At 36.3% G+C, this 61,842-nt stretch overlaps 1 protein-coding gene across 7 annotated transcripts; it reads left to right on the top strand.

Moving 5' to 3' along the window:
* The first annotated feature begins 9,237 nt into the window (after window positions 1-9,237).
* Window positions 9,238-57,959, top strand: LOC106872103 (pyroglutamyl-peptidase 1). 7 transcript variants are annotated; one of them, XR_016244444.1, is made up of 6 exons: window positions 9,238-10,241; window positions 28,474-28,523; window positions 31,846-32,015; window positions 39,877-40,106; window positions 50,766-50,952; window positions 57,571-57,959. XR_016244444.1 is itself a non-coding variant. In XM_089363609.1 (5 exons), the coding sequence occupies exons 2-5, from the start codon at window positions 28,490-28,492 to the stop codon at window positions 50,863-50,865; spliced, it is 534 nt and encodes a 177-aa protein (XP_089219735.1). In that variant the 5' UTR covers window positions 9,238-10,241; window positions 28,474-28,489; the 3' UTR covers window positions 50,866-51,490. The 7 variants fall into 7 exon arrangements, 5 of the variants coding, with proteins under 5 accessions (XP_089219735.1, XP_089219736.1, XP_052829163.1 ...); XR_016244443.1 differs by lacking the exon at window positions 57,571-57,959 and adding an exon at window positions 51,263-51,490; XM_089363609.1 differs by lacking the exon at window positions 57,571-57,959 and having other exon boundaries at window positions 50,766-51,490.
* Window positions 57,960-61,842: the final 3,883 nt, after the last annotated feature.

The following is a 61,842-nucleotide window of genomic DNA, read 5'->3' on the forward strand; positions in this document are numbered from 1 at the left end:
TACAAACGTAGCAGTAGTTAAAAATAATAATAGTATCAGTAGCAACAACAACAACAAAAACACAGGAACAGCAACAACAGAAGCAGCAACAAGAACGATGACAAAGAAGCTCGCAAAGTCACCAGCCGCAGCAAATCCTGTACCGGCAACTGTAGCAGCACAATCAAAACTACTTTCACCACCATCTCCCAATACACTAAACATAAACATTTAGAAAAGGCGGAGAAACGCGCCAACAAACAAGAACAGAGAAAAGTTGCGCTTAATACACTGCAACACCAAGGCGGCGAGCTGGCAGAATCGTTAGCACGCCGGGCGAAGTGCTTTGCGGTATTTCGTCTGTCTTACGTTCTGAGTTCAAATTCCGCCGAAGTCGACTTTGCCTTTCATCCTTTCGGAGTCGATAGATTAAGTACCAGTTGCGTTCTGGAGTCGATCTAATCGACTAGTCCCCTCCCCAAAAATGTTGGGCCTTGTGCCTAGAGTAGAAAAGAATATACTGCAATACCTTTATACCAAACAGAAGGAAAAATAATTCTGTACTGTTGCGTCTCGTCGAAAAGATACAAATTAGAGCGTATATTTCAGATCAAACTGAACTCTGTTTAAGAAACATATGGCAAGGCAACACTTTAGTAGGACATACCTATAAGCCCGGGGAATTTTTTCCAGAAACTCTCCACCGCACAAAAAACTGACCATTTCACAGATACCGATTTACTTAGGACTGTGAGTAATCCGCGTAAAAATTTCAAACCTACCACCAGAAGTAGATTTCTGGTGTAGGATTCAAATATGTGGTTTTGGAAGACCCGAGTTTTCTGCTGGAAATATAAGGATTCTGAAAAGAAAAGTGTGTTGAGAAGGGGTTGGAGATTTTAATACAGGTGAAACCTGAAACACTAATACCCTTAGGCTTTCTGCCTACAGCAAGAACAGAAAATGACAACGAACGAAGGCCTCCACAACTGTCAACACTACAATTTCAATAAAAGTAGAAACTGCAACAAAAACTACCGCAGAAACTTCAGCAACAGCTTGCGACCTCAGCAACGGTGACTGCAGCATCAACTACAAGACTATTAAAACTACCAAAGCAGCAGCATCAACAACAGCAACAATAACACTAAGCGTGGTAACAACAGCAACAGCAAAAATTAAACACAACTCTTGTCTTTGATACTGTGTCTAGAAAAATAGACTTTGTGTTGACTAATTTATCAATTAGATGTGTGTGTGTGTGTGTGTGTGTGTGTGTATGTGTGCGCGCGCGCGCATGAGTGCGTGCGTACTTTCTATTTTTTATTTGAGAATTTCACAACAGAAACCAAAATTTCAATTTCAGCTTAATTCATTTATTTCCAGCACCAAAAGACACAGTATATTACAATTTATCTACAAAGTTGAAAAATAAAAAAATTAAGGTCATGGATCCGGGACAGAGCTAAAATTGGTGGCAAGCTATCAACTTCTACTTGTTCTAATTACTTGAACAACAACAACTTCAGCAGCAGCAGCAACAGCAAAATAAGTTGATAATTAATAATAAAGAAATCTTCGAAAATCAATGATTTTCAAAGTTGTAATTTAACGCAAGATAGGAGCTATAATTTATTGAGAAGAGCCATATAAATTATAAATGGGTTATACAACCGGTTATCATTGTTGTATAAATGGGTACAACAATGATAACCGGTATTACATGATTCAACGAGTAGGAATTGATTGACGGCTTAAAGTGAACGTTGATGGTTTTACATCATTTATAAGTTTATTTGAACATTTTAGGGAATCCAATTTCACATGAGTTTATTAACAGGAATAATTTCTAAGTGATTACAAGTGTGCATGAGTTTTGGTAAACGTTGTTTGCGTTGCGTGTATGTGGATAATTAGCTCTACGAGAGTTGTTTGAAGACAGTAACCAATAGAAATTGAGGCAAAATGCCAAGACGATGTTCATTCCATCAAATTTCCTGTAAATGTACAGGTTTTTCCTTAAAGACTATATTATCTTTCATCTTATCATATGCATTTTCTTCATTACTGTTATATGGACTGTTGGATTTGTGTTCGTCTGAAGTCCTGTGTCAATGTGGTTCGTCTGAGTTCATTGTTTCATTGTTGTTGTCTTGTGTGACTGTCGTAGTAAAATGTCATTAATATATATGGCGGACATGATTCTTGTTTATTTACAACGAACATTGGGTGAGTGCGTTCTTTGTATGTAATTGAATAATAAATGTAATAATTAAATTGTACAACTCGTTGTCTTTTCTCTGCGAGTCTCCCGAGGGAAATATAACAATTACTATAACATTTTATCAGCATATGGAAAAATAACGAGATAACAGAATCGGTCGAACGTCGAAAAATTGCTTTCTTTTATTTCCTCTGGCTCTTTACGCTCTTAGTTTAAATCCCGCCGATGTTGACTTTGCCTTTCATCTTTCCAGATCGATGAAATATTGTACGAGTCAGGTACTGGCGATGGTATCGACTAACTTCTTTCAACTTTCAGGCCTTGTGCACATATTAGAAACAGTTATTAACACACGAGCATAACCATATCGTCAAAAATGACAATTTTATTAATGACAGAAAATGATGCATCCATTTAAAACGGTAGAAGAAACCATTGATGGATTTCCTACCAAAAGATGTTGATCTTTTTATTTAACAGAAAATTACTCCAATAAATCATAAATATGACAGCGCTTTTTACATCTATGACACTTTTCAAAACAAACCTTTTAATACAAACCTCTGTGTATGTGTGTGTAGTATATATATATATATATATATATATATATATATATATATATATATATATATATATATATATATATATATATATATATATATATGACTTTGATAAGTTTCGGTCAGTATAGGCCCAGGCTATGTCTAACTTAATAGCATGCCAACTTCAGAAAGAAATACCTGTATGCGTATCAGTTTCGAACAGGGCCATCGGTGGCCAGTTTGAATCAGGCCTATTTTGTTGGGTGCACAGAAGAGGCGGTAAAAGCACTGATGGGGCCGTGATATGAAGTTCCTTTCTTGACCCCCTCAGTTAGCTGATTCAGTGAGTGAGACAATAAATCGATATCAGAGCTGGACTGTTACTTTAATTTCCAACATTTAAGAGATGAAAGGAAAAATTGACCTCGGAGGTATTTGAACTCAGCTGACAGAGAGCAGAAACAGTCATCACGAGACATGCTAATCCGACGCTCTAACGATTCTGCTAATTCACCGCCCGTTAATATCTCATCTGCAAATAGATTCGTAAGTGTGCCAACAGCCAACTTGAAACAGAGCCATTGGTGTGTCAATTGCAACCAAACTCATAAGTGTATCAACTTGAAATAGGCTCAATAGTGTGTGTGTGTGTGCGCGCTAGCTTCAGATATGTTATTTGGTGTGTCAGCTTCAAATACGATCCATATAAACCGATTAATACAACACTTCGAAAATATCTCCTACGAGTAAAACCACCAATAGAAGAGAATATGATCAAAAACTGCGTGTACTCCATTCCATGCAACTGTGGTAGGTTATACAAAGGCGAAACATGTCGCCCCCTCAAAATAAGGGTTAAGGAACATCGCTGTGAGACGGAGAGATACTGATAAATTGGGTATAGCTTATCATGTATGGAAAAATGGAGACCCCTTCCTGTGGGATGAACTTAAAATAATAGACAGAGAACATCACTGGAAAATACGAAAACTAAGAGAAGCGGTACATATGCTAGGATACAACAACCTCCTAAGCAGACCGAGTGCAGATATGGGAACCGGTATTAAGGAAGGATAGAATATTAGATTTATAAGACCTAAAATTCACTCCATAATTGCCCACGGGCATATGGCGTAGTGGTTAAAAGCGCGGGCTACTGATTCTAAGTTCGATTCCAGGCAGTAACCTGAATAATATTAATAATAATAATAATAATAATAATAACATCGAAAAATACCTTAGGAATTCGAACCCAGGTTCGAAATTTCCCCAAGACACCTGATGAAGGCTGGAGGGTATATCAACCGAAGCGTTGTGTTAACAACAAACAAGATGAGGACAAATATCCGTCAAATGTAAATAATGTGGTGCTTAGTTTGAACTCAGAATGTAAAGACAGTCGACATGCCGCAAAGCATTTTGCCCCGCGAGCTAACGATTCTCTAAGCTCGCTCCCTTATGTATCAATATTATTTTCAAATTTTGGCACAATACCAGAAATTTCGGGCGAGTAGGTAAGTCGATTATATCACCTCCATTGGTTCAAATGGTACTTATTTGAAACAATTGTTTTGCAACAGAGAGAAGACCTGAGAATGTGTGATGTACATATCTTTCTCGAAGGCATCAGCAATTAAACAAAGATAAACAAAGTAAAACGACTGTAAGTGGTAGCTAGAATATTTATAGGGGTCTATTTCTGTGGGGGATGAGTGCTAATAAAAAGCACAGCTAAAACATTCGCTCACGTCGATATAAATCTAAATTAATATCAACTGTAATTGCATGCAAGAAAAAGATGTTTTTTTCCCCCCGAGATTGTAACTAAAAATTTTGAAAGCATTGATTAAGATTTTTTAAATGTGTTCGATCAACTGTAGCAAATTTGGGAGAAATTACCAGTAGAAGTTGGCAAAGTTTTACAGATCTCTTACATTGGGTGCTTTGCCAAAAGCTTTTTTTTTTTTATCAAGATAATCTACGATGTCCAGTCAAACAACATCAGATATCTATCCCACAGAAACTTCAAATGTCACAAATTGAGCTATCAGAGAGTTAATTTCAATGTCACTGGCGTATCTTCCTTCAAGAGTATTGATTTTTGATGGGATGTTTTCTTTGTTGATCGCATTTAGGTGCAATGTCCCTGGCATTGTAATTTGCCTGATCAATAGAATTTATCGCTAGAAGAGATTTATCTCAAAATACGTATCTCTGAAATATCCCTGTCTATCGACAGAAATATACCTTCTCCAATTCCCATTCCAATTTGTTGTGGTCTTTAGATTTTAGCGAGTTGATTAGCGTGTCTCTGGTTCTGATATAATTACTTGTTCTTGGTTCCAAAATGTCGTATAAACAGTGGAAAGAAATACAAGGCAATGAGTTGCAATTAACTGCTACGTTTTATTCAAGCGCTAAATGAACTTGTACAGCAACAAGTTGATTACTTCACGATGATACTATCTGAAGAAAATATATACATTTGCTTCTCAAATCAGTTAGAATTTGGTGATGTGTGCTGGGCAGACAGGAACAAAAATATGTGACATCCTTTCTTGGAGTCTCTCATATCCTAACTCTCCTCTCTGAACCAGGTCGGAGGAAATTCTTTTATTTATAGATGCTATCAGGCTCCAGAGAGCAAACAATGTTTTGCCGCACTGGATTGGTCTGTCAAATGATCCGATTGGACAACTAAAGTGTCCAATTTCAACAACAGACTTGCTCAATGTATTACATCACCACATGACCAATCGTAGAAAACCTGCGTTTGTCCATTTTGGGACTATTTAAGACAAGACAAGCAATGTATGACAAACAGTCTCACTTCAGCTTCATATAGGGTAGACAATCGTTACCTAGTTTCTGTTCTCGTGCAGTTTGGACTGGGTCTTGGTTTCTTCAGGTGGATCATACAGTTGTACGACAACATCGACTCCGATCGTTCGGGTGAACGGCTTTCTTTCAGAGCCGTTCTGCATCAAGCGGTCGGTTTGCCAAGGGTGTCCACTCTCTCCGCTTTTATACGTAGTGGCCCTCGAGCCATTGCTGCGAAAGCTGAGTGGCATCCCGACGAACCCAGGAGGTGGAGGATCGGTTACGGCGTACGCGGACGACAACACTATCATCGTGACCAAGATGGAACACACACAGAAAGTAGGCGAAACCAACAAGGTTTACGAGACGGTGACAGGAGCAAAAATTAATCGGGAAAAATCAGTCGGCTTGCAACTCGGCACCTGGAGGGGCAGGTCGATACCTTCGAATAGCGTCGTTGGCGGCTGGACGGAGGGCCCGGTTAAGTTGCTAGGAATCTGGTTTAGTCCAGGTCTCCAGATAGAAAAGAACTGGTCCGAAGTATCGAGCAAGGTGATCCACATAATCAAGACCTGGTCATGGCGGTGGCTATCCTTGATAGGGAGGGCAGAGGTGGCTAATGTGTTTATCACATCGGTCATCGTCTACCGCCTAACCGTCGTTCCTTGTCCAGATTCGTGGTTGTGCAAATTGGAGAGGCAAAGCTTTCGCTTTTTGTGGAAGAACTCCACTCCACTTGTAAGACGTTCTATTTGCTGTCAAAAGCCATTAAAGTGTGGGTTAGGGATGTCATGGCTGTTGATACGCAAGCATGCGCTGAGATGGCTGAGATGGCTCTACCTGGATGGTGAACGGGTGTGGTCGCCGCCCGCTAAGCGGATGTTCTCCAGCTTTACTAGTTTTGGTGGTAGAGGAAACTGGTTTCGTCGAAGATCGAGTTTAGGTACCTGGTATACGGAGTGCCACAAGGCTCTCCTCCAGTTCCGCAACTCGGACAACGCCAACGGTTTCGGTACCACTGCGGCTTACTATAGTAGGCTTGGTAGAGGCTGGAAATGGTGATGCCCAGGGAAGGACCCTGGATCTCGATGACAATCAGTTAGACAACCTGTTTCGAAGAACATTCGGGCCGAGAACACTGGATAATTTCCAAAAGTCTTTGGCCTGGCAGTGTTACCGAGGAGCCCTGTCTGTTCGGGATAAGCTCACCAGACACGGCCACCCTGGGCCGTCGGCCTGTTCAAGATGCGGGTAGGACGTGGAAACCGTCCTGCACGCTATTGTTCAGTGTCCGGGTATATCAGAAGTGTGGACTTATGCAGAACATCTGTTGTCAGATGGGAGAAGAGTACAGTTATCGTCTGAATCAATTCTAAAAATTAACCCGCCGGATTTCCTTACGGAAGGAGGTAAGAATTGTTTTCTCGTTGTAGTAGCAATTGCGAGAGAGGTGATATAGAAGTTGAGAATGAAAGGTATTGTGACAGACAGCTTTGTCTCCGGCCTCGCTTTGGTGAATGTTTTCACTTCTCACTTGAAAAGGAAGGTGGGGCTGGAAAGGAAGTGTCTGTCAGAGTGTATGTTCCAAAAAAGATGGACGCGTGTAGCACGTATGTTGGGAGTGAAAGGCCCTGCGTGAGCACGTCATAGAGATTACCAAAGGTGTCGGTAGAGAAGACAGGGCTCGTGGGGTCGGAGCATTCCTGTCTTTTAAACCCCATATTGTCTTTCATTGTATGTAAATGACTTTTGTGTCCCACTCGGCTTTTCATTCAGTCATTTTAAATTTTTACTCTCCTTTGTTGTATATGACCACCAGATCATACTGTATTGTCCCCTCTATGTGCGCCGGTAATAGGCAATAAAAGAAAAGGAAACAGTCTCACTTCAGCTTCATAGTAATGCGGATTCTGAGGAGGAATGGTGTGTTTCTACCTTCGGTACAATACCACCAAATGAATCTTCATTTGTTTCAAAACTTATCTAGTAATTTCAGCGATTCCCTATCCATGAGTTGACGACACTTTAGCTCTTTGAAGTAATTTGGCAAAATTGTCGGTATACGATGTCAAGAGCTAGTCAAGATTTAGACAAAATGAATCAATAAATAGATACATAAGTGAATAAAAAAAGGTAAAATATTTGTATTTGAACCGGGTATCCAAAGGAATCGAACATCAGTATCGAATTGTATCAGTAGACATCCTTGACATTACTCGAATAGAACTGAAAAATTCATCGAAAGGAAGTAAGGTGTATTGTCCACCTAGTTACGTTTAAGATTAAGATGCCACAGGTATTAAATTGTTTTCAAGCACTTCGATGTATTTTATTTTTAATATTTTGATGCATTTGTATGTTCCATTGTCCTCATTGTTCTCCAGAACTAACTCTTAATATCACCAAACACCTCTCTCTCTCTCTCTCTCTCTCTGCCAGTATTTAAAACGTGATACAAAGTCATAAACAAATTAACTTTTATCACATCGAATTTTTTCCTTGTCCTAGTAACTCTCTGTGCAACTTCTACATGCTTAAATCTATCGGAAATTCACAGCAAAGCTCTCTTACTCTTGAAAAACAATATTCTTGCCTTCCACAGTGATTGACATGAAACCCTTCCTGCAAAGTTACATGCCATAGATATCCGCGTCTTAGACCAAAACTTTCTACTAAGACCATTCTATAATAGTGTGTGACGACGGAATTCCATTTACTCTGGTGTACTGTTATTTCTTACACGTTATCCTTTCAACATGTAAATGACTGTTTCCTGATACCTTTAACAATAGTTACTCAAGTGCTAATGATAACTCCCTATCCGTCTTTTCCTATAGACCCGTCATTCACATGCAATACAATTTACATTAGATACACACAAGACACAATATCAATAAATGTATGTGCAAGGCTTTACAATGATAGTCTTCAACAACCAAAACCAGAGTTCAAAGCCAGTCTACCTATTCAGGGACAAAAATACTTCAGCTCTTGAACATCACATCAGAATACTGCTCACTTCTACCTAATTCTGAGCAACCACTACATACATAGACGCTTTAGATAGCATTAAAAGAAAATGGCAATCATGTTGCAGGCCTTACCCTGCTGGTGTATCATGCTCTGTCCCTTTTAACTGGACTTGCACCACAAAATACAGCAACCTCTGCACCACCCATTTGATACACAAGTCTCACCACCCTACATCAGCACAATGTGTCTTCAACAACCTTTAATAAAATATTTGCTTAAACTATTATTCTCAAACTGTAATTTTCAGCTCACTCTTATCCTCAATTTCAAACAGAACATCAGCAAGGACTTCCCCCGGTGAGAAGGCCAACGAAAACTACAGACACTCTTCGTATTCCTTTGTCTAAGAAACAAAATAAATAATATTAAAAGTATTCAAGGCAAAAAATCAGATGTTGTCCATCTTTACAGGTGAGAGGAGTGACTGTTTCAACCAAACGATATGAAACAAAAAAAAAATTAGAGAAAGAGTAATTTGAAAGAAGTAAAAGAAAACACATGAATAGGAGTGCATAGTAGACTACAACAGTGGTGTATGGTATATTACAAAAGTGTGATGAATGTGAAGAGAGTACCGGAGCAGTGCAACAGTACGAGGGGGTGAATATAGTATCTGTAAAAAGCGCTAAAAGACAGAAAGAGTGTGTTGAAGACTAAATCGACAGAACAAAATAGAAAGAGAGAGAGAATAATTAGATGGATGCATGAATTAAGAAAAAAGAACAGAAGTGTAAGACAGAATATTAGTGAGAAAGAGAGAGTAGGCGAAAATATTAACAGTATATAAAAGGTTGGAAACGAACAGGAGAAATTAGTTTCGAGCTATGTATAGTATACACGCCTGTAGGGAGTGTTTGCAAATGTTATTAGCAGCAGCAGTAAAGTAACGGTGTGAAACTAAAGATTACATATGCATTCACAAATAAATAAATTATATCTTTGACAGAAACGGAGCGAAGCGATTTCGAAGTAGATGCAATGCTGTTTTAAAGAAATCACCTTGTGTTAGATAAAAAAAAAAAAAAAAGTGTAAGATTTTACAGTAGTCAACTGACGTTGATAAATTATAGTTTATAGTGGATGTCATTTCTATTTCAACCTCACCGCACTAAAAGGAAACTAAATATGGACTCTGATTGAATCATTGTATTCTCTTATTTTTTTTTAACTCATATTACTTTCCTTTTTATTTTTCTGAACGATTTTACATCAACTCACTACAGAGACATACATATGGATGAATCTGTACATAGATATATGTCTCTCTTAAATGTGCGTGTAGACGTGATGCTATTTTAATGTGAAAAAGAGCATCTCTTGAAAAGCACGAGTTGTTTGCTCCTAGTAAGGCCAACAGTGAAATCGAAAACTAGCGAAGACAGAAAGACACAACTAGAGAAAGACAGGGAAGTACAGCTCAATTGATGAGACGTGAGTGAGGGAAGGATAGGTAGATATTTCTTTAATGATTTCGCTAAAAAAAAAGACTCGTTATTGGATTGATTACTAGATGATTAGATAAATGATAGAGTGGAGAGAAAGAAAGAGTAAGCTTTTCTTTACCGTTGGATTGTTTTCGTTTAGTATTTTGTATATCTGTTTATTCTATTCAGCATTATTGCATTCCAATTTAATTAATCCAGGTAAGCTATAAATATATTTATTTGCCTTTCATTCACACAAAAATACACACATCACATGCAACTATATATATATATATATATATATATATATATATATATATATATATATATATATATGCAAATATATACACATACATGCATCCACACACGTTTTTGTGTATGTGTGTGTATGAATATGTATGTGTGATTGCCTGTTGCTTTCTATATTTATCGAACTGCTATTTTTATTTTCAGCTAACATTTTAGGTAATTAATGTCACCGTGTAAAAAAACAAGCACCGACTTATGTCTCCAAACTATATCCCTTATTTCACAATTACATGACTGGTCAGCCGATCTTGTTTTAAGAATTTGTATTATTAATAGAAATTATTTTGGTTTTAATTAATGTGAAAGAACAAAGCAAACGCCGTACAAGTAACCCCTAAATAAGTCACGACTGTTTACTGGTTTCGATTCCCGGCTGTAGTACTTTCATTTCTCTTACGCCGCTGTGCATGAGAATAAAAGGGGTTTCGTTTAATCCAATTTTTATCATGTTTCCTCTATAAATCTCTGTAAATGCTCAAATCTAGCACCGATCGTGGTTTTCACAAGAGAGAAGTAAACTACATCACTTCAGCACTGGCCGATACTTAGAATTCGGCGCCCTCATCTTTTTCCATATACATCTGATTTTTTTTTTTTTTGATAATTTTTAGATTTTGATAATTGTAATGGTCTACTATCTAAAAAATGTATGCTTCGATGTTCTAATTATTAGTGTGCCGATTTTTTAATACCATGAAATAAATATCTTATCTTGCAAACCAATATAATAAAAATGTACAGAGTATAAACGTTACATAAACACTAGTGCGCACGCACACACGCATGCATACCAACAGAGTACCCGTCGAAAACGACGGGTTATGTGAATATAGAATAAATTAGGCTAACGTAAAATATATAAATAAAGTGATGACATCTTCTTCGGATAATCTTCATCATTTTTCTGCATTTCTAAATTGAACAGTTTTTCTGTGGCTGAAAAATGCGTCTATTTGACATGGAATTTCCTGTTGTATATTTGAAAAGTCCGCATAACTCGCTGTTTCTCTGGGCTTGTACTTGTATTTTTTGTCTAACCTTCCTTTCTCGCACCAATCGCCGCCTTCTTTCATTCAAATATTCCATGTGTATAAGTTTTAATTTTTTAGAATAACGAAGGGTATATGTATAGAAATAAAAGTATACTACAGGGCAAATGACCGGTAACTTGATTAAATGAAAAAAGGATAAACTGGTAGCATAGATTTGGATACAGTCCTATTGATACAGATGTTTGCCTTCAAATATTGTTCGAGAAATGATAACTTCCAAAAACCAACTATGAATTAGGTAGCATCTTAGTGAATGAGAGATGTGGAAATTGTGTCTCAGGGAGGAGATCAAAGAGAAAGATGGTTAGCATGGAATAAAATGCATCATAAATGCAAGATTTGCAGGAACAATATTTTCCGCTCTTGGTTTTTTGTCCAATAAAAATTAGTCCTTCCCTCTTCTGTTAGTCTATATTCTAATTCTTTCTTTCTCTCTCTCTTCTACACATTATACCTCATCTGACATTCCTAAATCATGAAAGAACCCACAACAAAAACAATTTTTATAAGTGTTGCATGCAAATTGACCTTATGTATGTGTTGTGTGTATGTATATATGTAAATATATGCATACATATATATAATACATGTATATCTATATGTATATAAATATATATACATATTTATATGCATATATATATGTATATAGGTGTATGTGTATATGTATGTATACATTGTGTATGTGTATATATTTATGCATACATTGTGTGTGTGTGTATATATATATGTATGTATGTATGTATACAGTGTGTGTGTGTGTGTATGGCTGTATGTAAGTACAAGCAAGGTTGTGTGGTTCAGAAGTTTAATTTGCAGCAACATGGTTCGTGGTAAATTTCTCAGTGTGTGGCACTTTGGGCAAATATCTTCTGCTGAAACCCTGGGCTGATTAATGTAGTGTGAGTGAATCTGGTTGAGGAAAACTGTGAAAACTTATTTTATGTACATGTGTGTCTTTGTCTTTGTTTCTGCCCCACCATAATTGTTTGGCAAACAGTCATTGTTTGTTTACATCCTGTATCCTAGCAGTTCAGCAAAAGAAACTGATATAAATATCAGCTGTGAAAAAATAAGCTCTGGGTTTCTGGAGTCAATTTGTTTATCTTTTACTTGTTTCAGTCATTAAACTGTGGCCATACTAAGGCACCACCTTGAACTTTTAGTCGATGAATCGACCCCCACCCCAGTCTCTTTTGCTGAACCGCTAAGTTACGGGGATGTAAACACACCAACACCAGTTGTCAAGCAGACAGGCTTCCTTCAGTTTCCATCTACCAAATCCACTCACAAGGTTTTGGTTGGCCTGGGACTATAGTAGATGACACTTTCCCAAGAAGCCATGCCGTGGGACATACCCAGAACCATGTAGTTGGGAAGCAAGCTTCTTAACACACAGTAGCTGCGGTCCAATGACTGAGTGAAAAATAAAAAGAAACTAGCAATGATTCAAAACCTAACTGTTAGGTAACAAGTCAGATCAAATCACAATAGTTTTATGTGATTGGTCTGTTAAGCAAGCAACCAGCATCAAGCCATCACATGATTCAATCTTCTTGTGCCCTGTAAAAAGAACATTTTTGGCAGTAATTAATTGAGACAGCTGAGCAATATGTGTCTCCATTCTTGTCACACCAGACAGCATGCATTTTTACTGTCAGATAACACAAGAAGGTGGCTAAAACAGAGGCACAGATAAGTAACAGCAACCTCCATCACCACAAATACAGCACAATTGTTTTCACTTATGTTGGGCAAGCCACAAGTTATTGTATTAATAAATTAATTGGCTACACAATTAGCCATTACTCATAGTGTATGTGTAAATTTACAGCTTTATATGACCTTCATGGTGAAGTGTGTGTGTGTGTGTATATGTATGAGGTTTGTGTTATTCTGGTATAGTGTTGTTGTTAACTCTAAGTCAGTTCTGATTGAGCAGAATTGTGCTAAATGACAGTCCTACCATCAAATCAATCAACTCCATATAGCCTTCCTTCTGTATAGTTTTAAGTATTTAGATATTTCCATGAATATAGTCACTAATATCAAGTTATCAAGTATCTACTTGATAACTTTTAAGGTAGTTTTCTTACTTCTTATTTGTTGCTTAGATTTCATATTGTATTTTCAAATGTCATAAGCAAAATTAATGTTTGCATTCTCACACAAGTATGGAGATAAAAAATGAACTTGCAAACAAATATAGTCAGTATGTATATTATAATGATGTTGATGATGATGTTTCGATTGACTTATAGAGTTTGTAAGGGACAGAAAGGAAACGAAAATTTGTCGTGTTCAGGCATGCTTTCAGCATGAATGGGAATGACTAATGCATACACTTTATGCAGTTTCCTTGCAAATATGCTTTGCCATAGATGTAACTGTAGTAGATACACCAGTGTCAGTTCATAGAATAGCAACCCAAAAGTTTTACCATACAAATGTCAACGTAGACTCATCATCATCATCTTTGTCATTGATCATTGTATTTTGCATTAGCAATATGTATTGTTAATATTGGGTGCACCTGATCTTTAGAAAAGGTACACTATATCCTTGCTTGTTGTAAGAAGTGATTTAAAGAGTTGGCAACAGGAAAGGCATACAGCCATAACGGTGCCTCAAAAACTTCTGTTCAACCCATGTCAGCATGAACAGGTGGGCAACTGTATTCAGGTTATATAGTCCGGCAATCATGTAAGCTATTCTAGCTATATAAAACTGGTATCCGTGCCTAAATAATGTAATAGATTTTATTCAGTTCAGAGGTGAGGAGGAATGTCCATATTATTAGAGAAGCCTGAGCAGTGAAAGAGTTCCGGATTGTTACTGTTTTGGGAAGTAAGGACTCATCAAAGTGTTTAATACAGAGTTGTAATGATGAGTAATGATAATGAGAGCTAAAGAATCAGATAGCTTGTGTACTCTTGGATGGTATCTTATACACAGAAACTGTTGTTCTATCCATAGAAGAGACAGAAGTAGGATGTAATGTTGGGTTGTAATGTCTTGGTGATTCAAGGTTATTAGTTAGACAGCTTTATGTATCGGAGTTTACAATGCTTCATAGCAGTTACACTACTGCTTTAGATATGGAAGCAGTACTCTTATGAGAGTCTGAGCTGAAGTATTTTCTATTCCATAAGAAATCTTCGGAATGCAATTTTTGGTGTGTTATACATTAAGTTATATAAATTTCTGTACTTATTTCTTGCAAATACAGAAAACGTAAAATTCAATGAATAAGGAAATGTAATTGTGACATTCATACTTTTAACTGAAATGCTTACATTCAGGATGTATATTATGGAATTCACTTGTTAATTGTTTACTTTTCATTAAATGCTTCTAAATTATGAAGTAAAACAGCTGTAAACTATAATATTTATTAAAACAGTGAATCGAGTTGATAAAAACTTCTGAAAATTTAATATTAAAACTGTTTGTAGAATTGTTTCAATATGAATTTGAAAATGCTAACTCATTGAAATTAAAAACTAGCTGTTGTCTAGCTACATGATAAAATGAATTCTTGGATTTATCTGTCACTATTGTATAAAAGATAATGTTTAAGAATAAGTTGACAACATTGTTACTTGGAAGCTAACTGATATGTGTTGAAATAAACACATTTGTACTAAGGAGGTCAGGTTCATATCTGATCACAAGCATAAAGAAACTCAGTTGTTAACAACTGACACATCTAACTCGAGATACATAACATGACTGGAAGTAGACAGTTACAAAACCATAGAATTAATGACTATTTTGCCGTCTTGCAGTGCTAAGTTCAGTTCTTCCACTACTGGAAAAAGCTATCTGTAGTTGCCCTTAAGCAGACAGGCCATTGTCCCATGATCTACACCAGTGTTTCTCAAGCTGTGGTTCTTAAAATACATGTGCAATAAGTCAGTTATACTCCTACAATACGCAAAATATTTTAACAATTTTTTTTATACAGTTCCCAATAATATTTAATCATAAAAATATAATACAATTATTTTAAACATCAAATGTCTATGAGCATCCACCTGAGTAAAATAGGAATCAAAGGGGCTGTAAAAATTGGTTGAGAACCACTGTTCTACACTGTTGTAATGTTTAGCTCAAATCATACGACAATAGAGAAAAACCAAGTTGTGCTGTTAGCAAGGAATGAATCCCACCATGTTTGACCAGGTTGTGCAATATGACATTCTGCAGAGGGTTAATGGAAGACAAAAATAATGTAGACTCATGTGATTCTCTGAACATTAATAAGAAGTATGGTGAATTTAATTGTTTCAGGTGATGCATTATTGTCAATTTCTAAAACATCTTGACCTGGCAATACTACTTGTATTATGCACTAACAATATGGGGGTAAGTTCAAGAGGCACAGTGAGAAAAAAATTGATACATTAGTTTGAAAAGACAGTAGCCAAGTCGCTGATAAAACCTTAACTTTCCTTGAAGTGTAAGATGTGAAGATGAAAACAAGAGTGTCCTGCTCTTGGATAAATTTTATGAAATATGTATAATGGTTAGTTTCAAATGAGCAAATGCTTTGTTATTCTGAGAGGGTAAAGAATACTTAATCAAAACAGGGTTCTCAGGAGATCACAACAATCTGATTCTCAGTGAGTAGCTGTCCTCCTTTTATTTTGTTTTTGTTTTCCTTTATTTTATTTAATGCTTTCGTTTAGGAGGTGCTTAGTCTTGGATCTGTGAAATTATGATGTTGATTTAAAGCCATGTTATTTCACATATTTGTTGCATAATTATTTGTGATGCATGGTTGTTTAATTAAGGCTCTTTTTTTAAATTTTATGTTGCATAATGTTTTATTGATTCATGGTTGAAACTTCTGTTTAAAACTACAAAACCTAACATGGTCAAATAATGAATATTAATGGAGAATAATTAATGCCAACACAAATGACAAATGCTCTAAGACCAAATTTAGTAGAAGTCTAAAGAGATAAAATTTATATAAACTGTAGACAGACTACAACTAGTACACTGTCATTCAATATGAAAAATAGAACCCTAATCAAACAAGCTGATTATATGACATAATAACAGAGAAAATGATTAAAACAGATATAATAGTTTAAAACAAAAAGTGTGTGTACAGTGTGTGCATAATTATATCAGTAGGTATCATGATAAGGAAGAATACTAGGAAGCCTAAAATTGATTCCATTTGAAAACAAAAGATTCAACAGCAGATAAATTGCAAGAGGAAGAAAATAGCTTGAAACAGCAAAACCCAAAATGTACCAAAAATAAATAAAATAGAAATAAAATTTCATAGAAACTCAGAATTCAAGACAAACAGGATTTTAATATGAAATATTAATTCAGTAGTTGAAAGTGAGAACATAGTATTTTAGAAACAAATCAAACAAAATAAAATGTTTTGAGATGATAAACAAGCCCTTTACAGGTAATTAAATATACAAAACAGAAAAGCTTCAACCAAGTAAAGAAAAAGAAGAAAAATATAGGCTGAAGCACTCTTATATTGCCAAATGCTTTGATAAAATAATTAATAGCAAAACGGTTAATGCCAAGAAAATTAATCCTTCTACTAAATTACAGAGGTAGATAACTCTAAAAACTGCTTGCTGATTTCTCATAGTTTGTATGAACACCTCAACAAAAGCAACCTTTGTAAAGAACAGAAGGAATTGTAAAAATCAGTTACTGATAAATAAGACAATATTATAAGACTGCAGACAGAATCAAAAGAATTTATTGCTTGGATAGGCTCTAAAGATAAACATATTACTAGAATCATCTTTAAAAAACTAACTTGAGAAAAAAGATGGAAGCATTTATTAAAAACTAGCTGATGTCTAGCTACATGATAAAATGAATTGTCCCAGTAGCAAGGCACAGCTTCAGCATTGTAAACTGGAATGTCGTTGTCTCATATCTGTGTTTCTATGCTGGCATGGGTTAGATGGCTTGTCATTGTGTAAGTCAGTTCTAATTTGGAATGATAACCCTCTTCAATGGATTTTGGACCACATCTCATTTGTGCATGATTAAAAATCCTGAAGAAACTAGACACAAAAACAAGAAATTCATTGACAAAATTTAGACTGCATCACCCAAAAGCTGACACACATCACACATATATCTGTGGGCAGACTGGAAGAAAAGTCTTCATTCAATTTAAGGTAGTATATAAAACTGATACAGTTGGAATAAACATATCTAAAAATAAGGAAAGTACTGTATATTTTTGCATATAACATGACCTTTAAATCCTAAAATTTACCCTAAAAATTTAGGGTCATCTACTATCTTTCTAAAAACCAAACTTTAAATTTTAAGTGATGTTACGAGCAAGTTAACTGCAACCTCGGTGTGGTAACCACAGACATACATGAACAGATTAACAAGATATTAAAAAAAGTATAATATAGGTAATAAAAACATTTTTACTTTATATGTTATTGGCATATCTTCATAATAAATAGCCTATTTGAGAGATAATTCTAAATCATTGAAATCAACTTTTATCTATGCAAGCTAAGCTGAGAAAATGTAAGCATTGAGTTATGGTTGTGCTCACAGTAACCTTTATCTTTCATTAACCTTTCAAAAATTCTAATAGTGATGTATAACTGTAGTAATAACATTTAGAATTACATATTTATATTTTTAATAAAATATCTATTATCATTTGATGGCAAATAACACAATTTGGATCACACACAACCTTAATTTTCCAATAAAGTTATTTTACAGTAGGTGTATTTAAAACATAAGACATTATAATTTTTTTTTTCCTATCAAAATAAATAATATTAATAAAACATCAAACCTGCCACATGTATTTATCTAAAACCCATCAAATTCTTCACAATCATCACTATCTGTTTCTAAAAGTTTCTCACATATATCACAAGATTCATTACATATGTCATCATCATAAGGATTCCAGTCTGGCTCTGGTGAATCAAAATCAACTTTGTCATTACTATTGTACAGAATATCATCTTCAGTACCATCCATGGCATTAGAGATACTGCATTTTTTTAAATGATTCTATCACATTTTCTACTTTAACTTTGTCCCATGCCTTTATAACAAAATCACAGAGAACTTCAAGTGAGGTAGCATGCATAGCTCCACCATTTGTAAAAGATTTTCTCCATTCATCATCCTGTCATTCCATTGCTCTCTCACATTATCTTTAAATGGTTTGTTTAAACTGACATCAAGTGGCTGTACAATAGAAGTCAAACCATCAGGAATAACAGCAATATCAGTATTGGTTTTGGCTAACTGGGTTTTAATATTTGTCGTTACATGGCTACGAAACATATCCCAAACCAATAAGCTGCGTTCGTTTCGTATTCCACTTGGCCACTTTTACAAATAGTCTCAATCCATAATTTCACACCACTCTCATCCATCAACACTTTCTCGTGAAAATGAACAAAAACGCCAGGGAGAAAATCTGTTTTGGGCTATGTTTTACGTTTAAAAATAACCATAGGTTTTAATTTTGTACTGTCAGCCATGCTGCATAATATCACCATAAACCTCGTTTTCTCATATCCTGTGCTTTTAATGTCCACTGTTTTTACTCCTTTCAAATCTACCGTTTTGTTACCCAGCATGTCAAAGTTTAATGGAGTTTCATCTATATTTCCAATATGAGACAATGAAAACTGATGCTTTTTTTCTCAGCTGGATGATGAACTGGTGAAAGCTGGTTACTTTGTGATGGAAAAATCTCGGGAGTTTTTGAGTGATTTTTATTTTCTCCCTTATTACCAGATTTTTTCCTGTTCATAAAACGATTGCACCAGCCTACTGTTGCTTTAAAATCTCTGCATATTGATATGGGTATAAAATAATTATAAATTTCACTTGACAAGACAGTTTATGATCTTATATGAAGTGTAGGTAAATGGTTATTAATATGCCAGACTGACTGTAACTGTTTAGAACATTTCAGTCATATGAACCACCATTATCATATTGTTAGCGGTTGTTATGATAGTGATAAAGTTTTAATCCAGTTCCCTATTAGGTGGTGTGTGTATGAAAAAACATAATATAGAAATGGATTTGTTATTTTGTTTATTTCAATTTCCAAGGATGTAGCAAGTAAAAAAAAAACATTTGTAATAATATCATCTTTATATGACTAATATTTCTAAAGATACCTGTTGTTGCAAAAGCTAGCCTGTACACAGTTCATCATCCTCGTTTAACATCCGCTTTCCATGCTAGCATGGGTTGGACGATTTGACTGAGAACTGGCAAACCAGATAGCTACACAAGGCTCCAATCTGGTTTCTACAGCTGGATGCCCTTCCTAATGCTAACTGGTCTGAGAGTGTAGTGGGTGCTTTTATGTGCCACCGGCACGATGGCCAGTCAGGCGGTACTGGCAACGGCCATGTTCAAAATGGTGTATTTAACATGCCACCTGCACAGGATCCAGTCCAGCGGCGCTGGTAAAGACCTCGCACAAGTGCCAGTAAGGCGACGCTGGTAACGATCACGCTCAAATGGTGCTATTTATGTGCCACTGGCACGGAAGCCAGACAGCTGCTCCGGCAATGAACACGCTCGGACGGTACTCTTAGCGCTCCACTGGTACAGGTGCCATCACGAGTTTAGTGTCCAGTGAAGGAGAGGTTGGCATGGGTGCCAGTCGTCAAATTTGGTTCGATTTCGATTTCACTTGCCTCAACAGGTCTTCGCAAGCAGAGTTTAGTGTCCAATGAAAGAAAGGTACGCATAAGTGGGCTGGCTACACCCCTGGCAGAGGCCTCGGATTATGGGCTCACTTGGCTTGCTGGGTATTCTTAGGCACGGCATATTTCCAAAGGTCTCAGTCACAAATCATTGCTTTGGTGAAGCCTGATGTTCGAAGGTCGTGCTTCACCACCTCATCCCAGGTCTTCCTAGGTCAACCTCTTCCACAGGTTCCTTCAACCGCTGGGGTGTGGCACTTTTTCACACAGCTATCCTCATCCATTCTTGCCACATGACCATACCAGCGCAATCGTCTCTCTTGCACACCACAACTGATGCTTCTTAGGTTCAACTTTTCTCTCAAGGTACTTACACTCTGTCAAGTATGCACACTAACATTACACATCCATCGGAGAATACTGGCTTCATTCCTTGCAAGCTTACGCATGTCCTCAGCAGTTATGGCCCATGTTTCACTGCCATGTAGCATGGCTGTTCGTACACATGCGTCATACAGTCTGCCTTTTACTCTGAGTGAGAGGCCTTTGTCACCAGCAGAGGTAAGAGCTCTCTGAACTCTGCCCAGGCTATTCTTATTCTAGCAGCTACACTTTCAGCGCACCCTCCCCCACTACTAACTTGATCACCTAGATAGCAGAAGCTATCAACCACATCTAGTTTTTCTCCCTGGAATGTGGCAGAAGTTGTTTTCTGCACATTTTCAGTGTTTATTGCTCCTGAACATCTGCCACATATAAAAACTAACTTCCTAGTTAGTCTTCCTCTGATATTGCTGCACCTCTTATGTGTCCATAGCTTACACTGGGTACATCTTATAGAGTTTCTACCTATGCCTTTTCTACAGATTGAGCAGGGCCAACTATCTGAAGGGGTTTGTGTTTGGTCTATCTTCCTACTTATTAGGACTTTGGTTTTAGCTATGTTGACTCTAAGGCCCTTTGATTCTAGTCCTTGCTTCCATACCTGAAACTTCTCTTCTAGTTCTGATAGTGACTCCGCAATTAGCACAAGGTCATCAGCATAGAGGAGCTCCCAGGGGCATCCTGCCTTGAATTCCTGTGTTATTGCTTGAAGGACTATGATAAATAGGAGTTGGCTGAGGACTGAACCTTGGTGGACCCCTATCTCTACCCAGAATTCTTCACTGTACTCGTTGCCAACCCTCACCTTATTGACAGCGTCTCTGTACATGGCTCGCACAGCTCTCACTAACCATTCATCTATCCCTAGTTTCCTCATTGACCACCTGATAAGGGATCGAGAGACCCTGTCAAAGGCTTTCTCCATGTCAACGAAATCCAAGTACAGAAGTTTATCTTTGGCTAGGTATTTCTCCTGCAGCTCTCTTACCAGAAATATAGCATTAGTGGTGCTTTTCCCTGGCACGAACCCAAACTGCATCTCATCTAAACTGACTCTCTCCCTAATGACTCTCTCCGTGACTTTCATTACCTGATCCAACAACTTGATACCTCTGTAATTATTTGTATCTAAAGCATCATCTTTACCTTTGTAGCAGTTGACTATGGTGCTGCTACACCAGTCATTAGGTATGACTCCTTCGTGTATCACCTGGTTAACAATACAGGTGACTAGGCTATAGCCAACACTGCCAGATATTTTGAGCATCTCTGCAGTGATTCCTGATGGCCCGGGGGCCTTCCCTGTCTTCATACTCTTAATTGCTTTATCTACCATGGTACTGTCAACTCGGATAGCTGATCCCTCTGTTTTGTCGACATTCGGCAGACTCTCTTTCTCCCATTCATTCTCTTTATTGAGCAATCTTTCGTAGTGACGTCTCCAAGCCTCTTTCTTTGCAGCCTCATTTAGTGCAAGTGAGCCATCATCCATGCGAACACATTTCTTTCCTACATCACGATTCTCTCTCACACACTGTCTTGCAACACGAAATACTTCAAGTCTTTGGTCCTCACGGCGCAGAATATAGGCAATTTTTTTCTTATCTGCTTCCCCTCTGGCTAAATAAACCTGTCGCCTGGCTTCCCTTCTGGCAGTCTGATACAATTCCCTGCTACCACTGTTCTTCCAGTCCTTCCAAGCCTGTTTCTTTCGTCTAGTAGCCCTAGCAGTCGTCTTATACTACAGCTATGAAATAAATTCATGAGCTTTTTTACAAATTTTGACCTCGTCTTATCTAAAGGTTGTGTTATACATGGAAATATATGTAATTTCTAATTTCAGCACACACAAAATACAAAAGGCTGCACTAAATATATAAAGAAATACAGAAATATTTAACTGAAATAAGTACTCCACTCACAAATTCTTTAAAAACCATAGACACAACTAGCACTAAGCATAGGTATACAGCAGAAAGGTTAGATACAATAATTTTAATTAAAGAATTGAAACAGAGCCATCAACAATACACATAATATGGGAACTGAAACTTTTCTGTGGGCAATGCTCAAAATGGTGAAATAAACTAGATTACAACAAAGAATAGTCACATGTAGCACCAAGGATTACAACTGAAATGGTACACCTTTTGTTTTGGCTTGTTGGTTTCCTTTTGTTAAGTTTTTTTTTTTTCTTTACTGTCTCTCAAAGTAACAATTAAAGGGGTGTCCTTTGGTTGTTTCTTTGAGGGTACACTCAAAACCCATCTGCTTTTTGAGAGGTAGATATATGTTACTTTTCCCCCAGCTATAATTTATTTTCAATAAATTCTAGTCAAGTTGGCAAAATTTTTGAAAAATATCTCTCTGGCACCATGGATAAAGTTAACAGATTAATTCTCCCCAGCCAACCTTACAGCTTTGACCAGTTTTATTGTGGAAACAGTAACTTTTGGGCCCTGCTGCTGTTGTTGCATGCTAGCTCCGTTGCTGCATGCCACTTTCTCTCCTCTTGTGCCTTTCCACTTCCTTGGGAATCTTCAAGTGCCTCTTCAACACATATAACAACTGGCATTTCTGCCCTGCAACATCGATTGCACCACTTTTGTTTCTGCACTCATGATGAGGTATAGCTTCAGGATGGATCTTTGATATTTGGTACTCATTAGGACCTGTATATCTATGCAGACCTCACTCAACATGTCATTTCTGATCACTTTGCTGCTGACAACCTGCCTGTATTATACCATAAGGGTCATAAAGAGACAAAAGTCAAATGTCCAACCCAATGTCTTTAACCATGACACTTGTGTTATAATTTCCTAAACTTGAGAACAAATGCACTAACTTGGTCTGTTGTCTCACCTCATTCTCAGTTTCAAAGACGAGCTACATAATCCAGGGTTTTCTTCAATTGATCCATTGAGGGTAGATTTTTTTGAGAAGATGTATGTTACTTTTCTCTTTGTCTTTTTTGTTTTTCAAATAAGGTGGCAAAATTTTTGTGACATATCTCTCTTACTGTCTCCAGCGAGCTGATTCATGTGTAATACCTCTTTTTTAGCTCAAGACTTTAGTGAACCTGTTCTTGTTATTGTCTATAGAAATTTCTTTGCGAGGCGATGACTACTGACCGAGACCTTTGGAAATGTGCTGTGCGTGAGAAGACCCGGCAAGCCAAGTAAGATCGTTGCCAGTGTCCCTGGACTGGTTCTTGTGCGGGTGGCACATGAGATGCACCATTTTGAGCGTGGCCGTTGCCAGTACCGCCTGACTGGCTCCTGTAGGATTTTCGAGCGAGATCGTTGCCAGTGCCCCTGGACTGGCTTGTGCGGGTGGCACATAAAAGACACCATTTCGAGCGTGGCCGTTTTCGTGCGGGTGACACATAAAAGCACCCACTACACTCTCTGAGTGGTTGGCGTTAGGAAGGGCATCCAGCTGTAGAAACTCTGCCAAATCAGACTGGAGCCTGGTGTTGCCATCCGGTTTCACCAGTCCTCAGTCAAATCGTCCAACCCATGCTAGCATGGAAAGCGGACGTTAAACGATGATGATGATGATGATGATGATTGCCAAATGCTTCTGGATTTTTCAAAGTGCCATTGTTTGCATGTTTGTTTAAATGACATAATAGTTTCATCCTTTTTTTTATAGTGTTTTATTTTTATAATTTTCAATAAGTTTTTCTTTTGTGAAATGTTTGGATGTAACTGGTGCTACAACTCTTGATATTATCAATTACTGCTACCCCAGATGAAAAAAGACACCATCTTTTCAAATTTGTAAATAAGTAAATATTTTTTAAATTGTGTAAATATTTAAAAAAACAAAATTTTATGTCTATTCTGTGGTAATAAAGTAGATATCTAAAGAATTCCAGAGTCTCTTATTTATAAATATGCCAAAGAGAAATGTTTTAACATTAAATGTAATGTAGTAATATGTAAACAATGGCAAAAGTGAAACATGGCACATCACCAGTAAATAGTAACTGTTTTTAATATAGGTACAGGACACACATTTGGCGTAACAAGGTTAGGTGGTTATATCAACCCCATATTTGATTGGAGTTGATATAATCAGAAGAAACTGCTTGTCTTTTCTTAGTAAAATAAGATATCAGGATGATCTTTGTGACAACCTTGGCTAAAATTTCTCAGATCATCAATGTTTCAGATGAATGAGAGCATGAAGAACTTTTGTCACTCTCCTTACATTTTGGAACAGCTGATAATGCTACTGTACCTGGTGAGTTTATCCTAAACCTAGGATGAACCTGCCATCACCACCAGTTGTTTAGAAGGACTGCTCTATTGATCTTCACGGATGCCTAGAGTACACCCAGGACACCATTGCTAATACTAACCTCTAACTTTCTATAAAATGCATGGGTTGACATTCCACTGACCACATTGTGACTGTTAGATGACTGTGAGCACCTTGAAATGTTTTAAACATCATCAACATTATGCACATAATCTTTGCTTTTGCTCAGTCTAAGATTGAAAGACCATTGTATATGTATGCATTTGTGTGTGTGTGTGCATGCATATGTGTGTGTCTAATTACTTTTGCATTCACACCACTTGTGTAGTGAACTCATAAACAAAATACATGGCTGCAGTTTAATGTGTGAAGACCAGTGAAATAGAGTAACTTCTTTGACAAAAAGTAAGGATTAGTATCAGAATTGTCATTTACCAAAAAGGGTCTCATCCAACCCATGCAAGCATGGAAAAAGCAAACAAAAACAATCATGATATATCTATTTTATTTATTTGCATATCTATAAATGTATACAGTGCATGAGAGATTGACTGACATGGTCTGGCAATATGAGGTTCTTGAGAAGACCTGCCCACGTCATTGAAACTGAGTTCTATAAGTGTTGTGTCCCACCCAAATTTAGAAAACTTCTCACACACCATACTACAACAAATCAAACTACATCTCTTCTCTTCATCACATTTCTACTTCATGCACTATGCTTAACTTCCACCCACCAATCCTGTCCTCTTGACCCTGTCTCACTGTATCATTGCTATCCACTAGCCCCCTCGACCTGTATGTTCCACCCACACATAACAGGAAAACTTTTCACACACCCTACCCCCAACAAACCAATCTACGTCTCTTCTCTTCCTCACATTTCCTCCTTCGTGTACTATGCCTACTCTCATTCTTCAGTTCTATCCTAATGGCCCTGTTTCTCTGTATCATTGCTATCCAGTAGCCCTCCTACTCTATATATACCCAGGTTTTCACCACTCACTTCCCCTCTGCACTCCCTAATCATGCTTCTTTGGCAATATCCTGCCACTTATTTTATGACCTTTGAACCTCAAGGGTATGCCCTGGCACTTACCACCATCTATATCTCTCTCTCTCTGCCTTTACTTGACCATCTCATTTATATTCTGATCCCTGTCCCTTGTTAGTATGTCCAGCACTTTACCACCAACTCTATCTTGCTCTCTCTCCTTCTCTTGCATTTCCCTCAGGTTGGGAAACCATGTATCTCCTTGGTGGCAGCACACCTGTTCCTGTCTTCATTCCTGATTGCTCTCTCTTTCTCCCTCTCTCTCTTTCCCTCTCTCTCTCTCTCTCTCTCACTGGCCAGGTAACCTTGTACCTCCTCTACAGCAAGACACCTGTCTCTGTCTCACTTTCATCATCTGACACAAGATCACCTCCTCCAATGCCCTTCCCCTCTCTAAAGATTTTTGTCTTGCAAGTTACTTGGTGACCCTGTCAGTGCAGGTGCCACTTAAAAAGCATCCAGTCCACACTGTAAAGTGGTTGGCATTTGGAAAGGCACCCAGCTGTAAAAACCTTGCCAAAACCGACCTCGCCTGTGATTGTGCCATGTAAAAAGCACTAAGTTCACTCTGCTAGGTGATTGGTGTTAGGAAGGGCATGCAACTGTAAAAATCCTGCAAAAACAGTCACAGAAGACTGGTGCAAGCTTCTGCCTGGCTGGTTCCTGTGAAACCGTCCCACCCTGCCAGCATGGAAAGCAGATGTTAAACAATGATGATGATGAGATAGTGTTTTATTGTTTAGTCTCTCCTTGCACATTCACACATAAAGTAAAGGTGACATACCTTTTCCCTTGTATATTTACAAAATATACTTTTATATATATAAAAAAATTGACCAAATATCCTACCTCTTCCCTATCCTCATCTCCATCACCAACTACATTTGATAAAGGAGCTACAAAATACAGCTATAATGAAAATGTCCACTCTTGGATATATCATAGGACATATTCTCCCCAGTCTCTCCTCTTAAGTTCGTTTGTACTTGATGTATCAGGTCATAATGGCAGAGATATAATAGTTATCTAAAACACACACACACTGTCAATAATTTTATGTGTGTTTACCACTTTGATCATAATACTAATTAAGTTTACATTTATGACCCAATAACTAATGTACAATTTCACAAGTTACAATGGTATAGATGATGATGATTGACAAAAGACTTGAATATCTAAAAATAATATAGAGTAAGCCTTGAACAAAAGTGAATATAACTGTGTATGTGAATTTTTAAGTGCCTGTTGTGACTTTACCATGAATTAATTGTTTTAGTTTCAACATGTAGTCTCAGATTAAAGGTACTTTGATATATCTTTTTTATAATTTTAAAATTATTTTTATTTTTATTTTGAATTCAACAAAGTTGATTTATTGCCAATCTGAAAAAAATGGTTTCTCTCCTATCACTAGAACTACAATTTTTTCCTGCTAAAATACTTGTTATCATCGTCATCAAAACATTATCATTTAACATCCATTTCCCATGATGGCATGAGTTGGATGGTTTGACAGGAGCTGGCCAACCAGAGAGTTGTCCAAGCTCCAATTGTCTGTTTTGGTATGGTTTCTACAGCTGGATGCCCTTCCTAATGCCAACCACTCTTTACAAACTGTGCTGGGTCCTTTTTGTGTGGCACTGGTATGAGTGCATTTTATGTGGCACTGACTCCTGTAAAACAAAGACCTCCTGGCTGGGAAAGGGAGTGGGGGCATGGCCATAAAAGACATGCCTGTATGTATGGATGGCCATGATTTTATTGAGGTTGATGTGTCTTGTCAAGTACAGCAAATCACTAGAAGTCTTGGTCCCTTGTCATCTCCTCGGTGAGGCCGAACATGAGAAATTATGATAAGGTAAATGCCTGTTAACTCGTTTCTTAGGTAAAACCTCAGAGTTTCTGAAACTAAAATGAAGAGTTCCTGACATATTTAGTAATTTTCTTTCATAACCAACTTTCAACTTAATTTTGTCTCTCTCTTCTCTCTTTTCTCACTTACCCTCTTTCACTCTCCTTCTTTCCCCTTTGCTCTCTCTTTCGTTAATCTTTTTGTTTGATATTATCATCATTTTAACAACATTAGTTGGAGGTTAGAAGTGTCTAGAAGGCAGTGTCTGCATTTGATTTGAAGAACTTCTCTCCCATTTTATGTACCCTTTACGTACAATTTATGTCTATTTATTATCTAGCATATATTATCTCTATATCATATTACATGATTATGCAAAGTCACTTCTCTTACACATTCACTAATAGTTTTGCTCTTTGTTACCTTCTCCACCCACTTTTATTCAGTCACATAGTTTAGATAATCATTTATCATATTAATTTACATGAAGTCAATAAAATGTTGATAAAGAAATGCTTGCTCACACTTTCCCAATTACATGATAACTTTTTCTCTAAAAGTTTTGGTATGTCAAATATCCATCTTGTTTTTGAGTTGCTAGGCAATGGACAAATAATGTCCACTGACTTTTACTGAGCATCATAGATGACCATTGCTCTTTCTGAAACAGAAATGGGGAGTGAAATTGGTTGCTCTGCTCATTTACAAATGAGTCATTCAGTTAAGTCAAAAATCTCTGTAAATAAATAAAATTGTTCAAATAAAGCATATTCAAAGCTTTGGCAATTAATTTTTTAAATTTTGTTTTGTTTTACAGATTGTCTAAAATAGGAATGCCAACAACCAAGAGAACTGTCCTTGTAACAGGTAAGAGGAGATTTTATTCATAAATGAAAGAGTTTTAAGTGTTTACACAGCAATACATGAAACATCATCAACAGTCACCTGTTTGTAACCTAATGCACTAAAATGCAATCGTAGTTTAGATCAGTTTACCATTGACTTTATTTGATCATTTTCAAAATATATTGAGTCACATAACCAATATAATTTCAGACATAATTAATAAATGATCAATGTATATAGAATTTGAGATTTGAGTCTGGAAAATGTTTTACATTAGAAGTAAATTACTGGGAGCTGAGTCAGGGATCTAATTTAGATTCTTGTTGAACCATTTCACTTTACTTGTTTCACACCAATCCCTTTTCTCTCATCCATAATTTTGAGCTTTTCTGTTTACACAAGGTCAGGTGAGTGTCATAGAACTTAAATAATCTGGCAAACAAGATCTTAATTTCTGGTCATACTTATTGTTTCTCTTTCTTCACTAATGTTATTCATTTTCTCATCCTTTGTAATTGAAAACTTTGTACCTTGTGTTTGCTGTGCAAGCTGTGTTAAGATTTTATATCTGAATGTTAATGAGACAAACAAGCAAAACAACTCAGACTAATAAAGAATTTATAACACTTGTCCGGAATATATGTTAACTCAGTTTAGCTTAATATTTCCAATTTTAATTGAAATTTTTGAGTCATCAACCATTTATAATTTTATGCAATTTTGAGCTGTCATTCCTAGCTTGAACACTCAGTGCAAATATTCCAATGTTGCAACCTTCACTAACATTGAATATTTGAAGCTAATATCTGCTGCACCTTATAAAGCTATCACCAGAGTAAACCAAAGTGTGATGTGATGCCAACTTGAAAATCACTAAAATAGGAGCTGTGTTATTAAGGTGTCTAAGTTCTGAGATTATGCTTGTATCCATTTCTGCAGAAAGTAGATTCATTAAGATTTAATTCAGTTAAAGTTGAAATAATGAAACCTTTTGAGTATAAATAGAAGCTGAATAATCTATATAGAGAGTTTTAAATCTTCCTTTCTTATAAATGAAGCAGTTTGGCTCAGCGGTTAAGGTTAACCTCCACTTACAAATTCTTACTCTAACCGTTTGGAAAAGTTACGTCTTTTAGTCTTATTTACAAGTACTCCAACAATTGTTACTCTCTTAATTTGCTAATTGTGTCCCACTCTTAACTTATTACATTCACTACATCTCTGTTACTCTTCCCACCGTCTCTGTGTCCCACCTTCTAGACAAATGTTATAAATTCATCATTAGTCTGAGTTCTTTTGCTTGTTTGTCTCATTAACATTCAGATAGAAAATCTTAACACAGCTTGCACAGCAAACATAAAGTACAAAGTCTTCAATTACAAAAGATGAGAAAATGACAGAATGAAATGCATGCCTTTCTGAATAACATTAGTGAAGAAAGAGAAACGATAAGTATGACCAGAAATTAAGAGCTGATCCTAGACTTGGTTTGCTAGATTATTTATGTTCTATGGCACTCACCTGATCTATTCCTTGTCATAATATTTCTCTTTTTTCCATTATTTGTGTTCTCTCCAACCTTCAACAACTCTAAATGAACATTAACCATATTAACCTAACACAGCTATTCAAACCTCTCTCCTAGAAGGGCCTAACAACTTTGCCCGTCTCAGTCAACAAAACAAGGAAATATCAAGCATAAATCTTTTCAATAGCACAAGTATCAGTTGTAGCTTTTATTGTTGAATTATATTGATCAAACATTTGAGTATGATCCATACAACCAGCACCCTGGTTATATATTTTTATTTTACCTGGGACCATGCTAGTACGCCGCAGTACACAATAAAGAGCATAAAGCTTTTTCTTATGTATTATGTTGTGTGGTAAGTGAAGAATTGTTGCATGCAGGTTTTTGTGATAAATGGGGACATGCTTTATTGTAAGACAAAGCCTATTGCATCCAGTTCATTGTTTAGCCTTTCTTTGTACGTCCACACCTTTCATTGATGCAGAAATTAGTAAATCTCTTTTCATGTTCCTGTATCTTTGATGACATTATTTCACTTTATTTAATCTTTTTTTTTACTGTCTCTGTTTATGGCAGGTGATTTAATACAAATAATGAAAATGGCAGACCAGCTGCTATTTTTATCATTTACGTGAGTCAGTTTCATGACTCACTGTCCTGAGAACAAGTACTATATTAGGATTGATTCAAATGACTCTTAACTCCATTTGCATTCATACATACACAAAAACATTATCCTTTTGACAACTTAGCAGAAATCAGTATCTTCTCATATCAGATTTATGATAACCACCACATTCACAAATAACTAAGAAGGAGGAATAGCTTCCACTCAAAACAAGATGGAGATAAAATAAACACCTTTGATATCTTATGTGATGTCACAATACCTGTGACCTCCTATGGATGAGTACAAAAGGAAAAAAACAAACCAATTAATGATTGAGAAGACAGTTTGAGAAATTGCAGAAGCAGCTTGATTTACATTTGCATTCTGTGGATTACTTACAGAAAAGTGTAGGGCCTAGCCCCACATTTATGGATGAAGTGATGCCTAGAACTCTTCAAGATCTCGAGAAAGATTAAGCATCTGTTAAAAAAAGAGAAATGTGTCATTTGAGAATAAAGTTAATATGAGGGAGAAAGATTAACATATATACAGATCTGAAGAGGAATCATTCAAGGGAACAGCCTCTCTTCCATCTTATTTGTAATCACACTGATCCCTTTGTCAATTATAGTGAACAAAGCTAAAGAAGAATACTCACTACAAAAGAATAGGGGAAAAGTGAATCATGCGTTTTTCAAGGAGAGGTGCGAAACTGCATTAGCCCTTAGTTTACTTACAAACAATCCCAGTTTAAATGCAGAAATATATGTTGTAGCAAAACTGCTGTTTGTCATGTAACGTAATTAATTAATATTTACTGTATTTTACGATTTATATAATTAATTTATATTTATGCTCAAACTTTGCGAATGTTCTTGGATCATTGTTTCCCAAGAATCCCAAAAATGTTTTTTTGTGGCACAGTGGTGTGTTGTGGCACACAGTTTGGCAGACACTATTCTAGAACATCTGTTGTGGTGTGATAAAAAGCATAATTAAACCAGACACTAGACTAATTCTGTGAAACAACAGATTGTTGTCCTCATCGCTGGTAGATAGATGGACTTTTACTGCTTAATGATGGTTAAACTGGAAAAAAACAAAAAAACTGAAATATGAAAATGTATAGAAGAAAATGAACTTAATATCTGTTTCGTTGTAATAAATTTTATTTTTTATCTTTTTTCTTCTTTTCTTAACAGGCTTCGGGCCTTTTGGAGTACACAAAGTCAATGCCAGTTGGGTTGTAGTACAACATGTAGCCAAACTAGGCCTTGGTGATGATGTCTGCCTTATTGTTAAAGAAGTACCTGTAGCTTATAAAAGTGTTAAAACTGATATTCCCTTGTTATGGTCTGAATTCAATCCTGTGGTGAGTGAGAAGAAAGAAAATATTATTTACATTAAACTGTTTATATATGGCATATTTGTTCAAAAACAAAATAATTTCTCCTTAACTTGGTGATCAAATTATGAACAATTGCTTAAAAATATACAGAAAATTTTCTCTGAAATTTTATTAACCTTTCTTTATATATAGAAGAAGCAACAAAAGATATTTCTTATCAAAAGATCTTTCATATAAAATGAAAATAAAATTTAGGTTAAATGAGAGAATTAAAGTAACTTTTGTCTTAAAAGTTTAGTTGACTTGTAGAAAAGATGATTGCAATTGTCTTCCATTCACATTAATGTGCTTACACTATGGTAAGCTTGGATTCAGGTAGCTGGGTCGGACTTAGGAGGTTAAGCCTTGCTGAGGAGTCAACAAGTGAAAGCAGTGCACAAAGAGATTGCATGTTACTATCCATGATGAAGATGATGATAATGATGAGGATGATGATGACTGTGATGGTAATAATATCAATAACAATTACTACACTTCATAGCAGTGGTAAAAGGGGCATCAGTTTGTGAAAACAACTGTGCTTCTTTATGTAGATATCGAATTTAACTAAATCTCATGCAGAGTAGCTTGAAAAAAATAGATATAATGCAAGGACGGAAAAACCTGTAGTAGGAAAATACACTAACCATAAAAATATTAATAGCAGGAAGAATATATATGAAATTAACCCACTGGAGCCATATTTTTGGTTTATCAGTAATTTCAGATTTGATGCAAAGCTGAATTCCCAACATAATGAGAACTGGTAAACCCACTGTTAAGAGCCAGTTACATTAGAAATAGATCACTCAATCAGAATAAAGATATGTCAGTGTAGTTTTAAGCTCTTGACAAATGTCTGTATACAGACAGCTTTATGTTAGGTGTTGTTTTCTATATTTGTTCCAATTTTTTTCAATCGTGAAGTTCATTACATCCAAACATTTCCAGAGAGGAAAGACAAAGGCATAGATTATTTACAACTTGTGAAGTAATGCAAATTTTAGAAGATTCTCATGAAAATCCATAAGAATTTGATGAAATATATATATAAAGAATGACTTGGAATTAGATGAAGATGAAAGATTTCAAGTGGAAAGTGTTAATGATATGTTTCAAGTGATGGGACATGGGTCTGGATCAGCTTATAGTAGCAGTGATACAATATTAGTGTTAGATTAACAGATTATTGGTTCCAGATAATATCCTCAATTTTTAAGCATTTTTTTTGTTTAATTACTTTATGTCAGTTTCATTTCATTTGAGAAATGAGCAACTTCTTTATCATAGTTGGCAACTTTGACAGACATGTTAACCAACATGTTGATAGTTTCTTTGACATATAATGAGGCTAGGGATATAATCTCAAAGAAAGGAGGGTGTAAGTCTCCTGGAATTCTGTGATACAACTGATCTGACAAATGGCAAGATGCACGCTTTAAGAAACCAGCCAACTACTTTATCACTTACCAATCTGGCAAACACGCAATTTGGATAAATTACATTATCACTGGGAAACCGGACTGAGAGGCTACTGAATTGATATGGTTGATAGGACAATAAAAGCTTAGTGACAGGCTTTGTAAACCAGTAAGAAAGGTGATAGTAATAAACATTATCAAATTACTGGAAGGTGGCCAAGTGACTAGTCTACGCAACTAAAGGTGAGGCAGAAAGGAAAAATGTTGTACTTGTTTTGCAACATGAGAATCAGACATGAAGTGTTCAGGATTGTGAGACAGAACTAAGATAGCATTGGTGAGAATTGTATTTGAAATGATGATGGTAAACTTGTTTGTGTTGGAACTGGTTGGAGAAAGTTCAGGGAGCTACTACCACTATTGACAACAGTGTAGGGCAGATTGTATGACGTTTGTGTTGGAATTGTGATGCTGCATGGTGGTGAGACATGGACTTTGAATGCAGAGAACCTGAGAAGACTGCAAGAAATGAAGTGTGCATGCACCAACGGATGTACAACATAAGTGTGAATAAGTGCTGAGAGAAAGACTGGGCATAAGAGGAATCAGATGTAGTGAGATAATATTAGAAACCATAATATATGCATATGGATGAGGACAGCTGCATATGGAAGTGTCGATCTCTAATTTTGGAAGGAACCTGTAGAATAGGTAGTCCTAAGAAGGTGTGGAATGAAGTGGTGAGAAACGATCGTCAGATGTTGAGCTTCACAGAGATGACAAGCGGTCAAGACTTCTGGTGATTTGCCGTGCTTGAGAAGACACATCAAACTAAGCCAAATTGTGATGGGCCATGCCCCGCCTCTTACACACACACACATATATAATCTGTTCTCTGTCAAAACTCTCCCTGCAGCCCATCTTCCCAATACCACCACCATCACTTCCTACCACCCACAATAACTACCTACTGCAGGCCCTTCTTCTTTCCCTCACATGCCTATCTGCATCCTCACATATCTACCATACCCCACTCCCATTTCTCTCACTATCACTTGCTACTTTCACCTCTTCCCCATCTTTAAACATCTCCCTTCACACTCTTATTGACCATCCCCCTCTATTCACTCTGTATCACTTGTACATCCCACCTCCGCTACTTATTGGTAGGTCCTGATGCATCTCCAACACCACTCTTTCTCTCTCACTCTGACTTTCTCTGTCTTTCTCTCTCTCTCACTCTGACTGTTCCTCTCTATCTTTCTCTCTAACTCTATCTTGCCTTCCTCTCCTTTCTCTTTTCCTACTGGGATTGCCAAGTATCCCCTCTGTAGTAAGACACCCCTCTCTATCCCTCTATAACACACTAACCTCTCACCTGGCACAAAGCCACTTCCTGCAGTTCTTACTCCCTTTTCCAGCTGAGAGGTTTTCATCTCACAAGTTGCTTGGCAATCCCACTGGTATCAGTGCTACACAAAAAAGCACTCAATACCCTCTCTAAAGTGGTTAGCATTAGGAAGGGTGTCCAGCCATAGAAACCATGCCAAAGCAGACCATGGAGCTTGGTGCAGCTCTCCATCTTGCCAGCTCCTGTCAAATAGTGCAACCCATGCCAACATGGATATTGGACATTAAATGGTGATAATGATGATGACAACTCTGCTTCTACTTTATTATCAGAATCTAGCTGAGAAGATACAATGTATTTGCAGTAGAATCTCAGAGTATCATTACATTCCAGAGTTGTCACACCAGAGTTGAACCCACAATTGCTGCAGTCCAATGACTAAAACAAGTAAAATAGTAAAAAGAAATTTTTATTACTTGTTTTCAGCATAGTATTTTGGTACATGAAACAAATGTTTGTAAATTCCACCCCCACCCAAGAACATATACATGGCACCTAACTCAACACACCTTACACAACCCACCCTTTCACCTCTAACTCTAATTCCCTCCTCCCCTGTTCTCTGCCATACTCTCCACCACCTTCTCTTTTTATGTCCATACCTCATCCTTCTGCCTAAAATCATTGTTTACTCTTCTATTCTCCCTTGATTATAGGGGCCACTTGAGATTCTTAGCCTTGGAGGTTACAAAGTGTTCTTCAGTAACGCTGGTGCTACACTAAAAACCCAGCACACTTTGTAAAGTGGTTGATGTTAGGAAGGGTATCCAGTCATAGAAACAATACCAGAGTAGACACTGGAGGATGATGCAGTCCTTTGACACATTGGTTCCTGTCAAACTGTCTAATCCTATTCCAGCATGGGAGCTGGATGTTAAATGATGATGATATATATCATCTTCATCATCATCATCATAATCATCATTTTTACATCTAACTTTCCTTGCTTCTATGGATTGGTCATGAGTACATTGGGGTAGATTTTTTTTCTGTTAGCAAATGTCCTTCCTGGTGCCAACTTGCGCCTGTTTCTCTGTGAGGTAATTATCTCCCAGTTTGCCAACAAATAGCCTAAACAAGGTTACACAGAGAACTGCAAACAAATGATATCATATGAATGAGACTTTTGAGCTTTTGTTTACAAAGGTGGTACAGTATGTCAAAAAACCCATATATGCTTTTGCAATGCCAGCAAATGGCACCATCCAGCTGAAAACACAAACGTACGTTTGTTTTTATCAAATTGCATATGTTATATATAAAAACAATTTAATATTAAACTGAAGACTTAATCAAAACTTTTTGGTTTAACTTTTACAAGGAAAAGATCGGCAGCGACTTCAAAGTTTTGGCTTGCTCACCTTCAAGACAGTTGGATTCAGGGAAGCAAGGGTAAATTTTGAAGTTACTCTACCAATCCTTTCCATTCGTATGTACATGCAGTTCTGCTAGTCTAGCATCCTTTGGATATGGGTAGCATCATATCTGTATTGAAAGTCAAGTCTTAAAAATCGAAATAAGAGTGTTTACTAACCAGTTTGTCAGATACATAACCATATTCTTCAGCAGCCTCAATATTTATTAACTTCTTTTTGTTAGATAAATTAAGTTTATAAATGCCATGTTATAAACCAGTTAGCTGTGAATACACAACTCTTCACAATACCATGGTCTTGTAATTGTTTAGCATTTTCAATGATCATTGGCTTCACATCCACACTTTTTCTTGTCTCTGAATCAGCCATTGCACTAACTTGTTTTTTCTGTTTCTTAGTATCATATATTGTTGAAGTATCTGTTTTATTCATGCATTCTACTTTTCACTTCTTTTCATATGCTGTATTCTATCAGTTTCCAGACACAATGTGAAAGTTACGTGCTTTTCTTCCTACGCCCTCCTCAAATTGGTTACTTTTGTAAACATTGGAATGTACTTTCAAAAATGGGTGGACATTTAGAAAACACTTAAGCACTGGGCAATAGATTGTCAGTCGCCAGTGATAATGCTTATGAAAAACAAACAGTGAAGTGCATCAAAAAATGCTGAAGAATGAGGTTTACTAGACTATTGGATCCCAGATTAATGGAACTTTACTGTAGGTTGTTGTTTGAGGTAAATTTAACTGCCCATTTTGCAAGTGCACTAAGAGCACCCCAAAGTTACATTATTAGAGGACTCCACAGGGTGTTTAATGCCTTCAGAATGTGAACATATATACCAGTTATTGTTACTATTTTTATAGTGTCAAATTTAAGTGTTTGATATTTGTTAACAGAGTATCTAATTCAGGCAGTCAGTTTACAATTTTACATGTAGCTTCTTTTAATTTTGTACTTTTTTATAGGTTTCATTGTTGTTTGCTGTTGATAGCATTGTTATTGTTTACTCCTAAGCCAGTTAGAAAATTTTAAACGTTGGATACATAAACCAATAACACTGATTGTATAATTTCCTCTGGGTTCACTTTACAACATGGAAACAAAGGTCACTTTAAAGTTCAAAAGTCACTTTCAAATACATTTTTTTTTCATTTAGGATGTGTGAATTTTATCAATGTAGTTTGTACAGTACTAAACTCTCTTTTCTTTCCTATACTATAACACTAAAGAAAAGCCAATGTGTATACTTTTTACCAAGAATTAATTAGCCAAAATTAGGTCTATGTATCGTCAACAAATTTGTATCATCATCATCATCATCATTAATATTTAACATCTGTTTTCCATGCTTGTATGGGTTGGAAATTTTGACAGAAGCTAGCCAACCAGAGAGTTGGAGAGTTGTGCAAGCTTCCAATTGTGTGTTTTGGCATGGTTTCTATGGCTGGATGTCCTTCCTAATGCAAATCACTTTTTTTATGGGTACTTTCTTTATATGTGGCACTGGCATGAGTACTTTTTATGTGGCACCAGCACCTACAAGTTCACAAGACAAGGATCACGTGACTGAGAGAGGGAGTGATGGGACATAGTTGTAAAGGACATGCCTATATGTACGGATGGATATGATTTTACTTAGCTTGATGTCTCTTCCCAAGTACAGCAACTTTCCACAAATCTCAGTCGCTTGTCATCTCAGTGAAGCCTAGTGACTGAAGATCCTTTCTCACTACTTCGTTCCATGTCTTCCTGGGTCTGCCCTTTCCACAGGTTCCCTCCACAATTAGAGATCAGCACATTTTTATGCAGTTGTTCTCATCCTTTTGCATAACATGACTATACCAGTGTAGCCTTCTCTCTTGCACACTACACTTGATGCCTCATATACCCAATTTTTGTCTTAAATCATTTACACTCTGTTGTACATGAACACTGAAATTACCCAACCAGCAGAGCATACTGGCTTCATTTCTTTCAAGCCTTTGCATGTCCTCTGTAGTCATAGCCTATGATTCACTGCCACATAACATAGCTGTACATATACAGACATTAGAGTATCTGCTTTTCACTCTAAGGGAGAGGCCCTTTGTTACCAACTAAAATAGCTGTTTTCTGAATTTTGACCAGCCTATCCTTATTCTAGAAACTAAAGCTTCCTCTTCCACTACTAAGTTGATCACCTAGGTAATGGAAATTATCTATTACTTCTAAGGATCCCCACTCCCTGGACGCTTGAGTGAATCTATTTTCTGCACATTCCTAGTGTTTATTGTACCTGCACATCAGTCACCCACAAAGACTACTTTCTCTTTTAATCTTCTTGTGATATCACTGCACCTCTTATATGTCCATAGTCTGCACTGGGTACAATAAATGGAGTTTCTACCAACAACTTTTCTACATATTGAACAGGACCATCTCCCTATAGGGATCAGTGATTTGTCTGTTTTCCTACTTAGTTGGACTTTGGTCTTTGCTAAATAAACTCTAAGATCTCTTGATTCCAGACCTTGCTTCCTCATCTGAAATTTGTTCTCTAGTTCTTGTAGTGATTCAGCTATAAGAAGAAGGTCATCAGCATAGAGGAGCTCCCAAGGGCAATCAATCTTAAATTCTTCTGTTATGGCCTGGAGGACTGTGATAAACAAGAGAGAGCTGAGAACCAATCCTTGGTGGATTCCTACGTATACACTAAAATTTTTTGCTATACTCAATGCTAACTTTCACCTTACTGACAGTAGCTTTGTATATGGCTTGTACAGCTCTCACCAACCACACATCTGTCTCTAGTTTCCACATTGCCCATCAGATACGGGAGTGGGGGGACCCTGTCAAAGGCTTTCTCCCTGTCAACAAAAACCAAGTAAGAGGTTTCTTTGTGGCTAAATACTTCTGCAGTTCCCTCAGGAGGAAGACAGTATCAGTAGTGTCTCTACCTGGTACAGTACCAAAATGCATCTCATCTAAACTAACTCTCTTCCTAATAAGTTGAGCAATGACCCTTTATATAACATCCATCATCTGGTCTAGCAATGTGTTACCTTTGTCTAAGGCATCACCTTATTTCTCTTCTCCTTCATTTTCTAGATATGAAATATCTTACAAGTGAAGCATTTTATAAATCTTTCTTGAATTAAGAAACCATTCTTCAGGCTTCTCTTTCAGATTTTGTACTGATTAGTGTTCATTTCCTTTTCTCCTCCTAATTTCTCAGTGTATTAGAACATGTAAGGAATATTTCTCTACAGGAACAGATTGAGTGGGTGTGTGGTTATCTACAATACATTCAGTCATGCTATAGTGGAATTTACTTTTTTAACATATTAGGTCTGTAAAGCGATTTTTTTCCCAGATAAAAACTGCAACCTCTGGCTTTACACATAATTTAAGTATGTCATATGGGTAAAGTGGGAGATTTGACTGTGGACTGTCGCTGGTAAAGATTTTACTTTTATTGCATAATTTGAATGGAATTTCATTATTTGAGGATATAATATACCAACTAGCATGTCTGTCTTGTAAAAATAGAAACTAGTATCACGAGTTTATTTTGCAAATGTTGATTAGTTTCTTTAGTAGCAACAACAATGGTGACTCACAAAATAATAAGTTTTTTCTATTTTGTATGTTCTAGTTGGTAATCCATGTTGGTGTGTCAGGTATTGCCAACACATTGACTTTAGAGCAAATTGCCCACAATGATGGTTATTTTCTTGATGACATCAATGACTACCATCCAGAGAATAACAAATGTGTTGAAGGTGCTGAAGACACTATCAGCTCTGAGATCAATATGCAGCTGATCTGTGATGCTGTTAATAATTCTGACAAATTTACTGCAGTTGTGTCTGAAGATGCTGGACGGTAGGTTGCTTCATGTTTTATATATTTTGTGTACTTTCTACATTTTCATCTATCCTTCAAACTGTTATTAAATTACCTAAAGGTAGCAAACTGATAGAGTTGTTAGCATGGCAGACAAAATGCTTAGTGGCATTTTATTTGTCTTTACATTCTGAGTTCAAATTCTACCAAGGTTAACATTGCCTTTCATCCTTTTGGGGTCAATAAAATAAATACCAGTTGAGTGCTGGGGGGGGGGGGGGGGTGTAATTGACTTACACCTACCCATGAACATGATAGCCTTGTGACATAATTTGAAACTGTTATTAAATTATCAAATCTCATAATATTGTTTTTCATTTGCAGAAGTAACTTTAAAAACAAAAAGAAAAACAAAATTTCTTCTTTTGCCATAGCAATGACAAGATTTAAGTATTTCAGTACAGAGAAACATTTTATCTTTTATCTGTTTCAGTCACTACACTGTGGCCATGGTGGGGCACCACCTTGAAGAGCTCTTCGTTGAATGAATCAACCCCAGTACTTTTTTTTTTTCAAAACCTGGTACTTATTTTACTGGTCTCTTTTTGCCAAATTGCCAAGTTACGGAGATGCAAACGAATTAATACCAGTTGTCAAGCAGTGGTGGAGGGACAAACACATACACACACACACACATACACACATAATGGGTTTCTTTCAGTTTCTGTCTACCAAATCCACTGACAAGGCTTTGGTCAGCCTGAGGCTATAGTAGAAAACACTTGCCTAAGGTACTATGCAGTGCCTCTGAACCCGCAACCATGTGGTTGGAAAGCAAGCTGTTTACCACACAGCCATGCCTGAATTATTCAGTGTGCAATCTGCTGGGTATAACAGTGGAAATTACTTTTTCATAGTACTTATTTACAGTGAAGCTAAATAAATTCAGCCATTGAAGGCTAAGTATACTGGGGTTGGGGTGAGGTTCAGTAATGGACTACAAACCAACAAACAATATTTGGTACATTGGTATGTTGCTGCAATTTTAACTCTGTTTATATAGTCAGGATCAACTCTATACAACAAAATAGAAATAACTGTGTTAATAATAGACCAGTGACAGGCATGTGGCTTAGTGGTGAGGGGTATTTGTCTCATGGTCATAAGGTTGTGAGTTTGATACCAGGCAGCACTTTGTCTTTGATCAAGAGGCTTTATTTCTCATTGCACCAGTCCAAAAATGAGTTGGACCTGTATTTCAAAGGGTATAGCCTGGTCACATTCTGTGTCACATTGAATCTCCCTGATAACTACGTTAAAGGTATGTGTGTCTGTGGAGTGCTTAACCACTTGTGTGTTAATTTCACAAGCAAGCTGTTCCATTGATTGGATCGACTGGAACTCTCACTGTTGCAACCACTTGAGAGTAATAGACCATGTATCATCATCATCATCATCATCATCGTTTAACATCCACTTTCCATGCTGGCATGGGTTGGACGGTTTGACTGAGGGCTGGCAAGCCAGAAGGCTGCACCAGTCTCCAATCTAATCTGGCAATGTTTCTACAGCTAGATGCCCTTCCTAATGCCAGCCACTCCAAGAGTGTAGTGGGTGCTTTTACATGCCACTGGCACGAGGGCCAGTCAGGCGGTACTGGCATCAGCCATGCTCAAATGGTGCTTTTTACTTACCACCTGCACAGGAGCCAGTCCAGCAGTACTGGCAACGACCACGCTTGAATGGTGCTTTTTTTACATGCTACTTGGCAAGGGAACCAGTCAGCGGCCCTGGCAACAATCATGCTCGAATGGTGCTTTTAACATTCCACTGCCACAGGTACCAGTCAGGTGGTATTGTCATCAGCCATGACAGCGATTTCACTTGCCTCAACAGGTCTTTGTAAGCATAGTTTATTGTCCAATGATTGATAGGTACTCTTAAATAGGCTGGTTATAGAGTACTGGCATAGGCCACAGGTTATGGTCTCACTTGGCTTGCCGAGTGTTCTCAAGTACAGCATATCTCCAAAGGTCTCGGTCAGAAGTCATTGCTTTGGTGAGGCCCAATATTTGAAGCTTGTGCTTCAACACCAGGTCTTCCTGGGTCTACCTCTTCTGCAGGTTTCTTCAACTGCTATGGTGTGACACTTTTTCACACAGCTGTCCTCATCCATTCACAACACATGACCATACCAGCGCAGTCGTCTCTCTTTCACACCACATCTGATGCTTCTTAAGTCCAACTTTTCTCTCAAGGTGCTTACACTCTGTTGTGTATGCACACTGACATTACTCATCCAGTGGAGCATACTGGCTTCATTCCTTGCAAGCTTACGTATGTCTTCAGCAGTCACAGCCCATATTTCACTGCCATGTAACATAGCTGTTCGCACACATGCGTCATACAGTCTCCCTTTTACTCTGAGCGAGAGGCCCTATGTCACCAGCAGAGGTAGGAGCTCTCTGAACCTTGCCCAGGCTATCCTTACTCTACCAGCTACACTTTCAGAGCATCCACCCCCACTACTGACTTGGTCACCTAGGTAATGGAAGCTATCAACTACTTGTAGCTTTCCCTGACATGTGATGGAAGCTGTTCTTTGCACGTTTTCAGTGTTTATTGCTCCTGAGCATTTGCCACACACAAAAAACTATCTTCCCAGTTAGCCTTCCTTCAATATTGCTGCACCTCTTATGTGTCCATAGCTTAACAATAATTCTGTAGAAGTTCGTCTGATGCTAGAAACAATAATCCACTTAAAACTCCTGAAAAAATAAAATATTCATTATTTCTCACATTGGCATAAGACTGTGAATCTATAACGAAGTTGTTTAGTCACTGAAATAAGCCCAAGTATACAACAAGTAATTTATTTTATGAATTGTAGAGGGTTAAGAAGCAAATCAGACTTCTATGAGGTTTCGACCTGGATGGTAATTAAATATAGATACTCAGTCCTTTTGTTCTTGCTATCATGTCAACAGCATGTGTGCTATGATGATGATGATTCATAAAACCATACACCTTAAAAACCCATGTAATTTGCACACCTGTATAATTTACGCAGGTGATTTTCAGGATAATATTTGTTAAAAAAAAAAGCTTCTACTTATGCAAAATTCTCACCTAAAAATTTTGAGAATTGCTGATGTAGCCAGGGGAAAAAGATTTTCAATTTAGTTGTATGTAGCATAATTTCACTTACTTCTGATTAGATTTTATTAAATTTTCATGAAATAAAAATAATTTCTGTTTAAACAGGTATCACATTGAAAGCTATTAAATTACGAAGTGTTTGTGTTGTTTATAATAAACTTTGTTTTACATTTCTTGCCGACAAGAGATTATGTTCGATCTTTAGCATACATCTGTATGACTTCTCAAATCACGATCACAGGAAAAGTTGTTGATGAGAATTACCAACAAAAGCAAAGCTGATAAATACCCACAGGTTTTGCAAATTAAGTTTAATTACCAATAAACATCAGCTTGGATGACACTTTACTCAACCAACAGAGGAAGGTGACTGATCAAGCTGATTATGTAAACAGAATTCTTTTCCATCTATTCTTGTCAGAACCTTTGATGTAGAGTATCGAAATTTTAATCCCTTTCACACATAAAATGTCAAGCAAACTTAAAACTTTATCGTTACCGTTATTGTCAGTATGGGCAGAACTTATGAATCGTTTACTGTGAAGGAAAAATTAAATATGTGCTCCATTGCGATAGGTAGAAACTCCAAGCAATGTAAAATATGGCCCAGACCATGTTTACCAGCATCAACGTTTGATTTCAAAAACTAGTTAACCATTTTGTGGTTTTTGTAAATTTATACAGAAAAAGTAAGCATCATACTGTCCAGCATATATTAAAGTCAACTTCATTATTGCTATTTAAGCCATTATTTTTTCTGTAAAAACCTTTTCTGATATTAAATGAGTCAACTTCCGGTATGAATATTTACACTTTGTACATTTTTTTCCAACAAAATAAATTCCAAAACAAATTCTGGAAATGATCTACTCATGTAATTTATGCAACCCCTAAAGTTTATCTTTACATTTGCGAAAAAAAGTGCATAAATTACATTAGTTTTTACAGTATACATATATATGTGCAGACATTGCTTCCCAACTACTTGGTTCCAGGTTCAGTCCCACTGTGTGGAACCTTAGGCAAGGGTCTTCTTCTATAGCTTCAGGCTGTAAGTTGATTTGGTAGGCAGAAACTGAAAGAAGCCGGTCATATGTGTGTGTGCGTGTGCGTATATATATATATATATATATATATATATATATGTATGTATGTATGTATGTATGTATCTATGTGTGTGTGTCTTTGTGTTTGTGTTTGACCTCCTCCACTACTTGACAACCAGTGTTGGTGCATTTACATCCTTGTAACTCAGTGATTCAGCAGAAGAAACCTGTGGGTTAAGTACCAGGCCTTAAAAAATAACTCCTGGGCACCCCAGCACGGCCACAGTCAAATGACTGAAACAAATAAAAGATAAAAGACATATTTTTAATTCAGAATTCTTATGTATTTTTTATTTTCTTCCTTCCAGATACCTCTGTGATTACTCCTACTTTACTTCATTGTACATAGACCGAACACGATGTGCGTTTATACATGTTCCAACACTTGACAAGGGCTACACCAGTGAAGAACTTGCTCAAGGTGTCAAAATGGCAATTTTGTTAATGCTTGAACAAATATCATCTTGACCTGAAATTTTGTCCTAACACAATTTAATGGTTGGTGTGGGAAATGGCCCTTAAATAAATAAATATATATATATATATATATATATATATACATACATATATATATGTGTATGTATATACATATATGTATTATATATATGTGTGTGTCTGTATATATATATATATATACACAAGCATACACATATATATATACATGCATACACACATACATATATATATGTGTGTGTGTGTGTGTGTATATATTTATATATATATTATATATATATATATATATATATATATATATATATATACAGACACATATATACACATACATCATATATATATATATGTATATACTTCATATATGTGTGTATGTTTGTGTGAAAAGGAAGCTGAATTAAAAGATGTGATAAGTTAAGAAATTAACGGAGGTGGTGACTGTGTACTGATTCTTCCAGCAATGCATGCATATATATATATATATATATATATATATATATATATATATATATATATATATATATATATATACTTATATGTATATATACTTATATGTATATATGTGCACTATATACTAGCTATGCAGAACTTTACCTCATGGTGCAAATATTGTTGTTTGAGTCATTAACTCAACTAACGAAGTGACTTTTCTTTTTCTCTTTTTTTTAATTTACCTGAAGATCATGTGATAATTCCAAACATTCTAAACATTAAAGCTGTTGTCAGTGTCACAGTTCACATGTAAGCCATCTTCCTCTGCTAACTTCTGAATGACTTACACACATCTCCAACTGCATTGAAATAATCAGGAAAGTGCAGGGATGAACTGCGCTTCAAGAATCATTGTCAATCTTCTCCCACAACCATTAAAATTATTTAAAATCTAATGTTTAAATCAGATCATATATATGCATGTAAATATATATATGCATATAAAATTTTTAACTGAAATTCATTCTAGAATGATTTATTTTACAATTTTTATTTTTATTTTACATTTCTTATATAATGAAATTAGGTAAAAGAATGACAAGAGTATACAAGCATTAGCATTTAGATATCACTCATCAGAACTAAATGCTTTGCATACCAAGCACAGTATTTCAGTTCTTAGTTCAAATCCTGCCATTATTGACTGCTCCTTTTATAGTTCCAAGATCAATAAAAAAAACTAGCTGTATTAACTTGCAGTTAACTTGACTATACACTTCTATAACTATGACAATGTCATGTTTTTAAAAAAATGGATTATTTATTAAAATATGTATATCTTCCATCTTTGATGATCTAATATTTATGAATTAATATAACATCTTAATGGACCTGTTAACAATATAGCACACATTTGGAAGACTAGAGCAGCAGACAAGAATTAGTTGATTTGGCAATCTAGAAAAGCGGACATAAAACATGCTCATAATCTATTAAATCACAATTGTCACCAATATCAGAAGTACCATCTAAACGATATAGTGTGGGATCCTGTCAAATTCCTTTTCTTAATCAAGAAATGAAAAATAAAGCAGTTTGTTCTTTGTTAAGTATTTCTCATGACTATCTTTCAAAACTATAATTTTTTTCCTTTTTACATGTGCTGGGTCTTGTGGAAATACCCATGGTTTTCACAGGCCCTCCAAGACCAGTGAGATTGGTGTTGTTAATGTTGCACTTACACTGTTGCATGTCAACACATACAAGGAAGATGTGAGCAGGGAGAGAATACCAGAAGGCAATGTTTTAAGAAGGAAATACTATGTACATAAATTAGTGCTGTGCGGTTGGCCACAACAAGGGTGATGGGAAGAGGAGAGGTGAGTGACTCTAGTGTACCTGAGCTGAAATGGCATGAGACCAACCAGCAACAAGAATAGAGGCCATATTGTAGCAACAGAAAAAAGACAGAGAGGTTACTATTGTAGAAAATTGACTCTATTCAATTCATCTAAACTCTATCTTACACTATAACTTTGCCTCAATCTTTTTGACTCCATTATCAAGTTCATTAGCTTTTAATCCTATGAATCATTGTTTAGCAGACAAATAAAGCCAGTACTTACCTTTTATTTCTAAGGTATTTAATATATGAAAGAAATATCTTTTCTTTTGGATAGGATGCTAGACCATCATAGCCAACTTTCCTTGAAGATCTAATTATCTTTTGTATATTAGATAAGGTGCACAATATCATGTAATATCTGTAGTATATTTCCACCATACACACAAATTTCTGGCTTTCTACTCACCTAAGAAATTATGTTGTATCTATTTGAATATTTGAGTCTAGCTGAACATTAGAAGCATCAGTTGTGGCGTGCAAGAGAGACGATTGCGCTGGTATGGACATGTGGTGAGAATGGAGGAGGATAGCTGCGTGAAAAAGTGCCACACCCTAACAGTTGAGGGAACCCGTGGAAGAGGTAGGCCCAGGAAGACCTGGGCTGAGGTGGTGAGGCAAGACCTTCGTACATTGGGCCTCACCGAGGCGATGACTACGGACCGAGACCTTTGGAAATGTGCTGTGCGTGAGAAGACCCGGCAAGCCAAGTAAGATCGTTGCCAGTGCCCCTGGACTGGTTCTTGTGCGGGTGGCACATGAGATGCACCATTTTGAGCATGGCCATTGCCAGTACCGCCTGACTGGCTCCTGTAGGATTTTCGAGCGAGATCGTTGCCAGTGCCCCTGGACTGGCTTGTGCGGGTGGCACATAAAAGACACCATTTCGAGCGTGGCCGTTTTCGTGCGGGTGACACGTAAAAGCACCCACTACACTCTCTGAGTGGTTGGCGTTAGGAAGGGCATCCAGCTGTAGAAACTCTGCCAAATCAGACTGGAGCCTGGTGTTGCCATCCGGTTTCACCAGTCCTCAGTCAAATCGTCCAACCCATGCTAGCATGGAAAGCGGACGTTAAACGATGATGATGATCATCATCATCATCTAGTGAAGTCATAAAATTACAAGGACATTATCAGAAGTAATCTGAGAGCTTTCATTAACATTCAGAAATATATATAGAGATGGCTGAAAATTTTGCATGAAAGTAACAAAAATGGATCAAAATAATTTCTGTAACTCTGTTACAGGTAAATTATATTAAACTTACCTGTTTGTGCTGGGTTGACTGAGATGATAGTAAAGCAAGATTTAATGAACAGTTTATGAAGGTGGTCCCTTTCCGTTGCAATCAATTTCTCTCCTTGATAGTAATATTTGCTTTTCTAATTGTTTTCTCCATCTCTTAGTGCACCTACATATGCTAGTTCATGAATATCTAACAAGTTACATTGTTAGAGAAGTTAAAGGAAGCTGAATTAATTTTTGCACTGTTTCTATCTCTGATGGGGATGGCACAAAGAGATCTTGACTGTATGTCATCTTCAGCAACATCAAATCCATATGATTGAAAAGTGATGATTAAAGAGTTACATTTAACTATTCTGGTTTCAGAATTAAATCTCTACTTTGTATTATATTTAAACATTATGAAGAAAATTCTAAAAACCAAGTGGATATTTATAGATGCAACCAACAGAAATATTATTTTATAATTATCAACAAATCGAATTTGTTTTATTTATTTTTTTATTTTTTATTTTTTTCTGTTGCTTCTTGTTCTAGAAGGCAATAGAAAAGATTGTTGAATGATGATTCATTGTCAAAACCATCTGGAACCAGATTTTACTAACTGCACAAATTTTGGATTGCACAGCTAAGAGTATTGATTGTAATTATTATCCATGGCAAATATGAATTACTATTAATGGATGTTACAGCTACAAATGGTATGTAGCCATAAGTTACAAGAAATGATTTGTAATTATTCAATTTCATTTTGGTCTCATGGGAGAAATTGATTTTTCTCTGGAGAAAACAATGTTAGATAATTATTCCTCATCAAAGAAACAGATAATGAGAAAAACACTATCTCAGTGTTTACTTACCTTCCTACATGGCTAATCAGTGCATGTGCGTGTGCAAAATGTATATTTGCTATAGTAATTTCACTATGTCAGACTGTTGTAGAACTACTCTCAGTCATTTAGGTAGTTCAACTATGATACTTTCGTTATTTCTTGAAAGCATCAAGTAAGATGTTTAACTAAGTGAATATTGAGTAGAAATGTCCATAACTTTAACTGTCTGAAAGCATTTTGTTTAGTTACCTTTTTATCCTTTTTCTTGTTTCAGTCATTTGACTGTGGCCATGCTGGAGCACTGCCTTGAAGAATTTTAGTTGAAAAAATCAACCCCAACACTTATTTTTTTAAAGCCTGATACTTATTCTATTGGTCTCTTTTGCTGAAGTGTTAAGTAATGGGGACATAAACACCCCTGTACCAGTTGTCAAGTAGTGGTGGGGCACAAACACAGACACAAAGACACACACATATATGTATACAAGACAAGCTTCTTTCAGTTTCTGTGTACTAAATCCATTTACAAGGCTTTGGTCAGCCTGAGGTTACAATAGAAGACACTTGCCCAAAGTGCCATGCAATGGGACTGAGCCCAGAACCATGTGGTTGGTAAGCAAATTTCTTACCACACAGCCACTAATTTGTATTTATATGTATCATATATTAAATGAGAAAAAGGAATATGTGCTTTATTATAGATTTATTCCTCTCAATACAATTTACCATAAGTAGATTTTCTGCTGGTATTTACTAGTAAATATATAACCATCAGGTGTGAAGGTGTATGGCTTAGTGGGTAGAAGTATTGAGCTCACAACTGTAAGGCCATGAGTTCAATTGCCAGTGGTGCTTTGTGTCCTTCAGCAAAACACTTTACTTCACTTTGCTCCAGTCTACTCGGCTGACAAAAATGAGTAGTAACTGTATTTCAAAGGGCCAACCTTGTCACATCTTGTGTTGTGCTGAATTTCCCTGAGAACTATGTTAAGGGTACACATGTCTGTGGAGTGCTCAACCACTTGCGCGTTAATTTCATGAGCAGGCTGTTCTGTTGATCAGATCAACTGGAACCCTCATCATTATAACTGATAGCATGCCAGTTATACAACCATCATCACCAATTTTACATTTTTTTACTGTGTTTTCATGTCATAGCCATTTACAATTTTATGGAGACTTGTTGAACATATTTGGCTTCAGCACTCCATATAACCCCTCATAACTTCTTTATTTTGGGGAATTTTCAGAAAATTTTTACAAATTTGTGTTCTACATATGGGAATTCATATGATGATACAAAAGAATTTTTTTGTGATTTAAAGGCAATTTAGCTTGTTTTTCAATACTCTTCAGTATTTTTCTCCCCATCAAAAAATCCCCATTTAAAATCTGATTTTTAAAAAAAATTTGAAAAAGAGTGGAAATTTTAGGATTTATGAGGTGGAGATGGTTAAAAAATTGAAGAAAATTTTTTTAATAATTCTGTGAATTCCTTTGTATAGAACATGAATTTGCAAAAGTTTTCTGAAGATTCAAAAAATTTTTTTTTAATTATGAGGGTTTATATAGGGTGCTTAAACCGGAATTCCACCATTAATTCTATACTGGACACTTTCATCTAGTTGGATACATTTGTGTCCCTATTTTTGGGACATTTGTCCATTTTTGACAGTTCTGTATTCAACCTCTAGAATTGCTGGTCACTGACGGATTCTGTCATTTTACACTTCCTGATGAGAGTTCTTGTTCTCAAAGACCTCTCATCAAGCAGTGTAGTGGAAGATCATGTATATTTTCTTCGAATTGTATATAAAGGCTTAACTCTTTCTGTCAATTCTTTCATCCAAACAACTTTTGTTGCATTTTCAAAATGCTTTGCTGAGACTAATTATTATGTACCCTCTGGAATACACATGTAACTTATTACCAAGTATATGTATGTATTGTATTTACTTATGTGTAAAGTGAAAAATTTACATACACACACACATACATAGAATAAAAGTATAGACAAGCAAATAACTGGTATCAGATTAGATTATGACTTATATATTTTTGTATTTATAGGTGCAGGTATGGCTGTGTGGTAAGAAACTTTCTTCCCAACCACATAGCTCTAGTTTCAGTCTCACTGTATGACACCTTGGACAAGTGTCTTCTACTATAAACTTGGGCCAACCAAAGCCTTGTGAGTGAATTTGGTAGAAACTGAAAGATGCATGTCGTACATATATATTAGAGTGGAGCAAAAAAGGTACTTTTTACACAGATTTTCAAAATATGATTTCAAGAATTTTATTTTTTTTTCAAAATCCTTTAACCCTTTCGTTACTAACCCTGTTCATAAGACCAACCCAGCCATAGCCGGCCGAGAGTACCCATTGTTATTTAAATGTAAATTTGAACCCAAATCTCGTTAGTACATTCGTTAAAACACAAGATTTCACTTTGCAAACAGTTGAGTTATTGTATCTGACATTGTTTGGCATGATATTTGAACTCTGGAATTTTGGAAGATTTTTTTTCCACATTTTTTGCGGCATTAATTTTTTTCAACTTTGAAGATGGAGAGGACTTTCATGCTATCAAGCAGTGATTCCGAATTTGAAGGCTTTTCAACAGAAGATATGGAGATATCGAAGAAAAGAATGAATGAGCGACAAAAGCACGTGGTGAACGATAATGAATTGGATATTTCTGTATCCGATACTGAAAGCAGCGACGGCGACAGCGAGGATGATTTTTACACCAGAATGGAATAAAGATTTTAAAAATATTTTTATTAACCTTTAGACTTCTTTTTCTTATTTTTGTTTGAAATGATTACTGCGGAAACAAACCGTTACCCAGAATGTAAACAAGCCGGAAAAAAAGATAGCATGTGCGAGACACTAGCAGAACCCCTAGTATGTGGAGAACCAAGCTTTGATCCCATATTTAAAATAAGACCTCTCATCGACTGCATTCAAAATGCATATAAAACATTTTACAAGCCTGAGAGATACTTATCCGTCGATGAGGGCATGGTGGGGTATAAAGGAAGAGTATGCTTCCGACAGTATATGCCAGGAAAGCCCACAAAATAGGGGATCAAAGTTTGGAAAATTTGTGAGACAAATACTGGGTACTGCTGTGGATTTAGTTTTTATACAGGGAAAAGAGACAATGATGTTAGTCAGCATGGCCTAGGGTACGATGTGGTCTGGAATTTATTACGTCCATGGCATAATCAGGGCGGTCAAACTAAAGCGTTTGACCCGGTGACAAAAATTTAAAAAATATTAGTCTGATGGGTGTAAAACAACTCGCTGGGAACGAATATGAAGAAAAAAAATGCGCGCTCGCGAACGGGGTGGGTGGGGAAAGGGCTTGGAACATTCACGATATGAATGTCCCGAGACACCTCACTGGAGCCAAGAAACAAAAGAAGAATAGTGTAATGGGTATAAAACGACTTGCTCTGAAAGAATATCAAGAACACACACACACACATATATATAACATTAGTCTAAATTCATAATTATTTTAGAATTTAATTGAAACTCATGGGGGATGTATTTTGGTCAGAAATATAGTAACGAAAGGGTTAAAATCTGAAGTTCTTAAATTTACATCTTCAGGCTCCACAGCCTACTTGAAATTTTGAATAATGAGCGAAAAATCAATTTATAACACTGTTGTTCCTCATTTTATTTTTTACATTCATTGTTATGAATCAATTTTCTTTTGCAAAATCCTTTAAAAACAAGTGTGTTAAAATCTCAAGCTCTAAAATTTATATCTTCAGGCTCCGCAACACACCTGAAATTTCAAATAAATTTTCAACTTTTTTTTCTTTATTATTTTTAATACTAGGTTACCGGATATATGTGTTACATGCGCTAACATGTAAACCAATTTTTGATTCTCGACACATTTTGATGATAAAAACATTTCCAATTTATTCGAAATAATTTCATGTAACTAAATAATACAAATTGTTGTAGTGCATTCCTTTTCATTCCAGTAATAAAGCCAATTAATTTTTTTCATAAACGAGAATTAGCCTCTCACTCTCAAATAAAGAATGGAACAAAGATTTGTTGTTTTGGAAATTCCTAAAACGACATGATGCTAATTGTTTGTTATGTTCAAAATAGCTAAAACTAAATAATTCTTATTGATTATTGCTGTTTACCTTTCAATTTGAAACCCTTTTTTGTCTCAAACACCAGAATTTTTTTCTTTTGATTTGATTCATTTCCTAATGAAACCATCTTGACTGTTCTCACCACAAACATTAGATGATGCTTCTGTCACAAGTTGGATGTGGCATGGTAATTTTCCCAGTTGCATCAAATGCTGCTGTTGAATGAAGGTATCGATTTCTTCATCAGAAAATGCCTGTGTTAGAGGTGGTTCAGTAACAATAGTGTCCTACCAGTTAATTATGTCCATGTAATTTGAGGCAGCAAAGTTTAGGGTAGGAATTTTGAATGGTCACACAGATTTCACTTTATACTGTGTTTGAGCCTGCTTTATACGCCTCCTTGCTAGTTCTCAAATGTGGCTCCATTCATCATTTATCATGGCACAAAGAAAGCATTCCATTGTATAATTGGAAATACAATGTCTTTTACCACTTGATCCATTTTTCAATCATCTTAACATTTAGAGCCCCATTTTCCAAGGAAAAGTTGTGTTTAATTGTGAATTGGTACTTCAGATAAAAGTTTAAGATTTTTAGTTTAATTGACTGAAGGGATAGATGCCTTTTGCCAAACAAGAATTATCTTTTCTACTAAAACTTGACAATTTGTTTAACTGAAGGATCTTTCTTAACTACATTCTTTTTTTTTCTCACTCAAATAAAACACATTTTAGTACATCCTTGTAAAGCTAGCAAAACTCGTTTGCTAAGATCACATGGAGTATCAAATATTGGGTATTCAATATCATGACGCATTATTGGCTTATGAGTCATCACTAAATGTAAACAATACTTAATTTAACACGATCATTAATGTTGATACAATGGCCTAAAGTCAAGATACAAAACAGAAAACTTCACACATGTACAATGTATGTCCACACGCAATGACCATTGCAGCAGCACTGGAGAGATGTTCACACTCCTGTTCTCTTTATAGTCGTGGAACCTCAAGATATTAGTCAATTGTATTGAAACTTGGTATGCAACCTATTAAGGATACTATTTTTACTGCTTTGCATTCTGCTATGTAGAAATATGTATTTGTTACAAAATTCGACCAAAAATAGCGAATTTTAAAATTTTCAATTGAGTTGTGAAGCCTTAAAAAAATATTTAACTGCAGAGTTCTTTATACACCTTTCTTTTAACCCTAATTTGCAGAAAAATATTGATTCTTGGTTACCAATTTTGAAATTTGCATTTTTCGCTCCACTCTAATGCATGCATGTGTGTGTGTTTTGTGTCTGTCCTCCACCACCACTTAGCAACTGGTGTTGGTGTGTTTACATTCTCATAACTTAGTGGTTCAGCAAAAGAAAACAATGGAATAAGTACCAGGCTTTAAAAAAATCTTGGGGTTGCTTTGCTCAACAGTAACCCTGCAGTGCACCAGCATGGCCACAATCAAATGACTGAAACAAGTAAAAGATAAAAGCTTCACTGTAGATGGAGAAAATGCTTTAAGGAATTTGAATCACAAGAGAACAATAAAAGTTCTATTTTGGAATGTTCATTATGGTTGTGATGTTTGCTGCTATAATCCCATAACAGTTACGAGGTAAGTCTATGGTATTGATATTTCATAATAGATCAAGGCAGGGATCCTAGGAAAATCCTGAACTGGAGGATAAAATGTCCAATGAATTTATTTCTTGGTTATATTCTTAGCAACAGTTTTGAATTTCTTAGTAGCAGATTTTTTTGCAGCATTTTTCTTGGTAGCAGACTTTTTAGCAGACCTTTCTTTATTCTTGATCTTTTACTTGTTTCAGTCATTTGACTGCAGCCATGCTGGGGCACCACCTTGAAGGGTTTTAATCAAACAAATCAACCCCAGGACTTTTTTTAAGTCTAGTACTTGTTCTATCAGTCTCTTTTGCTGAACAGTTAAGGTTCAAGGACATAAACATACCAACATCGGTTATCAAGCTGTGGTGGGGGACAAACACAAAGACATACACACATAGATATATATATATATATATATATATATATATATATATATATATATATATATATACACGATGGGCTTCTTTCAGTTTCCATCTACCAAATCCACTCACAAGGCTTTGGTTGGCCTGAAGCTATAGGAGAAGACACTTGCCCGAAGTGTTACACAGTGGGACTGAACCCAGTGTAGCAGTTGGGGTTTTTTTCCCTCCTCTAGATGGAATTCCCCTCGGGAAAATTTGACTGTGACGAATTTCCTCCCTAGGAAAAATTGTCCCGGTAATTTTTGCCCCTGGGGAATTTCATCCTAAGGAAAAAATTCTCCCTTCTCGACAAAAATTCCTCGCATCATAATTCAGAACATAACCTCTGTATGAAGTTTAGAAACATGTATTTTATTACAATTATATATAGAGAGAAATTACATGTATGCATGCTTATACATGGTAATAAAATAGAAGTCTTTCATCAAAATTAAGATTTTTCTCTATCTTTTCTGAGTCTGTCTTGGTATACAGATATAACAGTTCTGTTTATTCTTGAAGTTGTTTTTACCTGCACATTCAACATGAAACAAATCTGTTACTAACAAAGTTTCACATGCCACAACAGGCCATCCATCTGAAGTCATGTTGCCATATGTATGACATGTCCATGAACTTGGGATAACCTCCTCCTCCACTTTGATAGCATCTTTTAGTGCTGCATATGCATCCTCCTCCATGAATTTTGAATATCCTTTCTCACTGTATACCAAGTAGTTTTTCTGGATGTATTTCAACATCCCTCTCTTCAATTTTCCTGTCATCTTGTTCTACTCATTTTACAACTTCACATCCAGCTATGGCACACAAAATTGACCTAAGATGGTTTGGAAAACTTGGAATTTTGGACATTTCTTCATCTGATTCATAGTGTGGATTGTAAACTTTTAAATTAACAAGATGGTTTTTCAGTTCTTTGTTAGAAGAAACATCAGTTTTGTGCATCCTTTTCTTTCTAGGAGGCAACAATGTAAGATCCAAGCCATTTCTGCTCCAATTTTCCTCGCGTCCTATGATTGTTATTATTTTTCAGCAACACTAGCGATTCAGTTGTAATATTTCATTCGTTGGCACTGTGTCTCCTATCATAATCTCTTTTCTTTCTGCTCTGAGTCTTGAATATATTCTTCATCATTTTTTATTCTGAATTCTTCTTGGCCTCTGTTAAATCCCTAACAGTGATGTCTGTTGTTTTGTCTGTCTGAATTTCTTTGCCTGATAAACATTACATTGAAAGGAGTTTCTCCAGTACTGGTATGAACTGATGTACTGAACCCCAAAAGGATTGGTTTGATGTGCAGGTGTGTCTCATACTGTTTCTCATTGACACATTTCATCAAAGCCTTTTCCAGAGTTTGGTTGAGTATTTCCATGTAGCAAAAATTATATGTATATATATCCAAAAATAAGGTATGGAGTTGATCCTTGGATCTCACCTTTACTTAAAAGTATATCTCTTTTACTCTTTTACTTGTTTCAGGCATTTAACTGTGGCCATGTTGGAGCACCGCCTTTAGTCGAGCAAATTGACCCCAGGACTTATTCTTTGTAAGCCTAGTACTTATTCTATCAGTCTCTTTTGCTGAACCGCTAAGTTAAGGGGACACACCACCATCGATTGTCATAAGGCTTTAGTCGGCCCAAGGCTATAGTAGAAGACACTTGCCTAAGATGCAATACAGTGGGGCTGAACACAGAACCATGTAGTTGGAAAGTAAGCTTCTTACCACACAGCCACACCTCCTGCAACCCACACCTGTGCCTTCTTTACTTTTTTGGTATTTTTGCGTTATTTCATATTCGTGGCTTTTGCTTTCTCAGCACACGTTCTCTTTTCCTCTTTCAGTTTTGGATTTAACTTATTGTTATTTTAACCTACTTAACCTACTATGTAATATCAGTCCTACAAACTTATAACAATTCCAGTTGTATATCAGCACATATCACAACAATCATGAACATTTTAAAATCAAATGTTAATAATTTCTTGTTATTTAAATTCCATAAAGCATTTTATATATATATACAACATAAAGCAAAGTGGATGACAAATTTTCGTAGGTCAAGTTATTTATTGTGGGAATACAAAATACATAAAATGTTCATCGAGATATTAGGTTTCAAGCACTCCAATATTACAATCCAAAGAAAAGCAATCATACAAAACCTTACAATCGTTTTGAGAAATGTGTTTGTATTGGGCAAATTTTCCATACAAATAGTCACATTTCTCTCATTAGAGGTACAAAAAAATTGATTAAAATGGTTTTAAAATTTGAGAAAGTTTAAAATATCTCCTACTGATAGAACTTGAGGTCATATCAAGTAATGTTGTAATTTTTTTAAATGTTATAGTGTTTATAAAAAAGTTTGCAAGGATATAGAAAAAGACTCTGTGAAGTGAAAAAATGTTGTGAAGTAAAACATTTGTGTGGATGAAAAAAAATGAAATTTGTAAAAATTAAATGAGGACTCAAATTTGGTTAACCATATATATATATATATATATATATATATATATATATATGTATATATATACAGGGGTTGGACTAAAAAATGGAAACACCTAGCATCATTGCATCGTAATTTTGAAACATCTATAAAACTGTCAAAAAAATGTTTATGTTTTTTGATTTATTATGAGTGCTGCTTAATATGTTTTGCGAAAATTGCTGTTTCTTTTCAGATATCATCAGAAAAAGGTAATCAAAATTCCTTGCGGAACTGTTTCTGGAGGGAAATACAGTCTTTCAGGATGATAATGCACCAATCCATACGGCTGAAGTTGTTACTGAATAGCACAAGGAACATCCTAGTGAAGTTGAACATCTTATCTGGCCACCACAGTCCCCAGATCTCAATATTATTAAACATTTATGGTGCATTTTAGAAAATCAGTTAAGGAGTCGATATCTTCCACCATCATCACTATAAGAACTGGAGACTGTTTTAGCTGAAAAATGGACAAAAATTCCTTTGGAAACAATTCAAGTCCATACCTCGTAGAATTCAAGCTGTAATTTCTACCAAAGGTGATCCTACTCCATATTAGAATAAATTTGTTTGAAATTTTAAGGTGTTTCCATTATTTTGTCCAACCCCTGTACATATATATATGTATAAATATATAATGTCATAATCTGAGCAGATACCATTTATTTACCTGTCTATATACTTTTATTCTATTATATATGTGCCAGATCAATATATTACCTGCAATTTATATATATATATATTTGTGTAGGTTAAGTAGTGTTGTATGTAAATATGCGTGTACACAATGTTAAGATACAAAGGTAAAGGGTGTAACACTTTAGACATAACTTGCCAACCGTGTCAACATATAACCACATACAAGTCTGAGCAAACTACACAATGACAACACAGTCATAATACATGTATATGCACAAGCATGAAAGAAAAGCAGAACGAAATATGATTCCAACAATTTAGAAGGGTATGTGTGCATGCGTATACACATACATGTAAGTTTATCTATAAATACACATCAATATATCTATATACATATGTGTGTGTGTGTATTCTTTTATTCTTTTACTTGTTTCAGTCATTTGACTTTGGCCATGCTGGAGCACCACCTTTAGTCGAACAAATCAAGGCCCAGAACTTATTCTTTTGTAGGCCTAGTACTTATCTTATTGGTCTCTTTTGCTGAACTGCCAAGATAGAGAGAGATGATGTACAACTTTCTTGGACAGAAATTCCTGTGGTCATTATACTGAAACAACTACTGGACACTATCAGTTTTGTTTTATTTTTTGCTTTCTTTAATACATACACACACATGCGTGCACACACACACACTCACACGCATATATAAAATACACTTTAATTGAAATACAGTTTCCCCAAAATTAAATATCTTCTTATACAATAAATGCGAAAACTAATTTCATGCCACTCAGTAACAACTTTAGCCGTGTGAAAGATTGCGTTTCCTTCCAGAAGCAGTTCCGCATGAATTTGATCAGATAAAATGCTTAAATAGTCTTGACTATTAATTCTGCCAAGAAGGGAAACCATTGGGACGGTGGATTTCTAAGATATAGCCCCCCAATCATCACAGATCCTCCTCTGTGTTTAACAGTTGGAAGAAGGCAGTCTGGGTCAAATGCTTCTTTTGGCTGTCTCCACACGTATACTCGGCTGGTGGTCGGAAATAAAGTAAAGGGTGACTCGTTCGAGAAAATAACATTCTTCCACTGCTCTAGGGACCAATTCTGTAGGTTTTGACTCCACTCTAAACGTTTTGCAACGTTTGTTTTTGAAAGTAGTGGTTTTCTTATTGTGGAAACTGGGTTCTCGAGCTTGTCATTAAGCTCTGCTCTAATTTTGGGAGCTGTACTTTTATGATCCTTTCTAATAATTCATGTAAGAGTCTGACAGTCCCTGTCTGAAAGTTTTGGTTTTCTTCCAGAATTTTGTTTCGACGAGGAGGTTTTTCCCTCTTTCTCAGAGGCTGTCATTACTTTCAAGACAGTACTTCTTGATACAGCAAACATTTCAGCTGTTTTTGTTACGCTAGCACCTGCTATACGACCACCAACAATTTGACTTCTTCGAAAGTCTGATAGATCTGTCATTTGAATGAATTTTAATTACCTTTTTCTGAAAAGAAACAGCAATTTTAGCAAAACATTAAGCAACACTAAATTAAAAAACATAAAAATAAACAAGCTTTTGACAGTTTTATAGATATTTCAAAATTATGATGCTAGGTGTTTCCATAATTTTGTCTACCTCCTGTATATATATGTATATATCTGTGTTTGGGTCTATATTTGTCCCCCATCACTGCTTGACAACTGGTGTTGGTGTGATTACATCTCCGTAACTTAGTAGTTCAGCAATAGAATTCAATAGAATAAGTATCTGACTTTAAAAAAAATAAGTTCTGGAGTTAATTTGCTTGACTAAAATTCTTTAAGGTAGTGCCCCAGCACAGATACAATCTAATGATTGAAACAGGTAAAAGATGAAAGATAAAGAACATGTATATACATTCACCCATGATGGATACGAGGGTAAAAATTCCATTGAGAGACTAATATATATATATATATAGTAATGTTTGTTGCCACTTCTGTGCGGCTGTTCCATGCAGAACTATGTTACTACATTTTAACTCCAGGAAAACATTTTTCCAATGTTAATGACACACCACTTATGTTTGCTATATTGCAAGTAAGGGAGCGAACCATTCCCTGCCAGCATGGAAAGACCAGTAGACCAGTTGGTTTCTGGGTGCATACCTATCCTCAGTACTGGATGTTTGCCTGCTAGAGATGGCAGTCATCCCTACTTATAAACAAATAAGCAACAATCAGCCACTGATCTTGCAACAAGCTAAAGGAGCTGGTTGTAAAATCTCTGAAAGAGATTCAAGTAGTAACGATATTAAACAGTAATGTTTGTTGCCACTTCTGCATTGCTGTTCCCTGCAAAACTATGTTACTATATTTCAACCCGAGGAAAACATCTTTTCCAGTTGGTTAATGGCTCACAACCTGTGTCTGATATATGGCAGGTAAGGGAGCAAACCATTCCCCTCCAGCATGGAAAGATCAGTAGACCAGCTGGTTTCAGGGTGCATACCTGTCCTCAGTACTGAACCCTTGCTGGCTAGAGATGGCAGTCATTCATCGCTATTCGCAATATATCAACAAATATATATATATATATGCATACACATATATATACATACATACATGTGTGTGTGTATATAAACCAGAAAAAGGGCATACACAAGTATATACACGTACACAGATAAAACAGATATACACAGATACATATATTTATACACCCACATAATAATCACACATATATCTATGCAATACTTACAGATATACAAACAACATATATCAATACACATAGATGCACACATCAGTACAGATATATAAATTAGATACTTAGAGGCTTAGTGGTTAGGTTATTCTGCTCATGATCATAAAGTCAAGAATTCAATTTTCAGTGGTGCATTGTGTCATTCATCACTTTGGTAAAAGCAAATACAGGAGGCTCATTTAGCTATGATTGTTTTCAACATATTTCCCTCTCAGATTTACACACTTATTCCAATGGTCCTTCAGTTTTACTAAGCCCTGTATCTCAAAGAACTCCATCATTCCATCAGGTGTAATGACTTGGGCTCCGGTGTGAGTGTAGAGCAGTGATATCAGGTCCAGTATCTTCTTTGGGATTCCATAAGCCTGTAAGATCTTCATCAAGCAGTGATGGTCCACAGAATCAAAAGCCTTACTAAAGTCAATAAAAACCATGTCAGCAGGAAGACTCTTTGCTCTATCTCCCTCTAATATCCTCCTCAGCATTAGGACGTGACTGGTGGTTGATCTTCCCTCTCTGAAGCTGTTCTGGTTGTCCCTGAGCTTCTCCATCTCAGGCTGGATCCTGTTAAGAATCATCCTGTTGAGGGTCTTTGCCATGAGTGACATCAATGAGATCCCCTGTAGTTGTTAGTGTTAGAGAATTCTCTCTTCTTTGGCACTGGGATGATGTTACTGATCCTCTACTGATTCGGGACAACTTCTTTTTCCAGTGTCTGGTTACAGAACTTCAAGACGATATCAAAATCACACCTCTTCATCACCTCTGGCGCTACTCCATCTTCTCCATATGCCTTGCCTTCCTTGATCTTCTTGGTTCTCTGGAGCTCCTCTTTGGTGAAGAGTCCTGTCTCAATATCCAGTTCCTCAAACAGCTGCCTGATCTCCCCAGGGTCTTAAAATGGTCCAGCCATTTACTCTTCCTATCCTCGGGCCCTGTTCCCTCTCTTCCTCCCTGTGATCTCATTGATTGTCCAGCTCTCTTTTCACCTAGACCCGTCAACTGCTCTCTTCACACTTCTGATCTTCTCCATCAGTGCCTCCTGTCTGGCCTCATTGTAAGCAGTACAGAGTTCTTCCTTCATCACCTCCAC

This window comes from Octopus bimaculoides, chromosome 15 (genome assembly GCF_046866305.1).
Source record: "Octopus bimaculoides isolate indiv1 chromosome 15, ASM4686630v1, whole genome shotgun sequence".
Taxonomy (NCBI): domain Eukaryota; kingdom Metazoa; phylum Mollusca; class Cephalopoda; order Octopoda; family Octopodidae; genus Octopus; species Octopus bimaculoides.

Bases quoted from the DNA above. Each gene is read 5' to 3' on its own strand.
- LOC106872103 (XM_014918963.3), top strand. From the start codon at position 28,490: ATGCCAACAACCAAGAGAACTGTCCTTGTAACAG. The intron at 32,016-39,876 runs GTGAGTGAGAAG...TGTATGTTCTAG, and splicing joins GGTCTGAATTCAATCCTGTG to TTGGTAATCCATGTTGGTGT. The intron at 40,107-44,640 runs GTAGGTTGCTTC...TCTTCCTTCCAG, and splicing joins GTGTCTGAAGATGCTGGACG to ATACCTCTGTGATTACTCCT.